Source organism: Molothrus ater, chromosome 2 (assembly GCF_012460135.2).
Source record: "Molothrus ater isolate BHLD 08-10-18 breed brown headed cowbird chromosome 2, BPBGC_Mater_1.1, whole genome shotgun sequence".
NCBI classification, from domain to species: Eukaryota; Metazoa; Chordata; class Aves; order Passeriformes; family Icteridae; genus Molothrus; species Molothrus ater.
The window spans coordinates 58,211,295-58,283,383 of NC_050479.2; the positions used below are offsets into that span (position 1 = coordinate 58,211,295).

Sequence of the window (72,089 nt, forward strand, 5' to 3'; positions counted from 1 at the left end):
TAAATATAAATATGTAGAGTTTATTTTAGAAGAGTTTGTTTGGAATGGAAAGAAGAGGTTGGTTTGACATGGCCATCCTCTAGTGCTCACACCATCTGCAACTGGGATATTACCTTTTCCATTACCAGCAAAGCACCCTCTGCTTTGCAAAGGGCCAATTGAGTCATTAATCATGAACATTTCAGTCTCTCACACAGTCTATTTATTCACCTCCTGCTTTTCTAAGAGTGTGTACATACGAACAAACAAAAAGATTCTGAATCTCACCATGTTCCTTAGTTCACAGTATCAGACTTGGACTTCCGTAAAATGCTGATGTGTATGAATAGGATTCCCTTTTTCATAAATAGATAAGGATGCCCTGCCCAGGAACATCTTAGTCCATGGTAGAAAATCCATCTCTTCAGTATGGTAAAACAAGGCATTGAATATTTTTAGTCACCTGGACAAGTGATCTACTACATTCTTAATCTATTCTGGCAGACTACAAACAGCAACTAAATCACACTGTTATTATCGAACTATGATTATGCTCCCTTGAGTGTGATATATGCAAGGGTTTGTTGGTGGCTATTTGAATATAACCTTTGTTGGTATATTTTTAGTTTATTAGGAATTTTAAGATTACAGACTCACAGAGTGGGTCAGATTGGAAGGGACCAAAGGGGGCCATTTGGTCCAGCCTACCTGCTCGAACAGGGTCATCCCAGAGCACACGGCACAGGATTGTGTCCAAACCATTCTTGAGTCTCTCTGGTGAAGCAGATTCCACAATTTCTCTGGGCAACCTGTTTCAGTCAACAGTCAACCACTATAAACAAGTTCTTCCTCATGTTTATGTGGACCTTCCTTTGTATCATTTTCTGCCCATTGTTAAAAACATATAATTTACTAGAAAAACATTAATACACATATATATTATGTCAATGAATTATAAAAATATACATTATTTATGGGGGATTTATAGATTGTAAAATACTTCCTTGCATTTAAGAGATGTCTGAAATGTTTGACATTAACATGAAAGTATTTTCCCCGTCTTCTATTTTGGTTTTTATTTTGTTTCAAATCAATGTAATTCAGAAGTGTTAAATTAGATGGATAATACATACCTGATCTATTCTGACAAGTGCAAAAGCACTTAAAGAACATCAGCAAAGTTTTCTTCTTATTATTAAAACCATATTTTCAGATAGCAATTGATCCACTTATGCACCAGTTCAAAGCAATGGATACTTGTTCCTATCTCCCAAACAGAGATTTGTAAACCAGTCTTACTGTAGAAAACTTCAAATTAATTCAAAACACAGACTTTTAAATGGATTAATTAACCTCTCCACCCCATGCTTTACAGGCACAACTGTGAATAACAGTAAAGCATCTATTGATTTTAAGATTTTTGCTTTGTGTTAGAAAATCCCTTCACTGACATTTTCCACAGTATCTGGGAGAATAAGGAACACCATGTTTCCCTCCCCTCTGTTTGAATGCTGGCCCAGTAATGGCTCCTTTGATCTTTCTAAACCTACTTTGAGCTCTATATTATTCCCTCTCACTGAAGACTTGATTTTAAGGCTAGCAAGAGCATAGTGGGGAATAAAGTCTAAAACATGATAGACTGCTGGCATTATTCAGCTGTGTTAGCCAATGACTGCCACAGTATGATAATAACAGAAACTTCTCTTTTTTTTGATGTGCTGCCAGAGCCTTGACATATTTATTATTTCTTTTGCATGATTTTTTTTCTGGTTTTATGTATGTATGTATGTATTTATTTATTTTGCAGGATTTTAAGGCACTAGGCAAAAACATTTTATGAAAGGTTTACCAGTTCTCAGACACAATGACATGACAGACAGGGAAAAAAAATTGTGAAGCAAGACCAAAATTTTAGACTCTTCCTTGACAAGGACATGTAATTAAAGAAGACATGTGCCGCAAAAAAGGAGGAAAGGACAAGGAGTCATAAAGTTTAATTTTTTTTCACTATTTATTTGGGTTTTGTAGGGAAAGAACTGGAGAAAACAAACAAACCCCAAAATAACTGGTTTTCCTAATCTATCAGTAATTACATAAAACTTAGCTCAAAATAGACTAGTTTTTATTTTAAAATAGAAATTAAAATATCATATAAATACTGTTTTACAAAGGAAAGTGTCACAGTTTATATCAGAAGATCAAAAGGACTATTCCAGGTGGCCTCAAAAAAACAGCTTTCTTTATATTCAAATAATATCTTCTACAATTTTTAACTGCAGAAACAGATAGAAGTTACCTTTAGCCATTGTTAAAAAAAAATTCATTTTGCTTTCCTCTTTTCCCAAGATTTCCCAGTTCAACTTCTGGTTTTTTGTTTTTTCTAGATTCAATTTATAGTCTGATACAGGCACACCAAAGCAAGGGAAAAGATTGGGGAAGGGTCTTATTACTTTCCAGGCTAGTAATGTATAAAGATTTCCTGATCCACTATTTTAAAACTACCACATCACATTTTCCTAGAAAAGAGTAGTGGTTTGTGGTTTGTTTGTTGATTTTACCAGCTTGGTTGATTGTCTTTTGTTTGTCTTGGCTCTCCATTGGTTTTGTTTAGTTTTGGGTTTTGTTGGCTTTTTTTTTTTTGGTTGGCTTGGTTTTAATTAATTTCCAACTCTGAATTTCAAATTAAGGATTTGAAGAAGGTTTAGCAATTCTTTGTGGCTGGACAATGGATCTTATTCCAATTAAAGTCTTTTCATGTAATACAGATTGAAGGTACACCCCCTTCATAGGACTAGATATGGAAATCTGATTGCAGATGCATAATGTCTTGTTGCCATTCCTATTAATCTGCTTGAAGTATGATTATAGCAAAATCAGTTTTGATAAAATATAGATAGAAAAACAATTAAATGAAAATGAAGAGCAGGATATTTCCTGCTATGGTTGTAATATCATATAATAATAATGATTATCTGGAGATAAAGGAGTTCATGTATTCATGCAAATAAATTAAGTAGGATGATGCTTTCCTTTGCTAATTAAAATCACACCTAATTTGAAAATATAAAGCAGTCACAAAAACAATTTCTGAATTACAACAGTAAAGCCATGCTATGTGACTTCTACATCTTATCTGCAAGCAAAATTTTAAAAATATCAAAATGAATAAGTCCTAGGAAAATGTGAAAAGTGAATAGTGGTATTTTTTTTTCCTCCGTGACACAGAAACGAAATGGGCAAAGATGTATGTATAAAAAAGGACTAATATCACAGTTAAGTCACAGCAATATACACCCAGGAAATGTCTTTAGTAATTTTTACTATGCATAGTCAAGAGGGGCAAAATGATTTTCAAAGCAACAATAACAAAATAATTCTAAGAAAATCATGCCACTATTTTATTATATAGGAAAAATAAAACATGAAGAAATCTCTCCACACACGAAAATACAATCAAGATTCCTCGTGTCCATCTAGATACAATGTATCTTTAGATTTAAGTGACAGAACCAGAATTTAGAGCTATCAGAATAGAGTACATGACTTTACTTCCCAAACTGTAATGAATCAAGAATAAATGCATTTGTACAAAGAACCAGAAACTTGTCATGAGAACTTTACAGGAAAATGATCTCAGTAAATTAAAGAAATTATTTTTTTTCCTGAGAGACAGAGCAGTAGGCAGTAATATGTTCCATTGCTCTTTGGAAGATCCTTTCAAAGAGGATGAAGAATCTAAAGGTCATGTCATTGAAATAATGCAATCCAGGGTAACTAGTGTCATCTGTATAATACAGTAATCTCCCTCTGAAATTGGGTAAGGAGGGTTTTTTTCACTTTTTGAAGATGAACTGCACATTAAAATGAATCAACCATCCACCTATCTTTTTTTTTTTAATGTCAATTATAATGGATGAAATGTAAAAAAACTTGTATTGGACTTATCATGCCACCTTCTAAAGAATGCACATATATACTGTCTAACAATAGAAAAATTATATCTGTTTTAAGGGGTTACATGATCTTACATTTGCAATAAAGAAAATGGAAAGACTTACCTCTGTGGGCAGAAAACCATCAATAGCAATATTCATCTCTTTTTGATGCCTGTAGAGAAAAATGCTATCACTCAAAACCAGTTTTCTCCTATTTTTTTTTTTCCTTAGGACTGAAACATACTGAAGCAGAAGAGGACATCCGGTAGAGTGCTTGTGTGATTTAAACCGTTTCTCCATTCAGTAATTTAATTCCTGGTCTCTCCAATTCTAAGGTGACAAACTGTGTCCATTAGGGTGTCTCCAAAGCTGGGCACTGTTGTAAAAATAGGAATGCAAGAGGAGGTGGAAAAGGTAAGAAGAAGGAGGAAAGTTAAGCTCCTCCCCACATAAAGGAGTTCTTTGTCTAAGATATGTGCATGTATGTGTATGGATTACTGAAGTTACCTGGAAGACTGTGTCAGATCATCTCAAAAAACCTTCATGACTTCATCTGGGTTCCTATATTGTGGCATATCATGTACTTGGAAGCAGCCCAGGCCCTCAGGTCATCTGTACGGGGCAGGAAGACATAACAGGGGACTCATGAAGATCCTATAAACTCCTGGAACAACTGATCTTGGAATTTGAGTTTTACAATTACTATAATAGATTTTTAGACACCGCTTTTACATGAAGAGTGACATGAAGTAAACACACAAAATAGACCTCTACATTTAGACACCCAATCATATATATTGGCATTAGGGATATTTTAAATGTCTAAAATGTCCAAGAAGAACCTGAAGATCATTCCTGAAAGACACAGATGGTCTATACATTTATTTGCCATATGTGTCAGACCAACAGAAATACTTAGGATATTCAAGAGTTTCTGAAAAGGCACAGTGGGCAGATGAATGTAATTTCTTAATGTCAAGCTGAATATTCTCAGCAAGTTCAATTACTCTGAGGATGAAACAGTTCTAGAAAGCAAGCAGCTTGAGTTGCTGGGAAACTCAGGAGGAGCTTTAGGCTCCTAAGGCACTACTCCTTGTATTCCTCTAAAAAATATGGAACAAGAGGATCAGTGCTGATAGCCGCTGCCTTGTCACTAGCCAGTCTCACTCAGAATGCAGTAAGTTATTTGGGTCAGTCTTCAGTAGTGAATTTCACAAGTTAGCTATATTTTGCTCAAAATACTGTTTTATTTTCTGCGCAGGTAAAAAAAGTGTTGTAGGCTGGAACAAAAGACTTAACTGGAAAGTGTTTGGTGTTTCAGGAATGTCCTCATACATTCCTGCATTTTCTGTATATTCATATTCAATTTCTGTATGAGTCTTTCAAGCAACAAACAGTCATATAAATGTTTAGTTATTTTACAGTGACTTAATATTCTTTCGGTTAAAAGACCTATACACTGGCATAAGTCACAACTTGGAAATTCATGTCCCTAAAGTTTAAAAAATTAATCAATACAGAAAGACCCTCAGTTTAATTTTTTAAAAATTTTATTTTAGATATTTAAAGGATTTCAGGAAGAGATTTCACACTGCATATCATTACTATGCTATAAATTCAAACAGCATTTAAGAGAAAAATAATATTGTATAATTTATAATTTTATTTTGAAAATTGCAGTACAATGCTTATTCAAAAGAAACACTACTATCCTCCTACTGATGAGCAGAATGTAGATCGATATCCCCTGCTTTGAAGTCCATAAGGTTTGCAAATTCCCCAGCATTTGTTAAGTTAGCCTAAGACATGCTTCGGGTAAGAAGGAAAAACCTAAGTCATAAAGTGGAACGAAATGAGATAAACAAAAAAAGAGGTGGGCATATTTTAAAAATATTTCGAATCTATTTCTTGATCTTTTCTAGAGTAGAAAAAGCCTATTGAAATAATAGACCATTAAGTCTTCAAAAATATTCTGTTTACATTTTCCTTAGACTTTATGTGGTCAAGTCACTTGAAAATCTCTCCAGTGCCAAATAACACTGTGTGTATGTAACAGTTTCTGAATAGCAACAAAACTTTTATTAGACAATAGCAAATTTATATTTTTGGTCAGATAGAAAAACAATAGTAAAGTGTAGAAATTTGTGCAGATGCAGAGAGAAAAGCACAGCCACAAAAACAGAGAGATAAGACAAAAAAACTTACTAGAAATTTAAATTTACTTGATAAGTAGCTTAAATAATGAAGCCCAGATTTTATTTATAATAAAGATAATTCAGACCTATCATTTTATAAATTTAATCTGTATTTTGGATTTCATCAACAGTGTTTTTAGAACCTATTAATAGATATATTAAATAATCTAATACAGCACAATCATCCTATAGAGGCTGAGATTCTTTTCTGGTTATTTCTCATGTATCTATAAGGTTCTGAAAAGGTCTGACAAATTTACAAGGCAGGTTTGTCCTTTTTAATGTGCTGGATAGAATTACCACACACAGAGAGGTTATATGCTCTGATACCTTCATACCAGACAAAGAAGATGTATGTCCTTTTTCTATGTCACTAAATATTTTAGTATTGATACTTCTATTAGTAAAATAAAGGAACAGGTTAGAAATTAGAAAATGGCAAGCAGTAAGAGAGATGAGAAATTATGCACACTAAAGTTACTATTAGTGACTATTACATAATAGTATTAATGACAGTTCAACCCCCACTATTAAGAAATATGGATATTTGGTACTTTTTAGTGTTCTTAAAGAATGCAAAGCAAACTGTGTAAAAATTAGAGGACATAAAATAAGAAATGTTATCCAAAAGAAATACATTCTGTCTCTAACCAGACTTTCAATGGAAAATGTGTGGTAACTTGTCTAATGATTTTGGAAAAAAGGTGTAGAGAAGCTGGCTAGTACTACTATTTCAGTTATTTGTGATATTAAAGAGATGACCCTAGAATTTCATGAGTGTCAAGTAAATGGTAAAAAGATACCAGCAGCTGAATAGTACAGAGATTTTTTTTTGTTTTTGTAAAAACAAAGAAGGAACAGAAGGACAAGCAAAACAGAATCACAGATCTGTTAGGTTCAGCATCAATCATTTCCAAACCTTATCCATAACAAATATGCTCCTCAATAGTGGTTTTAAACAAGATTAAAAATTCCCCCAAAACATGAGTCCTGTGCTGCTGTAAGTAGGGCTTGATAAAGAAACAAGTTATTACTTGATTACATTGATTTGTAGAATATATTTAACATTCTATTTCCAAAAGCTGTAAGAAAAGCAAACAAAGAAAAAAAAGGAGTGAGTTTCCAACTACATCATTACATATTGTTGTGTTGGGAGGAAAAAGTTGTTTGTGTTATTTAGCCAACTGTCAGTGCTATATTGCTATCATTTAAAAGCAACAAATGCTGTATAATGTAAACCGGACACAATGTTCTCATCAGCCCACAAGCCAGCTGCATTTTCTATCCTTAGGTTTTTTGTGTCTGCAAAACACTGAAAAACTGCAACAATATTTATTTCTCCTTTCTGTTAACAGCCTCTATCAATTTCCAGTACCAAACCTAAGCTTAAACTTTTTTCACAATATTTTGTTTCCAGTATTGAATTATACAAATATATATTTGCACATACATTTTAAGTACTGTAAACCCCGATCAAGGTAAGAAGCCATTCCAATCATATTAAGAGCTCTGTCTGCAGCAGTAGAATGGATATAAAATTCCTGCTGAAGTGTTTTGTACATCACCTCAGCATGAGTAACTGGACAGCATAAATGCAAGTGTAAGCAGCTCAAAGATTATTTGTGTGTTGCTTACCCACAAAAGGGAACACCCTTGGTGATTTACAACAGAAAAATTATCAGCTTGTCTTGAAGTCTTTGGATAGTTTGGTAAAGCTCATGTCCATCATAATGCATGAAGTGATCCCATTACTTACCATACGCAAAAAAATTAACCCAAAAACAAACTATAAAAATTAATGTGTTAATCTATCTTTTTTTTCTTTACTTGGGATACAGGTAGAATAGTGTTTTTTAGAATAGCATTTTTAGCTTTATCTTGACAGACTTAAGAACCCAATGTACAAAAGGGACACTTTGAAATCGGAGTTAGTACATGCAGATGTGTACTTGGTGGTATCTTACTCCTATAAATTATACAATAATTTTAGAGAATGAAATATTCATTTATGGTGATGATGAAATACATTACCACAGCCAAATAGACTGCCCCTCAAGATATAAATTATGAACTTCTATAGAACTCTGATGCTGGTATTTTAAAGAACTGATACTTGTCAGAATTTTACTACAACGCAGCTAGCAAATAATCTTCCAGAGCCCTAAGGATGTATATGAGCATCTTCATTTAACCACCCTAAACCCTGATGGCTGTTCTAGGATTCAAAATAGGTAGTACACATTGTGAAACTATAATATTTTGAGTTATTTCTCTAAATAAAATTATCAGGTTTATATTGCAGATACATATTTTGTTATAAAAATCATAAATCAATATTTACATTTAAATATTAAATAAGAAATGGGAGAAAGTTAAGGCTTCATGAGTGGAACATGATGCATGTCCACTTGGGACCTTCTTGAAATCATTAGAGGAATTTGGTGGTAATGCATTTGAGTGATATTAAGATGAAAATAATGCTTACATTTTTTAAAGCATTTTTAGATGCACTTAAAATTTTTAATATTTATTTGCCAGAGACTACACTGAATTTTTCTTATTCTGCTAAAATATCCAATTATGGAAAGAAAGGAACACCTGGCAGGATGTATATTAACAATTTATACTAAACTTGAATGAAAGCTGGGACTGAGAATGGGGAAGCAAACAATTGAAAAAGCAATCAATTTGTCTTACTTCTTACTAAGCAAACAGAAAAATTCTTATTGCTGCAGTAACCATATTCAACAGCTAGTACTAAGACCAAGTTAGCATTGTGATTTCATATTATTAGTTAAAATAGATGAGGGTTAGTAGAGAAATCCTTGTATTTTCACATTCTAGGGCATAAATGCTACTTTTACACATTAAAACTAGGAAGAAGCTAAGTAAATAGTTCAGGGTAATCTGTAATTAATAGAAAGTCATTAAGAAATATCTGCATTTAGAAACTGGAATCTTAAAAATATTGAATTAAGCTTTTATGTACATTGGTTCTAGTTTTCTATAAGTATGTCATTAGTGGTGTAATACCACATATAAAATTCACAGAGTATTTTATTTTCTATGGCCTGTTAAATAAAGTGCTGCAAACCTTATTTAAAAACATGTTCACATGATAGACTGCTGTAATGATCCATGGCAACATATATGCATCCCACACAGTGATCCTTTCAAGAACTCCAATTTTTTACAGGAAACAGAATGTGCAACTTTCTACTTCAGAAAATATAAACCATTAATATTGGAGTTAAAAGAAAGCACCCTCAGTTTCTAGTGTCCACTGTCTTAGAAGTCTGTACTTAAACACACCATCAAAGCTTTTTCTGTTGATAGCACATTAAAACCACCAAAATAAAATCTTTTGAATTGTTATTATTTATTTGCTATGAAAACTGTACTAACAAATGTGTATTCTATGTAATGGATGGGAAGAATGAAAATTGAACTATTAAAACATGTCTAGATGCACATTCTAACATCCTTTATCTTGATGTTGATAAGACCTGAGATGTCCATTAAGACATGAAGCTCTTCTGGAAGCTCCATATTATTATTGATGGTTTAAGTAACTTTAGCCAGTAAAGTAACTTAACTCCTCTCAGGTAGTTGTAGAGAGCGACAACTGAGCCTCCTTTTCTCTGGGCTAAACAACTCCTTCTCCCTCAGGTGCACCTCATAAGGCTTGTGCTCCATACCCTTCACCCACTTCACTGCCCTTCTCTGGACTCACTCCAGCCCCTCAATGTCCTTCCTGAACTGAACTGGACACCAGACTCAAGGGGCGGCCTCACCTGTGCCGAATACAGGAGAACAATCACTTCCCTGCTCCTGCTGACCACTCTACTGCTCATACAGGCCAGGATGCCATCAGCCCTCTTGGCCACCTGGGCACACACTGGCTCATGTTCAGCCACTGTTAACCAGCACCCCCTTGTTGTTTCCCACTTCACCACTTTCCAGCCACTCTTCCTCATCCTGCAGTACTGCATATGGGGTGGTTGTGGCCAAAATATAGGACCTGACTCTTGGTCTGGTTAAACCTTATACCACTCGTCTCAGCCCATGGGTCTAGCCTGTCCAGATCCCTTTGCAGAGCCTTCCTACACTCCAGCAGATTGACACTCCTATGCAACTTGGTGAATCCATGAATTTGCTGAGGGTAGACTCCCTCATCCAGACCATCAATAACAATATTAAAGCCTCACTTACTTTAGAGCATTAAAATAAAATGCCATCCTAAAAGTGGTTTAAAATTATTATTATTCAGACAGAGCACCTCCTAGATGGCAGCATCAGAAAAAAATTTCATTACCTTGAATAAATAAATTTGTCTTTGAAAATCTCTGGAAGCACCTTTTTCCTTACTTTTTCTTTTCTTTCCTTTTTTTTTTTTGTCAACTGCATCCTAAACAACAGTGTTTCTGTGTGTTAATAGAAAAAGAAGCAGTTATAGTAAGTGAAGAACACTGATTCCCATCATCACTCTCATTTCCATGTTCACGGCTATCTTATCTCTCCATATATAATTTCCCCACTTTCTAATGGAGGTCTCAATAGTTCCATGACACCATTGTTATTCATGTTCTAGACTGTCAGTGCCAGGAATCTGTGTGTGTGTATACATCTATGCATTTTCCCCTGACTTGAGAATACTAAATTTATGAAGGGATATGTTTGGATGAGATTGAATTGGAAGACTCTTGATCAATACCCATCTGCCCAGTCTGTTTTAATCTCAAATATGGAAATGCGAGGCAATAAATCAAGTTTATCTGCAGTATATTTCTTCCAAATGATGCTTGTGAAATCAAAAATTAAAGATGCTGGAGCAACATCTTTCTTCTCGGGAGGTAGAAGGCCTTTCTGTATACAAGCCTACTACTCAGTATGAATTCTCTGGTAAAATTCAAGATAATTTTACTGCTTCCTTATCAAGTTCTGCTTCCCCATCTTGCCTCCTAGCACCAGTCACTTCTTTCTGATGCAACTCCAATGATGATATTTTATCTATGGGACAATGTGGAAGGAATGTGAAGTGGAATTCAGTCAGAGATTATGAGCAGCATGAATACAAAGGAAATGTTCCTTTGGTTTGATTTTTAAATCCTTCAGACTAAAGGAACAGTTTGCAAAATTCATTTATTCTCCTATTTCTATCTTTTGCTCAACAGTTTACCGTACATTCTTCAGTACCCCGCTATTTCTACTCCTACTGTTCATTTAAATGTTAAAAAGATTCATCTCAACTGCAGAAGCTGTTCAAATACCACAAATTACCTGACTTATTGCAAAGAAATTCAGAGCTTAGAATGAAACTCGTCATGCTATGCATGCATGACCCCACTTCAAGTATTAAACTGGTCTCAAAACAATGACCATTCTTTGTTGCAATATTGAGGCTTAACTAGATGAGTTGTGGGGCCCAATTCTGATCCCATTAAAATCAGTGGGATTTCATTCTTAGCAGGATTTGATTATAATTATAAATGCTTTCATTTTTCATAAAACTTACCTATTTTTATTCAGTCTGTTCCCACAGTCATATCTATTTCAAAGGTTATGTCAGAGCAACGAATTTAAAAGAATCAAAGGAAAAAAAAAGAAAAAAACTCTGTTCTTGCTCATTTCAGTATTCTTCAAAGTGACATGGCTAAATATCTCAGGAGGGATTTCTGGGATATGCTTGGACATGATTTAGCATCGTACATTGCTAATAGAACTTGAAATAAAGAAGACTCTTGAGAACCAGGGAACTTAGACCTAGACCTGCCAAAATTAGGTTTCCCATTTAAAAATTCTGCTTGTGTGCGCGGCAGTCACAGAAAAGACTTCATTATGTAGCAGAAAATGAGACAAGTACCAAGTTGACAAGTTTATTAAAATTCTTAAATATCTTTTTAAAAATAATCATTCATTGAAGAAAACTATCACCTTATACAATTAATTTCTTGAAAATGAAAATATAAATATTGTGAGAGAACTACAACTGGGGGCTGAGCCTATAGGATAGTTAGTGGTCTTTGTCTGTGCTCAAGATTTATCTCTTTTTGCTAATTCTTCTTTCCTTTTTGATTTCAAGTGTATATTCATATCCTTAAAAAATGCGACCAAGGGTATCTCTCAGTGTCTTTAGTGAGGTCCTGACCTTGTAAACAATTTACTGTAAGTGGGATGCTGAATGCACTAGCAGTTACAGTGAAATCATTCTTCTGCATGAATTCAGATTGGGGTCAGTTGAAAGACTGGGACACAAGAAAATGCCATGTTGGTAAAAGTAACCGTGCCAATCCTTGCAAATCTTTTGTGCAGTGGCAAAAGGTCATGCTGCTTCTGATGTTCATCTGATGCTGCATGTGATGTCTGTTAGAAACTGATGATGTTAATATTATGAAGTAATATTATGTATAATCACATTGTAAGCATAGTAATATTTTCATCTCTAATTACTTAGTCATATAATTCATTGTCCATCCTTCATACTTGATGTTGACCGCTAGTCTTAAAAAAGTCTTTATTCTTTACATTATTGAATATTCTTTAGATAACTGAATATTTTTTATAGGAAAACTAACTCCTGTATTTCTATCTAAAACCACAATTAAGTCTTATTAATTCCCTTTCCCAAGTGAAACTAAAGTCAGTATGTTGGGAAAAAGCTTTTATTTACAGTACTAAAAGCTATTTTGGGGATATGGAAACAACCAGCCAGACTTAAAACCTTAAATTTTCACAATTTTTAACTGAGAGGAAGATCACCTCTCGTGAACCTTTAGCAAGTGACAATCTGCTCCTTAGACAGTACTATATAAATGTATCTATTCGTGATTCAGAAGTTTTAAGGCATGAAAAATTTATCACATCTTCTTGAGAGATGAGCCTGTGCTTAACTGCCTTTAAAATTAAAAATATTTAATTGTGCTGATGAATTGACTGTAGGCAGTACCTCACATAGCTACCCCACTTAAGGATGCAAGAATGATTTTGCTTCCATACTAATTCTTTACCTTTTTGTCTAGGAGTGGTCACAAAAAGCTGGCCTTTGGCTTTATTACCCATGCTTTAGAAGACAGTAGTTTGTGCATAAGATTTCTTTGTTTATCAAAATGAATGACAAATGTTTCCAATAATCTATTATTCATGAATTTCAATATGTAGTGTTAATCATATTGTACTTATTAACTTAACCTTGTTTTAAAAATTAGAGGCACAGGGAGGAAGGCTGAACATAAGAGGCTGTCAATGATTTCTCCATTTTTTTTGTAGTCATTCCCATAACTCTGATCTATTTTCAGTAGACCAAAACCTGAATGGAAAACATTTAACAAACTGGGGTTGTGCAACAATAATCAATATATAAATATTTTTCTTCAAATGGAATTTTACTGATTTGAAAAAAGAATTGCAAAAAGATAAAAAGGAGCTTGAAGACTAATAAACTACAGAATTCTGAGCAGTTGTATTATATTCCAAAAAAACTTCTCAAATTATTCTGACTCAGAATTAGTCATGTTTTTTAAAAATTTAACAGGACAGTATAGAAAATGCAGTCAAATTCTTTACAGAGATTAAAACTCATAGGTCAGGAGGCAGCAGGCACAAGATTCAACAAGGTTAATTTTGATTATTTATTAAAGATGGTTTTTTTTCCAGCAGAACAAGGGTAGTCCCGCAGTAGAACAGATGGGAACCTCCATCTTTAGAGATATTTGCACAGCAAGACACTGAGCAACCTGATCTCAGTTGTTCCTGCTTTGAGCAGGTTTATGGACCAGACATCACCTCCAATCTCTATCATATTATCATGCTAGTCAGGTCTGAGGGACTGAATGACCATTTCTAACCACAATTAGGTGTACATGTGGTATATATTTTCATGTTTAGTTTTGTCTGAAAGAAATCCTGTTCACACCTGTTTGATTGCTTCACTGTACAAACCAAATCAGAAGAAAATCCAGAAATAATTAAAATACTCATTTCGGTGGCATACACTTGATGTAGATTAAAGCATTGATATTGTTACACCCCTGCTGCAACTTGAGAGGGAAGCTGGACAGATTAAAAAATATTGTGTTACCTGACCAAATACTATGGCACTTACATGTTTGAAATGTGTTAATTTGGGTAAAAGTAATTTATCTTGGACCAATGTATGGGTACTAGAGGAGTATAACTAACAACAAGAATACATATTTTGTAATATCTGTGATGGCAAAATCAGATATAAAATATAAGCATTCTGCAGAAGCATGAGAGCAATTTGACTGCTAAAGTGGCAAAGAAGGATGTATGGGGACAAATCAAAGGGGCTAAGAAGTTAAAATGTTCTTTTACAAGTGTTAAAGAATCCCCAAAAGTCAAGATGAGAACTATGGGATGAGAATGGGCAGAACATCTTCCAAATACATTAGGATATTGACTGACAAAACCACAGAGTGAGCTGCATCAGGAGCAGGTGTGCCCTCTGGGTTTTTTTCGAGAGGGAGGGGATTTGTGGGTTTTTTGGGTTTTTTTTTTTTTGTTTCTTTGTTTTCAGCATGGGGAGGGGGAATAGCAAAAAAACAACAGACATGAGGAAGAAAAATCAGAAAAGAAAGAAGACAAGACTACTTGAGTTCTGGCTTCTCTCATCAATGAGTTCTCAAATTTGACCAACCTGATATTGATGAACCAGGACCACCCAGGACCATCAGTAGCAACTATGCAGCATTTTGTACTCATAGGTAATTTGGGATATTAAAGACTAATAATCTCATCTTCATTTAATAGTTATTAATGACATATAAGAATTAATTGTTGGCATGAAGGGTTCTGTGAATGAATGAATTTTGTAAAGTTCTTGAAAGATTAAAACAGCTGGCCTGTCAGTCTCATGAAAAGTTTTTCACAGTGATCCCTAGTACCTTAATTGCATTACACATGGACACATATTCTGTTACTACAATCAGTACAATAGAAGGGTAATTTATAATTAGTTTTCCTAGAGGGTTGCATTTTTCAGTAAAGATACAATCATATTGAGCTACAGCAGCAATCTCTACTACCTGGACTTTGAAATAAGTCAGCAAAAAGATTTATGATCTTCAGTCTCCCAATCTAATTAGTATCACTTGGGACCAAGCCCATAATATGCCCCTAGCTTGTATATGTGTGCCATTGAATACTTAAATAACATTTCAGTTAATATAAAATAATTTCTTACTGGAATTTTATCCCAGTGTGAACATTTGGTAAATCTCAGAAATTCCTAATGTTTCATAGAAAGCCATTAGATTTTTATTAAATACCACTGATTTTATTCTAATAAACTGCATAGACTGGTGCCTACTAAGATTTTGTCCCAATTAAGAAAGATTTTAGACCTTTTTATTCTAGTCCACACATCAGAAGAGAAAGTCTTTCAGAAGCTACCTATAAAACATGGTCATGTTTTGCAATCTTTACGTGACTGTAGAGTTCGGTTCAAACAAAAGGAAAAAAATAGTCACATCACTTGCAGACAGCTAAATAACATAAAAATTCATCTAATTGATTCAGATTTTCAGATGTAAAATTAGGCATTCCCCTCAGTGAAATTAAGGAAGCTTGATCTTTAAACCAGTGTTAGCAGTGTGCCCACTCTGATTTAACTATTATCTGGTTTTCTATGGAGACAAGTATATTTAAGGAAAAAAAAAAAAAAGCCAGAGAAAAAAGACACAACTAAGCAATAAAAATTACCTAAAAATAAATATCTTTAGTGCTCCTGGATCATACAAGATGACCTTCAAAACCTGCAAGATGATTTATGCCTTCAGATATTTTCAGTAATGCTTTGGGCATGTTCTGTACCTTTAGATATAATCACAGTAAGTCATTGAACATGCTCTAATAAACTTCTGCAACTAAACATGTTTTGTTGTGCCACAGCATCATATGTAATCAGAGCTTCCATAAATTTAAGAGAGGGAAGTCACCACTTGCAGGAAAAAAGCAAGATGACAGCTGGAGACAAATAGTACCATTTATTTCACAGTTTACTATAACATCATGTTTGATTTTTGTTCTAGCTGCTCTAGTTTTGGTTTTTTTCCTTGAACTTCCTTGAAGCTGGGTGTATTTCTATCTTACAGATTTTGTGCAAAAACTGCACAAATATCATTGTACATTTTCTTGTGAGAGAAATGGAAAGATGGAAAAAATGGAAAACCTACTGTAACAGAAACATTGTATTTCACCACCAACTCATTCTTTAATTTGTTGGTAAATTACACCAGAACAATCACCTTTCAATTGATTGTTAAGAAAGATTTTCTGGATTTATTTGTATAAAATAATGCTAAATATTAAAATAATTAAACAAATGTATTGTAATACATCTTGATAAGTTATTCTAGAAATCTTGTTTATGGTAATCTTGCTGTGCCACATAATGTAGGTTAAGTTGAAAAGAACCAAATAGAAGAATTTGGTTGCATATTTATTCCTTCTGCAGGTCATTATTGTTTACCTTCTTATGCTTCTGATGAATCCTTTCAGAGGTGAAAGATCAGACCTGAATACATGTGTGTACATGGTTATCTGACTAAAAGGTAATCAAATTAACAAGAAACACATTGCACATTGTGAGAATCAACGATTGCCAGAGGAATGAAGAAGCCTAATCTGTGAAGGACAGAGTGATTCTTGATTCTTTGACTGAAGAATGTTCAGGCCATTGTGTCAGATTTAAAGTCACCAAAAAGTCACAGGAGTGTGCTTAGCCTCTCTACTGATTGTGTCTGGGCACATGCAGCCAGAGCTACCTTCTGTCTACTGGGCTGTGACAGGAGGACTCCCCACTGTGGGACTGGACGCTGGTCAAATGTGGCTGCTCCAACATTGTACGTATGTTTTCAAGTAGGCTGATATCCACATGCACTCGTCTCGAGTTCTTAATACATGCGGCTTTTTATGTGTAGGAATCTGTGTGTTTGTTCACACATGCGATACTGTCATTGAAAACGAATAATAGCCAAAACTTTTAAAGGCTTTAGAGCACAGAAAGTCTGCAAATAAATAAATGAGAGAGAAATAATATTAAATAATGTAACAGTATGTGTCACGAAAGCAGCTAAAAGACATAAAAAAGAACAAGTTGAATTTTTGGCTCATAAAACAAGCACTTATACGAGTTGGATGGTTCCTGCTACTCTTCAAATCTGCAGGATACTTTTTCCACCAAACAACATATCACATAGCCCACAATGGGCCTGCACTGCTTAGGAATCAGTAAGATTCTAGAAGAGGAATCAGAACAGAAGAACGTTATTTTCTCATTAGTCTCATAGCCCTAACCTGGTACCTTTTCTCTTCTGGCTTTGTGGATAGTGGATTCCTGTCAGAAAAAAAGACATATCTTCAGCAGGAAAATATTTTATTCTATGTCCTGAGACACAGTGGATATCGTGTTCTACAGGCTTGCACTTTTCACACTGAGAGACTGAGAGACGAATGCTTTAATCATGAACTTATCATGCAAATAAAAAAAAAAAGGTGGCCATTTTTACATCTCTACTTTTAATGAGTTTCAGTGCAATCATATTTGCGTTCATCATGCCTAGAGTAGGAGTAGTGATTTAGGCTATACTAGAGATGTAATCAATGTCTAAGAAACTCTCTAACTAAATATAGATTGCAATTGAGTGTGAGAGTGAAATAGGCTCCTCAGGTGGAGGAAAATGCAATAATACTCATCGTTGGGGTCTTGAAGAACCTTTACACTTACCAAAGGAAGGCCTCAGAGTTTTTTAATGCCTTCATCTGACAGGAAGACTAAACTTCAATCTGAGGTCCTGGGATCTCAGTTCTGCCTATATTCCAACCTGAGAGAAATACAGGACATTTCAATTTTTCCATCTTATTTAAGTGTAAATGCTCATACTAAAATGTGGTATTTGTAATACCCCTTTGATACACAAATTTTACGCTTTTATGCTAATTAGATTAACCTTTGTCATCTTAATTAAAATATTAGAGATTTTTTTAATAGCTGTTAACCTCAATAGAAAGAAGTAAAATGACAATATGCGATAGAAAATAATCCATGAATTTTCTGAATGTCACAAAGATAAGAAAGGAGTTCAAAGCAGAAAGACACGATGATGAAATGGTAAAATTTCCAGTGGTTTGAAAAATTTCTTTTGGGATTATCTAAGAGCTGATGTTTTCTTTACATCTATGAAGTATTCATTCTGAAAGTAAAGTCAGGAAATAGTTTGTAGAAATATTTCAACAAAGAATAAAATAAATCACACACAAAAAGCTTTGCTTTTATGACAGTTATTCACTTGTTTTTGTTTGTTTGGTCGATTGATTGGTTGGTTTGTTTTTCTTTGTTTTGTTTTCTTTTCTTTTGCTTTGTAGGCAAGTCTGTTGTGACTGCAGACTTTCTATGAGAGTGATTACTCCTATACATTCCTGTAATATCTAGAAAGGCAAAAAAGAAATTCTGTACTTGGTAGGAAATTCTAAGGGATTTTTTAACAAAAAAAGCACATACAACAAAAAAACTTTTATATAATACTTCAACTCTTACAGATCATAAAGATTGCACTCCTCATACCATTCTTGCTATAAACAGTTACTTCAGCAGCAGCTTGCAAAAAGAATTCTCACATAATGGATTGGAACTTTCCTTGAAGAATTACAGGACTTTCTCCATTAAGCCAGAATCATATCTGATTTGCAATCTGCATATCTCATTGAAGATGGCAAGATTATTAGAGTTTTACCTGAAGAGTAGATGAGTGTTAAATTTTTCCTACTGTTTAATATTCAGTTTGAAAAAGGTTAGAAGTTTGAATTTTTAGATAAATTGGTTTCAGTTCACCTTTGCACAGAATGAATGACCATAATGAAGATACCAGTGATATTTTTTGACCAGCCTGCCTTGCTAAGATAATGAAAAGTGTTGATATAACCAGGCTTTCTCACAAAGAAGCAAATCCAGAATGTTACAGTTATTTTGGCCTTTTAGAAAAGGCACATCAAATCAAATCAAAGATCTAGTTTTGATCTTGGACAACAACTTTCCAAATTCCATCAGTTGCCCTCACAGGGAGCAAAGGTCTTTGAAGTTCCCTTTTCCATCTTCTCTTGGGATCAGAAACTAACCATCATATACCTATTTATCTCTCTTTCTGATAATATGTCATCTCTTTCCATAACTCTGTTTCTTCTCACCTATTTCATCCCCTTTTTCAAACATACTTTTCTGTAAATGCAGCCAAATTATGTAGCTTTCTTGGGGTAAATAATTTGCAGTGTTTCCTCCCCCTTTAAATTATTTTTAGATAGGTCTAACTTCCCATTATTTCTTTCTTCTGACTGTCATCTGTTCTTCCCAGCTCATCATTTCCCATCATAATGATAAACACCCTAAAATACAGCAAAAATGCATCTTAAATCATCAGATCTTTTTTTTTTCTTTTTTACAGATGTTTTCAATGATCTCTAGGCATATGCAGAAATAAGTTGAGTTATGAGGAAAATTGCTTTGGGGAGGCAGGTTATCCACTATCCTGAAGTTGAATATGAATTTGTAATGAATACATCATGTCATCATGGAACCCCATTAATAACTTCACTCTGATTTCAACGCTGCAAGAACAATAGGGTGCTTTTCTTTTCACATGATAGTGAGCTTGTAAAATTGTGAAATAAATAAACAAAACTCTCCCTGACTTCAATTTCTTTTTTTTTCTTCTTATTTTTTTAACATCATTTGTACATCTTAACCCATATATCTAAAAGAAATTATTTTTCAGGAAATAAAAAAAATAAGCATAAAAAAACTTTGTTCAACTGTTTAAAAAATTTTATGAAACACATTGTCCCAAGATCTGGATGAAGGTGTAAGTTGTACCCTCCAGCAGGTTTGCTGATGACACAGTGGGAGTGAAGGGCAGCTGATACACCATAGAGTCATGCTGCCATCCTGAGGGACCACAACAGCCTGGAGAAATGGGCTGACAGGAAGAAGAACTAAGTCCTGCACACTTATTATCTCTGTTTTAAGTCCTGTCTCAGTTCAGGGTAGAAGAAGGAGGAAAAAAGAAGGAATGAAACATTAGATTGTACATTATACCAAAGGACATGACATATGATTCAATACTAATATTATTGAAATGTACATCGAAACATACTTTGCACTTAGTGAAAAATCTGCCTGTTCCTCCATACAGAAAGGCAGGAAGAAATGTGTAGGTACATGCCTATCTGTACATAGTGACATTTAAATTCTCCATGGAGACTAAGTTTTCTTTGGAGACCCTCATCCCTAGGGGATGAGTTCCCATGCTCACTAACCATCTGGGCTGCAAATTTAATCAGACTACAAATCTTGTAAATCAATGAGTCTAGGCCTTTAGTTCAAGCAAGAGGACCTCATCATCCTAATTTTGTGATTTTTAGGCATATTAATTACTATCTTGCTTCTAGAGTACACAAAACACTGCCAATTATTTACCCCAAGAAAGCTACATAATTTGGCTGCCTCTGTTCATGAAAGGTTTCTAAATAGACAGGAAAAAATTTCAACTACTACTAGTTTTGTGGGTCTTTTACAAATTATTTTAATATTTAAAATAGCAAAATACATTTATTGCTGAAATTTTTTTGTAATTACTATAGATTTTTTTATGCATACACATACATTTTCACATAATGAGTCATATAATTTTATTTATTACCACCAAAATTCATTTTGATTAAAGGCCTAGTGAACTCTTCATTAAGAAAACATGGGTTTTTTGTTTAAAATAAAAGACTAACATAAATTCCTATTACAAATCTAGTAATTTTATTCCTTATCTTCTTTTTCAAGGATTAAAACAAAAAAATAAATGACAAGAATTGTTACAATAGTTCTATTCTGTCCACTCCTCCTTCAGGATGTCCATTATCAATGCCAGATCAAGTTAGACACAGTCTTGTATCTTAGAGATTTATTTTTCTGCTTCAGACTGCTTTGATCAGGGCAGACTGGTGGGATGATTCCTGAACAGCTCTAATCATGTGGTTTGCTTTACCTTTTCCTCACTTCTCTCCTTTCTGCAGCAAAAATATATCTGAATTTTAATCTCGCTATAGCCCCCAAGTTTGTTGGTATTATGTCCTACTAGGGACCTTTGTGATCTAGGATCATTTCACATTATCCTTTTAAATTATTTGCTCAAAATTACTTCCTGATCCTTCTCTTATATCTTTTTTATAATTATATCTTTTATGATATAATTTGATGCAATTCTTACATAATTTTACTTTTAGTGTAATCTCTGTTTCAGTTATATCAGTAGAAAAATCTGAGTTGATGAATATTTTCTAAAGTAACAGAGTTCTTGATAATTCTCTAAGTGCTAGCACATTTCTTAGAGTTTATCTTCAGTAATCTACTAATAGCAGTAATAAACAGGAAGAGCAGGAGGGATGAAGTACTTTTCCAGGTTGTAGCCAGTTGTAGATTTATTCTTGCATAGGCTTGGCTCAGCTGCCTAAGTCTGTGGCACCCCATCTGGATTTTGACTATCACTCCTCAAGTATGTCTCCTAGAGCTGCCAGCAACATAGATAAGACTTAGGTATTGTAGGGACCACAGATTATCTAATTTTAACTAGTAAATTAAGCCCAGCATACTAGGTAAGAGGGTAAAATGTGCATTTCCTAACAATTCCTTTTGATGTGTGCCTGGGCATTTCTTTAACGCTGCCTTTTCTGTGTCAAGTCTTGTCCAATAATTCTTCAAACTTTTGTTTAAGCATAAACATGAGAAAGGTTAGAACAACAGATCCCATATAAGCTCAGTTATATTAAATGCTGATTCTCTGTCCCGGGGGCTGGTGTCAACAGCACTTGCTATTCCTAATGACTAGTCACACTTCTGAGAGATCTGAGGACTGATAGCTTATTAATGTATGCAATTTGGTTTCTTTATATTAATTTTGAATATATCCAATGAGAAAAAAAAATCCCAACTCTATAAACTGCTGAGGTTATGTTGCCCTCATCAAATGAGAGTTAAATCGCTACAAATCTAAAACTTGAATGTCAAGCTGTGTAGTTATTCACAGGGTTAGTGACAATGAAGTGTTTGTACTTTTTCAGCTGAAAGATGCACTGTTTGATTTCTAACAGGGACAACTCTAATCAAAGTAATATCTAGCTTGCTATCCCTATATACAAACACAATTTATAACATTCTATATATTACATGTCAAATATTTCCTTGTCAGAGATCATCCTTTGACCGCACTTGTTTTGCAGGATTCAGTGTCTCAGTTATGCACAGCTCTCAAATTCATCTTTATTTTTATTCATTTTACCTTAAATTTCCCTTTTCCTTTCTCTTCTGTATTTCTTTTTTGCCCAGTATGTGTGGCTTCCTTCAGTTATTTAATATTATCCTGGCATGGCAAAGTGTTGGTAAGAGGACATTTCAAAAAGTATAAGAAAAAGATCTAACTGAGGAATCAGATAAAATCCTCAGTTTTGCATTCCAGGCATCCATAAAATAATTCTTCTAGCATAAAAGCAAATCCAAGGTTTGAGACAGTGAAAACACTCTTCTGTTCCCCTTTAAAAGAAACAAGGAAAATTAGGATAATTTTTTTGCTGTTATACATATTGGAACATTTCTGTTGTACTTTTTCCAGCTGTCAAAAATTTCTTCATACAGTTTTGGCCTTCAAGAAATTCCCAAAGCTAGTCATTTGCCCAGCTGTACATTACCATTACTATGTGCTTTCTTGATGGAGATTACCCATGCACTGATGGAACATAATGTTCTATAACATGACATAAAGCAATAATAGCATGCAATATAATCCTTGTTATATCTTTAATAATGAGATAAAACTAAATTACAGCATTTGATTTTGCTGACCTAATTTCAGATGCTCATCTTTTACAGAAAACCTAATCTATGACAGAAGTGGCCATTGAGGTTCATCAGCAGTGCAACTAAAATATAGAAAATAGAGTTCAATTACATCCAACCGTTAAAACCGAATTTAAGGACTGCAGGCTCATTTGCACAGAATACTATCATTTTTCACCTTGCAAGTTTAAATATGCTTGCATAGTCTTTGATAGATTCTCCCAGAGCAAATAGAATATTTGCATACAATTCACTCTGAGAATCCCATCAGCTTTTAAGTGATTTTTGCACATTTCCTGGATATTATGGCATTGTTTAAAAAGCAATTTTAGATTATCACAAGATTAAAAAATAACTTCACAAGATTTTATATTTGTTTTGCTCTCTGCACATTCCTCATTTGTTATTATTTGTTTGTTTATTGTATTACAAAAGTTTATTTAAACACCAATAATGAAAAGGATCTATTGTGCAAACATTGTACAAATACCTACTTAGGAAGAGCCAATGCTTAAAAGATTTTGCTATGGTAAAGAGCAAACAACTCTGCCAGCATTTATTAACATTTCTTGATATTTCCTCATAAAACTGTGGAACTTGTGGGGTTTGAGTTCCTTACTGTTTCACTGGCCTGAAGTCTTGCTAGTTGAACTTTATGTTCAAAATTTATCTTTTCTAGAAAATGTCCTTACAGTTAGATATGGATTTAACTTGGAATAGGAAAAGGAGAATTAGATATTCTGGCATTTCATAAAAGAAAAAATTAAACACAAATACTGAAATCTTTACACTTTGGTGTGAAAACTCAAATTTTTTTTGCAAAATCTTTCTTTGATCAGTACTGCTCAACTTCTAATAATTTCTTATCATACAAAGATTATTAGCTCCATAAAAGCTTTTAAAATAGCAGAAAGAAGTTCTAAAATTACAGTGAGCATTTACGTCCTTGACATCAGAGACTAGGACCAAATCTTAGGGGTTTTCTCTCTGCTGAATGGTAATCTTAGTATTATTTAAAAATCTATAGAAAAATCTTGGACCTGAAAAACTTTCTGTGTAATTTAACATATCAATCTATTTTGCATACATGCAACATTAATTTATGTCCATTTCTGCAAAATTATTATTTGCTGAAAAAAGTTTTCTGTATTCTGCTGATGCGACTTTGAGCTGTGACAGAATATGTTTAGTGGTGGTGGTATTGGTTGGGCTTGATGATCTTGGACATCTTTCCCAACACAACTGATTCTATAAATTTATGATTCTATGTCTTCAGCCCTTTAATTGTGTTCATTCTTTTGTTGCAAGACTTTTAGTTCTGTTTAAGGTTTTAGCTGAAAAGTAGAGAAGATTGATCCATGTTATAATTTTTAGAGGAGGAAGACACACCACCACTATATTTAAAATACTGTCACAGTTTTTAACACGTTATGACAGATCCCAAAAGTACAAAAAGTAGGGTTTTTATATATGTGAGTTTTAGATGCTCTTTTATTCTGATCATCAATTCTATTAAAGAAACTGTGTACAACATAATCAGAATAAACAACTTCCTGTACCACTTTAATGTCTCACAGACTTCTGACAACCCATTTGAATAACCATTTGCAATGTTGATAAAAATATTTTTTACAAATACACTGATATCTTCTTTCTGTTTGTGGAAACTGAATGGTTTCAGTGGATTCTGCTTTTCTAGTAATTAAACCTGACTTCTTATACTGAGCTTTTCCCTTCTACTGTTTACTCTTGATGAGATATTTCAGGAAACCAATAGGATTCTGTTCTAAAAATACAGCTGATTACAGCAGGACCTGGTTTGGAATATGAGTTCTTCCTCATTTCACTTTTCTTACTTTCTTTCTTATTTCCTTTCTGTGTTTTTTTTAATCCCTTTACATATCTTTCCTGTTATAATTTAGCTTAGGTACTAAATGAGTAAAAGACTAAGAAACAAACCATATAATTTAAATACAAATTTTTAATTTCCCTATAACTATGTTCTCTCAATTCAAAAACATCTCATACAAGCAGCATCAGGTCTAACAGGTTTATTTGCACTCCTCCAGGTCCTGGAGCCACAAGACTGGGCTCCAGGACCTGGACAGGAGGGTCCTGGGTAGAATTGGTTTGAGGCAGCAGTAGCCCTGAGGAAGGAAGTGGCGGAAGTGGTGGGAAGGAAGGAAGGAAGGAAATTTCTGTTATTCAGAATCCTGTTCATTTCTAAAAGCAATTTCATTGACTGGCCTTCTGTTGCACTAAAGAGCTACCTACTTGACTAGTTTTTTGAGTACTCAGTGGAGAAGAAATGTGATGCTAAGGGCCTTCTAAGTCAGTAATGTGCTCTGAGCTGTCCTCTGGCATAGAAGTAACTGAGATGATAAATATTTTTCTTTCCTAGATATTTCATCTGAGGCATGAGACTGCTTTGAATAATTAGTGTGTCCATTGGGTGACAAATACAATTCTGAAGATCATCCAGAAGTGAGGTAACACCAATTTTTACTCTTCTAACTGGAGCTAACTTCATATAAGTCTCCATAACACACTTTTGAATTACTGCATTTTCAGAAATATCCAAGAGGATTCAGAGATACTGCTGATTGCCTCAGGCACTATGTGATTTGCCTTCAGCTGCCCCCCACACACATCAAGCTTTTCTGCTTAAAGCTTCTGGGTTGCACAAGAAGGCTTATGTTCAGACCTACTGTGACATGGAAAGCTACATCAAATTACTTCTTTCTAAAATGTTCTTTTTCATTTTATGTTACATTTTATACCTATTTTTTAAGTTCTGACTATGTGAGATTTGTGGTATATAAAAGAATTTAACACAGCATCTTATTATCCAAATCTATCATATTGTGTGCCACAGGCTATCCTTCAAAAACACTTTAGGGTTTAACAATTACATTAGAAATTTATAATTTACCAAAAAAAAAACAGTAGCCAGAAAATTCATTTTCTGTTCCTACAATTGCTTATTTTCTCTGTTTTAAGACAAAACCAAGGAAGAAGATAAAGCCTGTAACCCTAATAAAAAATTCTGTCTTTAGCAGTGTGAAAAAACAGAAGTGTTCTACCAACAGGATAGATCTGTGCTTTTCAACTTGAACCACTTCAGCTTTCATGTCCATTAACTCTCTAGCTGTCCTGCTGAGGCAGTCATCAAGATTGCCAATTGTGATGGTGTTTATGCTGAGAGTGTTTGTCCACAAGCAAACTGAAAACATTAACTAAGATAAAGGCCAGCAATTTTGAAACTGCAGCCCTCCAACTTGTGAAAAATATGTTCTGGAACAATTTCTGTGCTTTGTTATGGAATCCAATGAAAGGTTAAAAAGACATCCTTAACTTTTAATCTGATTAAATGCACAATATTTTGTAAGCACTTTTAATTCATTTTGAGTAGCATTCAGAAAGGTTTTCAAAATTTGGAACATTTTGATTGAAGATTAGGAAAATTTACTGACAGGATGGGAAAGAGATTGTAGAGACTTTGGGTGTTCTTTGGACCCTGACACTATGATTACAATTTTATTAATCATACATATTTATTTACAGCTTCACATACATTGCATGAAAACTCTGCTGACAAAATCTAGTTTGCTGATTGTCACATGAATAGGGGAGATCCTCAGCCCTTACTGTGGGGAGATTTCCTTGATCCTTACTATTTGCTTTGTCTGGCAGTGCCCCAGGAAAGTCAAGACCCTTGTGCCCAACCAGTCTGTCAGCATCCTGTTATGGGGACCCTTCACTAAGAAATTCTGCTGGATCAGAGGGTGGTTTGACTGACTTATTTAGGGACAGACATCAAAAGGAGATCCCTCAGCTGGTCTTCCCACTTTATTTGTGTCCCCCACTGCCAGCAATTGCCACAGGCCATGAAGGACTAATACCAACAGTTTAGAGAACAACACACTTCGTTAATACAAAACAGCCAGGTGACAGGTTATGGTTCAAGGACTGTTTGTGATGGTATCTGACTGCAGAAACATATTCAAAGCAACACACAGACAAACTCTAATCCCCAATAAAAGTGTTCAGTACACACAGAATGTGGTTCTTGCCCATTCCTATGATTGAGAGGACAGGTGTACCTCATTGACTGATCCCAGCAGTTATGGTGGAGTCTTCCCTAATTTTCCCCATTTTCAATGTACTTTTATAGTATTTCTTTATGTTTAGATGGAGGTTTAATGACTCTGATCATACATACCTTTGTTATTGATGCAAATTTTTCTTACTTTGATCTTAAAATTATAGTCATTAAAATATAGACACTTCCTCAGGGAGGGGTGGTCATACCTTGGGGGTGGGTAACTTGGGGATGGAGCTGCGTGTTAGTATTACAATTAGGTTAAAATAAACCAAGTTCATCCAAAGAGAGCAATTTTGCCACAGTTCCTGCCTTGAGAACAAGACATCTTCTCTCTCCCCTGACTGACGGCTGATATGGGGTTCATCAGCTGTAAAGGAAGACCAAGGTCCCTTCCCTGCAAGGGTTTCAACAGAGCCTTGGCCACAGGGTTTCCACTCTGCTGCATCCTCCATTCCATCCCCCCTCAGCAGGCGCTTATGGTTGCAGATTATGTGTATGGGGAATCATCACAGACCACATTCCATCCGGGAAAGAGAAGCTGCATTACTCCTCCCTGGTGAGCCTGCCTCTGGAGCACATCCAGTTCTGGGCTCTTTAATACATGGAGCTCCTGGAGGACTGCAAAGATGATAGCTGATGGGAACAACTCTCTCATGAGGACAGGCTGACCTAGTTGGGCCTAGTTGGGTTTAGCATCAAGAAAGGAAGACTGAGAGGAGATCATATCAATTTCTTTGAATATCTGAAGGGAAGATTTCAAGGGGATGGAGCCCAGCTTTTCTCAGTGGTGCCAAGCAATAGGACAAGAGACAACAGACAGACTTATGCCCAAAAAGTTCCATGCAATGGAGCAGGTTACCCAGAGGGGTTGAGGAGTGTCTTTCCCTGGAGATATCAAGAATTATTGGATGCAATTCTGTGCCATGTGCTTAAGATGGCCCTGCTTGAGCAGGGAGGTTCGACCACATCCAATCCACAGGCCTACTGTAGTCCCTTCCAGCATTTCCCATTCTGTGATTCTGTGAGTTACACCCATACTTTAAAAAGTCAGACTGAGAAAACAAATTAAAGACATCAATAAAATTAAGTCACTACCAGAGCCCAATTTACGCAGAAATGTGAGTCATGAGACATCCTGACTCCAAGACTTCTTCATCAGAGATACCTGGTTCTCATTACAGCCCTTCAATTAAATTGTCTTTGCAGCATTGCCTGTGGTATGTGATATATGGCATGGAAATGCTAAGCAGATGGAGTTTTGTGGGAAAAGCATACCATAAACATCAAGACCTTTTCTGGCAATTTTCAACCGCTGTCTAACCAATGATACCTTATCAACCTATACCCACTGATCACACCAGTACTGATGTAATGCAACAGGGGAAAAGATAACTGGGAAGTGCTGGTCCTGTGTAGAATTGGGTAGTACAGATTACTGTAGTCCTGATGTAGACACAAATTCTAGATGTGCATTTATATTATATGTCAATACTCCCAATGTATTGGGAGTATTGTATTTATATTTTTTACATAAATATAAAAATGATATAAATTGGAACATATTATTTTTCGCATGTAAATTTCAAGACAAGAAGACGTGGAATATCAGCCTAAGAAAAAGAAAATCAATCTTCAGTTTTTAGAAGATTTATTGACTGTGCTGTACACTCTGGTTTATGTGTTGTTTGTGACTACTATGTTCATCCCTAGAAGAAAGAGAATTAGGAAATTATACAGTACAATGTAGGCCACAAAATTTGTATTCCAAAGCAATGCAATTTAGATGAATTAGTAAATATATATTCAGACAAGTGAGGAGGAAAGAAAGGCTCCTAAATTAAATGGGGACATGAGTTTTCCATCTTTTTCCAACTTTTTTCTTTTTTGAAAATTTTTGATTTGAGAAAATCCTGATAAAGGAAATATTTACATAAAAGTATTTTTCAATCAATCAATCAATCAATCAATCTTTTCGTTCAATGTTAATAATATTGCAAATAAGTACATAGAATAAAATCTATCAGCTAAGGTCCAAGGGAGTTAGAATTTGAAAAATAGAAAACTACTTTACTAGATGCACGTATGGTACTTTTTAGGCTGGGTTTTTTTATAAGGCTGAGTTGCACTTTACCTGTAACTAAGAATGGATGAAAAATAATGTTTTTTGTGGAAAAGACAGAAAAAAAATTGCTATACTAGGCCAGAAAATACCCCCAACAAGCTACATATAATTCTGTACGAAGATGAAGAACACTAAAAATTACAAAAGTATTTATTACTATGGATTGGGAAAAAAATAGTTCCATTTGCTATATATTTACTAAGGGTTTTCACTTATTTACTAGCATTGGGTGAATCTGCAAATATTGGTCATAAAAGCCATGCCTAGAAACCTTTTGTTTATATTGGTTTTTAGGTAATAATTACTCCAAACAAAGTCAGAAGCTTGTTCTACTAAAAAGGCAAAAGAAAGGACAGTATCCTGCTGCAGAAAACTTTGTTCTGGGATATACACATATATTTTCATACATACATATATATGCACAATGCTGGTATTTCAGAACATCCCACTTGGAGATGAAATTCATATAACACAAATGCAAATTGCCTGCATGTCATATGTTGAGAGATATTTACATTTTTCTGCAAGATGCTGATTCTACATTTCTCAGTGAATACTGAATATCTACACCTTGATCATAGCTCATGGCTTTACTGTTTTGTAAATTGACAAATTACACATATTCAGTGGTCCCTGCTGGGACCACTGAATATGTGTAATTAACCCCTGCTTGTACCTTTCTTCCTGATTTCAGAGAGTTGTAATTGCAAGAAACAGAAGGACTTGAATTTACTGTGCATACCTAGAAAAATAAAATAGTATGTTCTAAATAAATATTATGTATTATAATATTTTCTTCAGCAATTTTTAATATAATTATACAAACCTACATATAAAATGCACATTTTAATTTCATTGCTGGTTTTAGTTGACAAATTAAGTAAAGATCCACAGTTTAAGTTTAAAATAATAAAATAAAACATCAGTCACACCCTTAGCATTAATAGCAAGAAGTGCTTACTCTCATTGAGCTCAGATGTTAGATTTGCCCAGAAAAAAATAGCCAGCACATAGCTGGTTCTCTAGTCTTGTTTTTGATTATCATAAATACCATAAACAAGCTGATAAAATTACCCATCACTTATTTAACTGGCCAAGCACACTAATTAGATTCTGCCAAAGGACAACCGTTCAGAGGAGTAGATTAATTCATTTTTTACTCATCAGTCTTGCAAACAGATAGGACCTACTAATTCTTATCCACACACTGGCTGATCTGTTAAATGCCTCTGTAGTTTTACAGCAATGGCTGACATCCATCTCGCTTCAGGAAATGCTGGTTCAAGTCCCTTGATAATTTGAAAGTTTACAAACATAAGAACAAGTTTGCAGGAAACTTGCATGATGAAACAAAAATAATTAGGTCACCAAAATGCATAGTATTAGTCTTAGTCTATTCAATAATATTTTTTTCACATTTCATTTAAAAAGGAAGGGATAATCTGTTTAAAATCAAACGCGTTCTTCTTAAATGACAGTTTTATAATGTAGAACAATACAAGAAGATTTTTAGACAAGCAGTCATGTAATATGTTAAAGTTCTACATCCGATATTAAAACCTTAAGAAAACCAGGGGAATTAATTTATTCATCTTTGAGAGTTGATTTGTCATAATACAGCTATTTTGCAAATGTAGTGCATTTAAACCTGCAGACTGTGAGATACACATCACTCCCAATTCAAGTCATGGAAGGGAGCATAAATCGAGAAATTGGGATCAGAGGAGTCTATTAAAACAACAGTGCCTTCCAAGCAGTATCTAATAAGAAACAAACTTCTTTCTTATCACACCTCCATGAACTTTTTAATGGAGAAAAGGTTCTTTTCACACCACATACCTTTTAATGGAGAAATTTTCACAGTGAGTTTTATGTAGAGCACTAATATTTAGCTTTAGTAAAAAAATTGTATTTTTTGCAAATTATAGTATGTTAATACTTTAGATTTTCCAAATTACACAGTGGTACAAGTCAGTCATTCTAGTTGTTTAACTAACAAAAATGCTGTCTGAAGATCATCAAGTTGCCATCTTTCAAGTTTTATAAAGCTAACAGCCAAATCTAGTTTTATTTTCTTTACTATTGCATATGTCAGCAAGATTAAATGAGTCTATTATAATGTATATCCCTGGAAAAAAACAATAAAATAAGAAAAAAAACCACAACCTGCCAACAGACTGTGCAAGTAGTTTTTTTTCTTGTTGAACTCCAATTCCATGAGTTGATAAGGCTTTAGAAGCGCTACTAAACAAGTCTTATGCTTCATTAATATTTAAAAAATATTTTCAATAAATAATAGAAAATTTTCAATAAATAATAAACAAAGTGTTTTAAGTTGTTATTACTTTTACATTAACTTCTGCCATTGCTTGTTTTGTTTTGTTTTAATAAGAAATAGGAAGATATTATTAGAAATATGCAACTACTTCAAAGATTAGATTGGCTTTTCCCAGTTTTGGAAGATCCACTATCAAACCGAGTATTCCACTTTCATCAGTGTCTTCTTTCACTCTCCAAAGTGATAGGATATCTACAGAAACTATTCCAGGCAAGAAGAAGAAGAAGAGAAATAAAAAACTTGGCAATACAAAATTTTGGGGCTATGTTTTCTTATTCTAGGCCTCAGTCAGATCAAATTTAGTAGAACCTTTTGATTTCTTCAATATTATTTCCATGGATCCTGTTATTAAGGGACATCTAGAATACATTTTTCTGTGATGCACACAGACTGTGGCAAAGCATCAGAAGAGGAACTTATTGGAAGCCTATGAAAAAAGTAGCAAACCTATTACTCCTTGAGAATACTACAACTGGGACCAAGAACTGAATCTTGTGTGCCTCTGTGGCATGTATGTGACATTTAATTTTGATGAAAGCCAGAAGCTTCTTTTAGCCATGAGCTGAAATGATGAGCTTCTGGAAGATCTACTTCTCTCACTTTAACATTCAGTAATCTTAAAACCAGATTTTGAATTTCTGAATTATCCAAGTACAAAAGGTCTGTTGCTGTAGCTACTGTCTTGTTGACTTCTTCTTACAGATGCATATTTGGTACAAGGTCTGTCAGTCTTCTGTGAGTTGCTAATCCATGATGATAAATGGGTTTTAGATTTCTGTGGAGCACACCAGCATTTTAAGACATTGTACATTACAAGAAACTGAAGAAAAAGGTCATTATTAGTGATCTAGTTAGTGAGCTTTGAGCTTAGACTGCAGAAATATGAACTGTGAAGTGCTTTTCCATTTTTTGTAGAGTAAGAAATTCATTAATTGAGAAAAAAAAAGTAAAAATTGTTTCATTGTCCTTCCTTAACTACTTTGTTTTAAAAAGTAAAACTGCAGTAGGATAAAGTAAAGGCTAACTTCATAAGTTAAAGGAGAGGAAGTATCTTGGATTTTCTTCCAAAAGGTCCCGGGAGAATTGTGTCAACTAATGTTCAGCACTTGCTCTGAAATGAAGATTAATGGTTAGGTGAGATGTCTGAGTTGCATAATCTTTTATCAACCATCTGTTTAAACATGAAAATAAACTATCAAAGTTTAGAAGTGGTTTTGTTTCAGCAGAAAAGCAAAAGGCAGGGAATGATTAAAATTGAACAAAGCAAGAACAAAAATTTCATTTTTATTTAACTGTTTTTATTTAACTGTTTTAAGTCATTATTATCATATGTTTATTCTGAGAGTTGGTTAAATTACCACCATTCTGCTAGCATTCAATTTTCTTACAGAGCAGTACACATGAGACTGCATCTGATCTGGGATTATAATGTACTTTTTTCCAAAACTTGGCATGACATTTCAGAAATTGTAGAGACCCAAGATAACAACTTTGAAGTTGGATGAACCATAATCCTTGAATAAAATCAGCATAAGGCCCAAGGTTTTCTTACAAATCATACACAATAGATATACAAGGAATGAAAGAATACACAACTAACCCAAAATCTTAAGGGCTCTGAGAAAAAAAAAATATTCTTTGGGTAAACATAAAACCTGGCATTAACCTATATAACTCTTACACATAAAATGCATATAAAGGTCTACTAGATGAGATACCATTGAATCATGACAATTAAATACCCTGTGCTATGCTATGCCCATACCTGTCAAACAAATGTTATTGAAAAAATTTGGTTACTCTGGGTGAATGAAATAGGTGATGTCCGGATTACATAACTCAAAGATATATCATGTTATCTTCTATGTGAGCATAGGAATTGTATTTTGCATCCATTTTTGTGCATTGCAACTACATTCAGGTTGCAAACCCATTTCTAGTTAAGGGAAAAGATGTGCTCTGAGGAAAAAAAAAAATTAATATTTTCAGGTATTTTTATCGGTGATGATTTTGATTTTTTGTGTGTAGGTTTTTTGGTGGTCTTCTTTATTTGTTTGTTTTTGTTTCTTGGCTTTTTTGGAGAGTTTTTTTTCCCTTTTCCCTTTGGTACTTTTTCTACCTTTACCATTTTGTTTTATGTATGAACAGCTGCAATCTGAATTCTGATTAATTCCTCACATTCAGGTACAATGTAGCAAATTCTACTAACAGAGTCTTAGGGTGGTAAAGACATAACTTAAAGTCACTAGAAACCAAATTGAAAAGAAATTTGAGTTTGTTATTAAGATGAGGGTAACATTGGATAAATCCACAAACATAACAACCTTACTGAAGTTTAGAGACAAGTAAAAATTATGTTTCTAAACCATTTTGATGAGCATGGTCTATACAGTCTTACTGGAAGCTGAAATCAATCTTTCTCTCAAACCATTAATATTTCAGAACCAGTCTTGTTGGCCTTATTTCGACGCCATTCAAGGCCTCAATGTCTTCCTTGTAATGAGGTGCCCCAAACCTAATGCAGGATTTGAGGTATGGCCTCATCAGTACAGGATGATGATCACTGTCCTAGTCCTGCAGGCCAAAGTATTTCTCATATAAGCTAGGATGCCACTAGCCTTGGTGGCATCTGGGCATATGAGATTCATTTGTCTGTCTACCAAAGCCTCAGATCTCTCTACATATGGAGAGCGAAGTCCTTTTCTGCCAGGTATCTTGCCAACCACTCTGCTTCCAGCTTGAAGCTTCTCATGGAGTTGTGACACAAATGACAACTAGGAACATGACCTTTTTTCAACCTCATACCATTACCTCACCCCATTAACACAGTCCAGGTCCCTCTGACCTTCCCACTCACAAGCAAATCAACACTTCTGTCCAACTTGGTATCCTCTGTAAATTAACTGAAATAATGTTCAATCTCCTCCTCCAGATTGTTGATGCAGATATTGAACAGGACTGGCACCAATTCTGAGTCCTGGAGACTGGTTGTCAGCTGGATTTAACTCTATTTACCACCACCCCCTGGACCTGGACACCTATCCAGTTCTGTACCTAGTGAAGAGTGCACCTGCCCAAGCCATAAAGCAGTCATTTTCTCCAGGAGAATGCTGTGGGAAATTATATCAAAGATTTCTTGAAGTCCAAAAAGACAGCCTTTCTCTCACCCATAAAGCAGCACATGCTGTCAGAGAAGATCAGTTCAGTCAAGCAGGACCTGTCTTTCCTAAACCTATGTTGGTTGGGCCTGATCCCCTGGTTGTCCTGCACATGTTCTGGCACTCAAGGCTTCCACAGCACTGGAAGTGCTGGATCCCTTCCAGCCCCTCTAGTAAGTGGGCATCACAAGAACTTTCAGTCATCTGGGTCCTGCCTTGTTAGCCAGAACTGTTGGTAAATGATTGAAAGGGGCCTGGTGAGAACTTCCACCATGTCTCTGAGTCCCCATGGGTGGATCCCATCCAGTCTCACAGACTTGTGTCTAAGTGTTGTAGCAGGTTGTTGACCATTTTCCCTTGAATTATGGGGGTTTCATTCTGCTCTCTGTCCCTGTCTTCCAGCTCAGGGTTCTGGGCACCTGGGGAACAACTGGTCTTACTAATAAAGACTGAGGTAAAGAGGGTATTGAGTATTTCTACCTTTTCCTCATTCTTTGTCACTATTGTTTCCCTCTGCATCCAATAAAGGATGGAAAGATGGAGGTCCTCCTTAGCCCTTCTTATGTTGCTGATGTATTTATCAAAACAATTTTGTTGTCATTTATGGCAGTAGACAGTTTAAGTTCTATTTGGGCTCAGGCCCTTCTCATTTTCTCCTTGCATAAGTTCACAATGCATTTGTTGCCTTGCCTTTCTTCCAAGGACAATAAAATCTTTTTTTTTTTTTTTTTTGGTGGCGGGGGCTGTTGGGGGGGGTGTAAATTGATGAGACTGTAGATTTAGCAAGATTTCTTTATGGACATTTGAGTAAATTTAAGGCACATGATGTTATTAACTCTGACCCTGTCACAGAGAGTAATCTTTAACCCATGTGGCACACTCTCAATCTTCCATGCATAAGCCAGAAAATCTAAAGTTTCTAAAGCTATTCTTAAGCAGTAGGAATACATTGTCAAAACTCACTAATATTTTAACACCTGTATATTTCCAGTCATAATAAAAGTCCTATAAATGTTTATAAAGACTTTTATTGCTTTTTTTTTATATCTGCATTTTTGACGATTTTACTATATTGCTGATAGTCAGGTCATTGTTCTCACATGTTGATAACTGCGATGAAATACTTTTGTTCTCTAATTCATACAGTTTTGGTGACCCTGGATCTCATTTATTTCAGTCATGGCCTACCCCCCAAGAAATTAGCAAGTTTTGTGTTCCAAAGTTTCAGGTAATCGTATTCCATTAACAAAATAATAATGGTTGTTCACAAAATATTATTCTCACTAACACTGAATTATACCCTAAGTATTGTGAATAATGTACTTGGATTATCCAGTGTCATCTCACTGTATGAACTTGCTCATTATAAATATTTCTAGTATTATCTGGGTTTATGTATGTAGTGTAGGTGCTCATAGTGTGTTTGTGCACTGCTTAATTGGATGATCCAAAGGGGGAGAGAAAGGGATTTCATTAGAACTCATTTGTTAATATTTTAGAGCTGCAGGCTTGTCAGCCTCTTTGCTGACAGTGAAATTCAGACAAATTTCTAGAAGTAACAGAGCCCATACAGATGCAGAAGCCTGAAGGACTTATCAATCCCACTGCATGGAAACTGGTTTTGATGGCTTCGCAGTTTGTACTCTTACCTTGCTCCACAGCTTTGTATCTAGAATGTAGATGCAAATCAAATCTGCAAAAAGAACCTCCTGTGCCTTAAATTACTAGTAGACTTAGATTGCCTCATTCCATCAACACCAGTCTCCCGGGTGCACTGGCAATGTGCTGCCTATCTTCAGCCTATTCCAGATCAAATTCTGCTTCCTAGGAAGACTGTTCTTCATTCAGTCCACTTCTTCCAGAAATTTCTTTTGAAACTTCCAAATAATTTGCTGTTGAAGGAGTAGTATCAGCATGTTGCAAGCTTTCGATGATGCTCAAGTTATGACTGAAGTGGAAGTCTACTAAATATTACTTGAGCATGTGGACATGATAGAAGAAAATAAAATATGTCTTTCCAATTTAATTTGCACATTAAAATATTATTACTCTTTTTATTATTCATGATTCATGATTATTATTATTATTTATCATCATCAACATCATCATCATCATCACCACCACCACAAGTTTTTAATTTTTTCATTGAGTTTTCCACAATAAAATTCCAACCTATTATTATCTTTACCCTCTGGTCCACACTCTTATCTACAACACACTTTGATTCACAATTATCAACAATTTATTCCCCTCCCCTCCCTATTACTCAGAGTACTCAAGTCTTGATTAAAATGAAGCACTATGTCTCATCATCAAATGTGTAATACTGTTTTTGAATATTGAATACTACCATTTAAACATTTCATATACACCATTAAGAGATTATTGAAACATACCATTATGAGACTATTAGCAAAGACAAAATGAACAAAAGGTTTCTGTTAGATAATTCCTGGTCAATGGAAGCCTCTTGACACATTTAACTTATTCAGCAGCCATTTTAAGAAGCTTGTTTTCAAGACTGCATGAAAACCAGGGTACTCTGCATTACTTCTTTCTCTTTTTTTTTTTTTCCCTGACAATTATGTCTGGTTTCAATGATAAAGTTTTATAAATATTATGGAGGCCTATAAATTGGAGAATTCTCACTCCCTTTTTCACAAACTTCATGCTGGCTCGTATTTTCTTATTATTTTCTTTTAGGCATTACATCTTTCCCTTTCCCTCCTCTTGCGTCATACAGTTCAGACTTAATAATTGAAAGTCATAATCCATCAACATTTGCTTTCCTAAAGCATTAGTAATTTTGTACTAATTCACGCTACATTGTCAGCTGACTGTATTTGCTGATTTATTCTAATGTTTGTATCTTATGCTTTTTAGCAATTACTTTTTCTCCATGGTCATTACTCTATTCATGTACCTCATCGAGGAAGACAGAGTCAGAATCTTTTCAGAAATGTATAAAGACAGGAGAAATAGAATGAACTAAGCTGAACCAAGAGAAATATTAATTAAATATTGGTGGGGGGGGCGGAGGAGGGGGGAAATCACAATAAATGAAATAGAAAAAAATAAAGCATGAACATAAGTTCTTTCTTCCATTGCCTTTTGGAATACCAAAGCTGGGTAACCAAATTTTGAGATAAGGGAGATTACAGTTTGAAGTCAGACAATTCAAAATAATACAATTTAGAGACAGAAAGAAGCTCCAATAAGCTTCAATTATAGTGTTCTTTCCTCATATACTAGATCATTAAGGCAACCATGAGTAAAAGGAACAGCAGTTTTCTCCAAACCCTTTACCTTTTTTCCCCTTACTTATCCTGGAAATGAAATGCAAGTGTTCAGTGTTTTCTGTGGGCTTGCATTTTTAACATCTTATTTGCTCAATTCTATCTGATCTTCCCCAAAAAATTCAAGTGTGTGCATGAAAGGTACTAGAAGTGTTCTTACATTTTGCTCAGCAATCCTATTAGATGGATTCTTTACTCCTATTGGCATGTTTAAGAAGGAAAAAATTGAGAACTAACAATGCTGAGATTTTTTTTTTTATCCAGTTACTTCACTGGACATATTTTTCTTGGGTTTTTTGCTCCTTTCTCTTTTTTTTGGCAATTAGTTTTTGGAATGAACTCATTACATTATCTCTTGAGAAATTATTCTAAAAATAATTTCTGTCTTTGTGAGGATCTGTGAGTCTTGCTAAAATAAGTGCAAGATATCTGAACATTAGTGTGAAAGCTGCATTTTTTATTCTTTTTCCTTCCACCTCCACCCTTTTCTGCTGTGATTTAATTAAGTTTTCTTAAAACTTGACAATATTCCTCTCAACTATTCTTCTTAAACTATGAATTGAATTTTAAATTATATGTTATGATTATGACAATTTTTCTCATTGAAAATTACTCCTGAAGTGTTTGTAAGATTTTTAGGGAATGGTTAAGATTGCCTGAGGGAGCAATTAATGACCATTCCTACCTTAACTTATTAAAAGAGTTACCATGTATTCTTTTGGTATTGATTTAAACCCAGAACATTTCCATCAATGTCATAATTTTCACTTGGTGAGAAAAATGCCTGCTTCCACACCTCTACCATAGGGATTGAATCTGTCTGCTTTGTAAGCCTGTAGACATACTTGTGCTTTCTTTTTTACAATACTCATTGCATTGTAAAAAAGGGAGGAAACAAAGAAAAAAAGTAAGTATACCTTAAACCCCAGATTTTCAACATATGATATATACACTCATGTTGATGAAGCAGTGAAAGAAAACTACTTCAAAACCCTGATTTTATATAAAAATAAAATTAACTCTTTTGACAATGTTTTGTGTGTTTGAAAACACTGAGTTCCTTTATTTTATAAGTAATGTAAATCGTTTTTAGTGGGCTCCTTTCTTGCAAAAAATTAGGATTTTTTCACAGGCAAGTAGATACTTACTTACTAAAGAAACATGTCTGCCTTTGTCAAATGTCAAAATGAGCTCTTCTAAGATGCAGATGGCACAGTATGTTGTATATCTTCTTTCCTAGACAGGGACATAAAATCTGGTATCATGCAGTGGATGTGAATTTAGCACACAATATTCTAGATAAAAAGCATAATACTATCTTCATCATTAACCCTAGTATTTGACAATAATTTGTACTACATGGTTCATAAAATTAAATACAAAATAAGTAATCTAATGTAAAATATTGGGGTTTTTAACCCATTCACATGGCAGTGTAATCAATACTATTACATGTCAAATTGTACTAACTGAAGCCATTATTTAGATGTTAAGTAAGATAAAAAAATAATTCCTAAACTAAATGGTAGATTTTCTTATCTGAATATTGCAAATCAGATTTTTTCAATGTTTTTCCCCCTCTGCCTTTCACTGTTTGTGGGATTAAACTGAGAGTGCTCTTTCTAAAGTTTCTAAGGAAATGGAAGCTATAGCTCAAATTTGTTTTCTTTGAATGTAAACTATTATCTAATTTATCTCTGTGTGCTTAATGAACAAAGAGCAACTTTCTAATCAATTTATTATTTTCTATAACTTCTATGTCACTACATTATATTTTAATATTCATAATAACTGCTACAGAGATGCATTTTGGGAGCATACAAGAGATTTTACAGAGCAGAACTGAGATGGTTCAGTTAAATAAGGAAATCATACAGACCACAGGAAGACATTTGCTGAAAATCTGTGACTTGTGGAGCTTTGAATTAAGTCCTTCTTAGAATATGACGAGATGGCAAGTGTATAGTCTACATCCCTAAAACTTAATGAAAGTTAATAATGCTGCTGTAAGAGTCTTCTGAAATTCAAAATATTGTTTTTATTTTAAATTATTTGTACTTGATTGAAAAGCAACTAGATCTGGGTGAAGAAGAGCTGAGAGAAATATTCATTGTTTCCTGTTTTTGACTTGGCAGTTGGAGTGGAACATTAAAAAATATTGAAAATGAAATGTCTTCTTGACATTTTAACGTAAATGTTTATGGCGGTGTAGCTGCTTGAGAAAAACACGTCTGTCCCACTGTCACTGTCACATGCTGTTGAAGAAATAACTGCAGGATAAAGCTGTAGCTGTTCATTACATTAAAAGATGAGTTTACTCAAGGACTAAAGCGATGAATGCCTTTTACTTAATGAAATGGCTAATACATGTGCATCTTTTCTCTCCAGAGCCTGGCTAAAGAGAGGAGAATGAGTTCAAAAGAGGCAAAAAGGTTTATCAGAGACTGGCAAAAAACTGTCTCATTTCTAAAACTTTAAAACTCTAAGAGTCTTTTTTAGTTCAGGCAAGGGTTATACTTCTCTGTCTTCTTTCAGTGCCATGTTATGTCTGGGACTGGAAAAAGAGGTGCCAAAATATTGTGAAAAGCTGTTCTCATGGCATTTTCTTCTAAGACTGAGATTGCTAAAAAAATCTGACAAGAAATCCTCTTTCCAGATTTCTGCCCCAATTTTTCAGACTCGAGGGGCTTGTGTAGTCCTAATAAGCTTCAGCTAAGCCAGTGAACATTTAGATGCTCATCTCAATCAAACCGAAATTCCAAACCTTCTGAGTCTCACCCATCACCAATCTCACCCATCACATGAAAGCTGCAATTCTGTTTCCATCAATACATTTCAAATGAACATCCATGTTCTTGAAGGAAATGTCGCAGTACACCAGGTATAACAGACTAGGGAAGGACATTTCATTGATGCATTGTATATGGCACATCAATCAAGAGTTGAAAGATTAATCATCTAATCTAAATTCACTTTCCAAAGTTTACTAGCTCTTCTGGCATGCAGAGTTATGCACTATGCAAGAGATGCTTGCTTCCCTGTGAACCTAGTGACTATCTAATTTTTGACATTTTTTAGAAAGGAAAAATGCAATGAAAATTTTTCTTAATAAGCTAGAGAAATACTTACAGCCTCTTGAGGTCATGTATCACTTTAAGGTATTCAAAAACCACAGAGAGTAAGGGATTAGCAAGTATAAATAAAGACATCCAATCTGTTTACATAGCATAGGTGTAATGAGGAAAGGGTTGAAGAGGTGGAGCAGGAAGTGTCAGAAAACATATTTAACTTTCCTCTTACATATTCACAAAGCCAGGAGAAATAGAAGCATGGCAGAAAAATAGAGAAAGTAGAACAAAATAAACAAAACTATTCTCTATAAGCAGTGAAATATTAGTTGCAGTGTCAGAGATTACTTTGATATCTTAATAGATTTTTTTCCCAAAGAGAGAATAAAGTCACCCTGTCATGGGTGAAATTTTACCCTAATACTCATCTCACTCCCAAGACTTCATTTTTTCCTTTGAAACAATAACACTTACATATTTTATTTATTTCTCTAGGTTTCAACAAATTTCTAGAAATGTTACTATCAGTCTGGATCCAAAAATAGAAGAGAGCATGGAAAGTAATTAAATACTTAATACATTAAAACTTGGAGCTTTACTAATTTTTCACAATCTTTATCAAGCCAAACAAATGTGGAACTGGTTTGCTGCAATGACATCCTAACACTACTTACGTACTGAGGCTCTGTTGTTCACTGCATAATGATCTGCCTTGTAGCATGGATTTAATCATAAAATGTTTATGGTGTAAAGATATCCAAGGTTAAACTTTTTTGGTTCTATGGCTGATGACATAAAATACTGAAGAAAATTGCTGGTTTCCAATTGAATGTTCATTTTACTTATCTTTCCTAATTTCAATTATTTGTCACAGATATATTTTAGGTAGTTAGATATATTTTAGGTAGTTTAGTTGCAGGCCCTAAATTTCCAGATCATCCTAATGTACTATTATGATGTTAACAAAATTGACCAGACAAAATAAAAATATGGTGCAGAAAGAGGTAAAAAATGCACTCATGGATTATTTCTCTGTTGCCCAGGCAGTTCTACTGCTGTCTTACATCAGTTTCAGGTGGTGCCAAATCAACCACGGTTCAATTTGATTTATAATGTGCTTCTCCATCTGAGGGATATGAACTGTTTTTACTTCTTTAATGAGAGTGAATGTTTATGCTGTCATGATTTCTGTTGTCTATGGAGAATTTTAGCAACATCTTTTGTTTGCAAGGAGCAAATAAAAGCAGTGCATCAAAACAAGTTTTGTATTTTCCACGTCTGCTTAGGGAAACGACAGGTTCTACCCCCTAGAAAGCAGCATTCTGATAGTTGCTGTAAGTGACTTGCAGTAACACTAGACCAGATTGTCTTTCTTCCTCATCTATTTCAACTCTCCTATTTTATTTATACCTAATTTATTACACACTGATTACAACTTCAGTGAAATAAGACATGAAAGAAGACAGTATTTTTTATGAACCACAAAAGAGCAACATATCAAGGAATGCTTAATGATGAAACAATAGTAATATAGCTGTACAGAATTAAGTATTTATGCAGCTGAAATATATGCTTGTAACACATTAATCGAATGCGTGGCCTGTCCTGGCTTAGGGCAAATTTGGAGGAGAATTTCCAAAGGGGGGCCCCTCCCGTAAGCAAACCCACATGGCCCCTCCTCCCAACCGGATCGGGAAGGATTCCTCGGAGAGGAGTGGAAAGAACCTGTTTATTTAATAGGCACAGCACCCCCCAGCACACAAAATGAACAATACCGGATGACACCGCTCTGAAAAGAGATGACAAATTCAGAAAGTCTCTCTTGGGGGGTGGTCGCTCTGTTCTCAGTCCCTCTGGCGCTGGGGCAGCTGCTGCAGGCCGCAAGGTGCAGACTCTCGGTGTTCCCAGGCCGCAGTCCGGAGCAGGTTTGAAATGGTCAGAAAAAGGAAAGGAGAAACAGTCCAGGAAGAAATTGGACAGTTTAGCTGAACTAGCTAAAGAGCAAAAGCAAGCAGAAGTGAAGCAAGCAAGACCGAGAGAGAGCAAAGCGAAAGCAAAAGCAGAAAAAGCAAAAGCTGCAGTCTCTGTGTCCCGCCCGGCTGATAAGGAAACCAAAACAAAACTTTCCCTCTCAGAGCCGGTCTTAAAGGTACAGAACATAATATCCAACATTAACAGAACACATGAATGGGGATACAAGCATCATAACGTCACCCCAGGACATTGCCATTTATGAACCAATAAATCCCAAGTTTCAACTTATAGAACACATCCTATTTCTGCAAGGCTACCAAACCACACCAGTGTTATATAGGTGTTACACTGCTAGTAACTTTTGATTTAGAATTTAGAATAGAAATCAACTTAAATTTGATTTTTTTTTTCTCATACACAGAAGCGTAGTAAAACCTGTGCACACAAACCCCTAATATTAAAAAGAAAAAAAAAAAGGAAAAGAAAAAAGTTGCATTTCCTCTGTAAACTGAGTAGGGTTACAGCCACATTCCATCCCAGTACCGAGAGAATTCTTGTTAAAGATTATGAATTGTAATACATAAATCAAGAAACATTTTAAAATATGAGAAAATATCTATAGCCTTATTGGCCACCATAAGTCACCATTAAGGCTCACACTAACAAAAGCCTGGGGGTTTATCTTTCTGTCACCTTCTCTTCCTCTGTCACATCCTTTCAATCAACTTTACCCACACAGATGCCAGAATGAGTATATTTACCTGGTAAGAGTATAAAGCCCTTATTTGCTAACTGATACACAGGTGTGACAGGCAGGAAAAACAAGCTATTAGGCTAAATGTTGATGCCATCCCCTATTCCTCTGACGAGACACTGCAGTCCTTTTTGGTGAGGAAGCCAATGGTTCAAACAGGTTGATCCATTTTGTGGGTGAGATGCCCTTCTTCTGCTTCCCATAGGATTTTAACAGTTTCCTGTCCAGAGTTTTTTTATTTTGAATCTTAGAGCTACTATTATTATAATTTAAATATTTGCTGTTACTATCTAAACTCTCTCATCTTTATCTGTGATTTTTGCTTCTGTTATTTTGCACTGCCCTAGCTTGAATGTTTCCTTTCTGCTTTTTCCTCATCTCTGTCTTATCAGAAGTCTAAGCTGGAGTTAGACAGCTGTACTGTGTCCAAACCAGAATTTGGATCACAGACAGCTGAAAACCTGGAAGGAGGATTAGAGGATAAGCATACTTGCTTCAGATGGTGAAGATGAGTTGCCAACAAACAGAACTCAACTTGTGGTAGTTCCAGTTGTCTGATAACAACAACTCTGTTGGAAAAGAAATTGTTTTACTTCCTCCAGTATTTATTATTTTTTTAGAAATACTACTCACTGGCTAAGCCCATTACTTGTGCCATTTCTTTCGTGTTGTGAAGTAAGAAAATAATGATGCAAAAGGCCAGCTTGTGTTACAGCAGCTCCACAGAACAAAGAATACAGGACATTTGGTGCCAGTCTTGCCATGACTCATCACAAAGGAAGGCATATGAACAGATCTATTACAAATAGATATGATTAAGCAGGGCAGGAACAAATGTGAGAAATAATGAGGCAAATTATGTTAAAATTATACATCCCAATATTTTGCAGTAGCTTAAGGAAGAAAATTTCTTATTTTCTTCATAGCTCATGAAGAAAATTATTTATTTTAAATTCCTATTTTTATTTTTTTATATTCCCATTAGTTCTTTAGTATATAAATCTTATCAATTTAAAACAGTATTATGCCCTAATAAAAATATGGAGCTAAATTTGTTCTAAGTCTTACCATCCACAGGTAATCTTTGAATAACTCATTTCATTTGTTCTCTTTGTAGAATGTGATAAAGTTTATACTTCATAAAAAAATATTTTCCTTTGGTACAACTTGTTCTTTTACAATTAAATTCTCTTTTCTGTTACTTCTCTATCCTTTTAGGGCCTCTCCTTCTCATAAAATACTTCATAAACCAGGCTGTAAAGAGCCTCTTGTAGTCAGTAGGGTTGCCCTGAAAGGTTGTGGAGTCTCCTTCACTGGAGATACTCAAAGCCCCTCTGGACAAAATCCTGAGTAACACTCCCAGGGATGCTGCCTGAACAGGGGAGGTTGGACTAAATGACCTCCAGTGGTACCTTCCAACCTTACTCATTTTGTGATTCTGCAAAAAGACTGGGAAGGGGGCATCCTGTGCTTGTAGCTGTCACAGGTCCTGTGATGATACATGCATACCTCATTTCTTTCTCTGGCTGTGCATTTTTTCCCCTCTCCTTGGTTTAGACATGAGATTCCTCATAATGGAGACCAATTATTATTACGTAGCTGAGTTCCCATTGCACTCAGAAATAAACAAATACCTTTTTGCTTTTCAAGAACCCGAGTGTCCAGGTAGACTAAGGCATTAAAAGGACCAAGTAGTCATCTACTATTCAGTTATTCCAAACCTAGGCCCTACCAGACACAGTATTATTTTGACACATGTTGATAATAATTAAGGATACTCCTTCAGCTGCATAAACATCTTTATCTGTGTGATAAGACATAGTGAGATATATATACATAGATGAAGTGCTCAAATCCAGAAAGCACAAACAAGGAGTATGAGCTGATATTCAGCTCAGATCACACTTACTAAGAGCATTTGGCATCATGTTAGGAAATTGAAACAAAAATAATTTTCTAATATTCTATGATGCCCATTAGTTAAAAAACTGTAAGAATTGTGCAAATGTGATTCATTACTCTTAGTTGTGTGACTATGGCTTTTTTTTCATGCTTTCAAGCTTCAAATAGATAAAGCAGGAAAGTACAACCACAGTGTCATAAAGGAACCTTTGCTATTCATCCATAAAATCAGAGCTAAAATATTTTTAATTTAAAAGTAAAATTGCTCCATGTTTCCTTAAAAATAAATAAATTCCTGGAATTGTTCCAAATTGTGTTTAAATAACATAAAATTCAGTTAAGTGAAAGCAGGATTAATTTGTACTTATTTTTTTTAATTTTTTACCTATTATTTCCATATGATTTATTTTTCAAAATAAAATGCCTTGCTGTGATGCTGTCTCCTAGTCTAATGATAAGTAGTGTGTTATATATTTCAATGAAAATCACCGATTTCAATATCCCTCATTCAAAAGCTAATAAGTGGAAGACTATTTGAGGCTTCATGATTAGAAAAATGTTTTCCAAAACAGCAGTTAGAACGCTGTCAAAAAGCTCTTCCACAAAACACATTACAGAAAATCTCTGTTTCATCATTTTTGACAAATTCAGCCATACTAATGTAAACATCTCAATCCAATTGAGTAAACTGGTGGGACTGTAGATGACAACACTGAAATAATAGGAAGTATACAAAAGGAAGACTAAGACAAGTGGGTAAGAATTTACAATGGAAAGCTTGTCTCTTCCATTTTCTCTCTGTGCTTACTCGTCTCTCTCAAAGGGAGAGTAGGAGTTTGTGCAAAAAAATTAGTAAACAGCTAAAAGAAATACACTTGCAAAATATTTTAGTCAGCTTACATGCTATGAAAAAAACCACAATTTAAATACAAACTTTGCATCAGTCAGGATACTGCTATTTTTTTTTGTACAATATTCTAAATATTCTTCTAAAGCAGTTACATATTAAAAAAACCGAAACAACCTCATAAAATTAAGTTACAGGAGTTTGCGCTGCCCCCTAAATCTGCATTTTCTCTCTTCTCTTTGGGTACTGTAGAGTGGTCTGTTGAACCACTAGATAGCTGAAAGACTAAATCTCATGCATGCCTGAGTGAGAAACTTTGCACCAGCCTTAGAGTTTCTGCATTTTTCTAGGTAAGATAGAGTTGCTCCAGTTGGGAAAGGTTCATATGTGAAAAGTGAATGAAGCCAAACTGCACATTTCTTACAGGAACCTGACTAATGTTGAATAGCTTTTGGGAAAATGCTTGGTTTTATATTCCCAATTGTTGGAGGTCAAAATTTAAAAAGTGAAGTAAACTGAAGAAATATATGTTAATTAAGGCTGGTAAACACAGCATTTCTAAACATTTCAAGAAATCCCTTGATATTGCATTTAACAGCTACTTGGGGGAGTATTATTTAGATTTTCATTTTAAATTCTAGCAAAGAAGTGAAAAATGTAATACTTTAAAAATGAAAAATTATTAAAATAAAACAGACTCCCCCCACACTCTATAATGTATCATGCAAAGAAAGTTAAAATGGGGTTTATGCTCAGCCTTAAAGCCAGCATGAGCCAAGCCTTCTTCACGTGCTCCTCTGCAGTAACCTCAAGTAGCAACAAAGTGATATATTTATCAGTCAAATGTGACATTAAGCAGATTTTTCCTTTTATTTTATTTTTATTTTGTGTTTATTTTTAAAGTGATCAGTGATAAAAATGTTATTTTTCTTTAAAACTCTGTACTGAAAATATTCTTATGATAAGGGAAAAAGGAATTTGGGGATGGACTACATGGAGGAAACATGTATTTCTTCAGAACTGGATTATATTTCTTTTATTTGCATGAAGAAAGATGCACTATCACCTGAAAAAGCTTTTTAAAGTCAGACTGGGATTTCTCTGGGTCTATGAACACTATAGAAAAGATGATGACTACCTCTTCCTGAGGCTAATAAATTATTTTTAATAGTACGGACTAGAATGTAACCCTTCTTTGGAATGTAGATTCCAGGATGGCCATATTTTGGGACTCTTACTAGGAGAAATAGCAGCAAAGTACATTAGAAACAGGTTTTGCTAAGGAGAATTGCTAAGAGAAAAGTCACTCCAGATTGTTAAGGCCTTCAGTATCCAGTGAAAGAGAAATTGCTTTAAATTCACTGCTAATAAAAAATTCTGTCCTAATAAAAATGAGGAAATTGCATTCTTAGAAGTTTTAAAAAAGCACTTTTATAATCATGAAAGCACTTTTATAATCATTGTTTATTTGTTTATTTTAATGATATTTTATATTCCCTGTGCTACTTGGGCGTATCCAATTAGTGTTAAAATGAAAAGGTGTTTAGTTCAGATTTCTTCAGTATTCTAGCATATATTTAACTCAGAAACTGGAGAAGTAATTTGAAATAACGTTCATTTTCTCTGCTTTGAAATGTACAGTCACGTCCTCAGGAGTCTTGCTGCAGACTTGTAATCAGAAGAGGCATTCTAACCTGAATGCCAGAGGTGAAAACTCACAAATTCTGCAGAAGAATATGAATAGTATCTTTCCCCCTCCCCCTAGATTTCTCCCTGGACATAGAGCCACAGCTCCATCAGTGACCAGGAAATTAAGCAAAGGTTCAATCATGGACCTAAGGAGCAGGTAGTTCAGATTGTATTTGTAGTTACTGTCATTTTAAAGGAATATTGCAAATTCATGCTGAAGAAATAAAAACACAAAAGAGAATCAAGTGCAAGGGAAGAGGAAAGTAACTCAACATGCTTGATTCAAAGATATTTGGATATTATTATTATTATTATTATTATTATTATTATTATTATTATTATTATTATTATTATTATTATTATTATTATTATTATTATTGTTAATAACCATCATCACCATTATCATCAACATGGAAAACACATAGTAATATTTTTCCTGTGTTCTTATATACACATCTGTGTGAGGGCATGCACATCACATTTGCCCTTTCCTCTACAAAGGATACTGCTAGAATAATATAGAAAATTGAGCTAAGCATTATTTTTATTCTTTTTATTTTATTATCAAGTTTGTTGACAGATTGTAACTGTGGATATAAAACAATTATTTTGGGGGAGAAAAAGCTCTAGCTGAGAATGAAAAATAATTGGCATTATATATCTACAGAAAGTAATAGAGGTACTAGAAATGTAGAGCTGGGTGTGGATTTTTTTCAAAATGCATCTTTTGTCAGAAAATTCCAAATCTTCAGAAGACATTTTCCAAGTAAATGTAAGAGAGTTAAATTGATACTAAAATGAGTAGTTTTGATATGCTTTTCTGGGTGAGAAAAGGCTCCCATCGTAACAAAGTTATGAGGCATTGAAATACAGCCTATGAAAATGTGGTTCATGTTCTTTGCTGTTTGATTGGAAAAGTCTTGCACCTTTTCCTTTGCAGTGCATAAACTTATTTTAGCCATGACCATACTGGCCATGTCAAATTTTCCTGCTTGTTTTCACTTTGGCTCCAAAAACTTTAATTTCTCTAGCTGAGAAAGCCATCCCAGCAGGCTTCATTGAAAGCAGTGCACTTCCTGATTCCAAGAAGGTGTATAAAACTTTATCCCTCCTGTCACAGTTACCTTCCTTGCATGCATGTTGTAGTTCTTGTTTTCCACTTGTCACTATTGATACAACACACAGAGTCTTATATTTTGGCACCTTGGATTTTTGTAATCTGTCTTCCTTGCAACTGTTTCTGTTTCTTTAGTAGCTGACTTCATGACTTCATTGGGATTTTCCCCATATCTTCCCTGATGTGACACATTCACAGTATTTTGGGAAATTTGGGCAAGTTTCTGTTCCTTATTCTTGCCACAAAAAATTTAGGCCAGAAAACAAGCAAAAAAGCAAAAGAAAACCACTTAAAAACAAACCAAACAAACAAAAACAACAACAGAAAATCAAACTAAAACAAAAATCCCACAAACAAGCAAATAAACTTTTTCTATGCAAAACTCTGATATTATTAATGTAGGAATAGAATTTTTTTCACAATTAGCTTGGTAGTTATCTGTTACTTTGTTTTTCCAACTGTTCTATACTTAACAACTCTAATTTATTGAACTTATCTTTGAAATTGGGAAAAGGCCCAATTTCATTGGGAAAATTGGGAATTTTCCACTCCTAGCGTATTGCTGATTTCTACTAAAAATTGCTAAATGTGCTGATAATATGCATCCATAATGCAAGCTTGCTGTTTACTTGGGATGAAGGAATTTATTTTGATTAGATTTCAGGTGAAACTCAGTCATGACCCTAATGAACAAGTTCATATTTCAGAGTTGAAACCTGATCAGGTGGTAATTCAAAGCTTCTGGGTTGCCTTTTTTTTTTTTTTTTTCCTGCTGTACATGCATTGCATACACATATGTGCATTCTTCCTCATTTCCCACCATCTGTCCCTCTTACAACATGTCTTAATTTTTGAGCAGACAAGGTGTGGCACGTGAATGTTTTAGGCTTTATAGCTTGAAGATATAAATTCATCCTTTAATTAGTTTCAGGAAATCTACTAGGGAAAATCACAGAATATTGAATATTCTAGTGTACCTGTCCTTCTCACTAAGTGTAATGAAAGGCTGATTTACGACTAGTAAAAAGCCCTATGTAATAGAAGAAGATCAACTCAATATGCATATTTAGTGGAAGAGGATAAATATTGCTTGGCTATTCAACAAAATTTCTACCTCTTACACTACTAAGGTTTGATTTCATCATTCATAGATCACATGGGAAAATGATTTGTGAATTCACCCTGACCAGTGGAAGACTCACACGTATTTCTCTTAAGCACTGTCATTCTCTAGTCATTTATTTCCTGCTCAACAGGAGGTTCAGAGGCGTTGCCAGCTTGCCAGCTTGATGGTCATCTCTGCAGTTCAAGGTAAATATAGAAGTGTCTGCCATTCATACCAGGAGAACAAGGTTGGCACAGTTGCTTTGCTCATCCTTCAGTTAAATTCTACTGGTAATCTCAATACAAGTGTCTACTTGTAGTCTTAGTACTATTGAATCATATTTCTAATTCAACGGTGTTACAGTAGCAAGTATATCCTATGCACAAAGCTATGCTGAAAAAATAGTCATGAGATTTTATGACATATAACTGGGATAATTTTATATTTGCAAAGATATAATTTTGAGTTTGAAAACTAAACTACCACTTTTGCTACTTCAGCTGCAGGTAGAGTTGCAAACAAAGGTGTAAAACATGATGATAAAGAGTCCATACCATGACGACTTGCTGGAGATAAAGTTCAAAGTACTTGCCACAGCATGGAAAGTAGGAGACATATGAGTAAATAGATCATCTAGAATTTGTGCAATATGACTGAGAATAACTGGATTGTTTGGGTTACTTAATGTCTTGTATGATAATGAACTTATGTTTACAAGTGGGTAATAGCTCAAAAGAAAGTAATGGAACAAGCTGATGGTATGCTAACATTTTTCCCATATTGTGAAGTGACTGACATTATTGATTGGTTCCTCTCATATTATAGCTAGATACTGTTTTAATATCTTAAATAACATTCTTACTATCTTCCTGCTGCTGCTTTCTGAAAGAGCACCAGCTGAATCAAAAGAACTGGTCTGCTTGCTCGTGTTCAGAAATAAAAGCATATAATCAAAGGTGGTCGTCTTTAGAATAATGGGAATGATAAGAAAACTATTTTCTGCTCTTAAGAAATATTAGAGAAAAGTAAACCCACAGTTTTGTGCAATGATCCTGCTATGATAATAGGAGTGTTCCTTCACTGGAGATCAGGAGTGACTGCAACTGTTTGAGTCAGTATTTATGACTTTTTACAGGTTGCTCCTTTCAGTACTTCAGTGAGAACGAAACTCTTTGCCTTTGTAGGCTAACATTATCTTGTTTCGGTACATTTCCTTTTTTCCTTAACTTTAAGCCACTGACACAGCAGGCAATTGAGCAAACTGAAAGAGAGCTGTGTGTGTTCTCTCATGTGCTTAGACAGATATTTAGTCCTTAGATCTCACAGCTGAACTATGAGACTCATTTTTTCCTCTTCTAAGAAAAACCCTTTTAGCCTAGGTAAAAGCAAAAAAAAAGAACAAAGAAAAAGAAAAAAGGAAAACAAAAAGGAAACAAAGAAAAAGGGAAACAAAGAAAAAGGAAAAAGATGAAAAGAAGAAGAAAAAGAAAAGAAAGAAAAAGAAAAGAAAGAAAAAGAAAAAGAAAAGAAAAAGAAAAAGAAAAAGAAAAAGAAAAAGAAAAAGAAAAAGAAAAAGAAAAAGAAAAAGATGGCAGCCAGTATTACTCTAGTTGACTCTATAGGTAGCTGCAATGAACAGCTACCAGTTTTTTGTTATTGGCTATGACTGAGCATTTCTTTGTGATGTGTAGTCCTGAGAAGGCCACATATAAAAAGGGAGTTTATCTCATATATTGCTGCTAGTAAAGTTTGAAAACAAGCTTCAAAAATTATTATGAATTATATATTAAAATTTTTAAGTTTAAACATAGAAGAGATGAAAGTGATAATTTTCATAAAACAATTTAATAAAAATATTTTTCACAGCACATTGTAAGACATTTATCTATTTTCTTTTCATCTTTATCATGCCAGCGATAAACAAGGCTTTCTACAAGTCTAAAGTGAGCAGTTTTGCACACCAGCAGCTGTAACAATATTCTTCATGGTGATTATCATATTTGTCCAAGTAAGAATAAATTAAAGTTATTATTCAAGGACAAATGCAAATGCAGCCAATTGAATGATTTAGGAAGTCATGAACTTCTTTCTATGTAGTGTCAAAAATCCCTGGAAATGACAATAAAAAAATATAAAAATATAAAAAAAATCCTTGCATTCTAAATTTGGAAAACCCCTTTTGGGTTTTTTTCAGAGATGTTTACACAAGTTAAAACAGAATCAGTACTGATATCATTGTTGAAATAACCAATAACACAACAGTATCTTCCTGGTTGTTCTGCATGGTTCTATTTGTCTTCTAGCCTGGCTTGTCTTCAAATAAAAATAGGTACAAGTAAATTAATAAAGACTATTCTCAAGAACCAGAAATTGGAACATATGTGGTAGAAATTCCAGAAGGAGAGTGAATGATGGCACATTTATTGCACAGTAAGAAAAGCAGGGAAGTCTTCTCCCTGCCTTCATCCTCTGTGTGTATATTGTTTTGAACATTGGTTTTGGTCAGTTTTTTTTTCTCTTGAACTAAGCATGACTAATAATCTTAGAAACTATTTTAGGCCTAACCCATATAGAATATAAGTTTTAATGAGTTGAGTAATACATCACACCTATAAAATGTGAATGAATCAGACACTTTTTTTTTTTTGCCTCTATATGTAGAAATTAAACACTTACTCTCAACAAAGATTTTGTGGAAGCTGAAATCTACTCCCTTCAAACTCTTCTGGAAGGATTTTGCTTTCCCTTTTGCCAGGCACTGAAGAGAGGCATGAACAGAAGAGAGACATTGGCTTCCTGTTCCAGCCACTTGTCCTCAGCAGTCCAAAATCAGCATGAAGAACCTTTCAGCTGTTGCTGCAATATGCTACAGAAGGTGGGATATTTCCAATATCCTTGTTTATTTCAGAGCACCATCCTGGCATGAACTTTACCAGCTACAGTATGTGTCTATGTTTCAACTTAAGCCTCCTGCTGAAATATCAAATTAACCTTAAAAAAATACCATCTTGTTAACACAGCTAAACAATGCTGATTTGTTTCCTTTGTTTGCTTCCAAATGCTTTTATATTTGCATTTATTTATTCTGTTTGTTCATTTTAAATGCTCAGTAATATAGTGGTACACAAATTGTCCAAGGTCATGGTCTGGACAGGGGAAAGACAGGCTCATCACTGGCCCCAAAAAACCTCTGTTATTCATTATATTCTGGGAAGGACACAAGGCCTATTTCCTATATTAATTAATTGCTAAACAAAAATCAGAATTCTGGATAGAGGTTCACAATGTAATGACAGCTGATCAACTAGGGTGTATCATTTGTTCTCCACAATACTTTGCTTTTTCAATACTAATGACAAAAAAAAGTCAGAAAGTCTTCATCAGCTGTTCCTTTCACAACATAAATAAAAAGGAAAGCAGAAATACATGATGAGTTTAAATTAATCTCAGTTTGCAGAGGGTATGTTTCATGATAGGTAAAACTTCATCACTTTAATCCATCTCAGAAATGATAAAATTTGAAATTATGTGTTTCTGTGGTACGTTGAACACCTCTATCCCTTTATTTAATTCAGGAGGAAAGCACAGCTCTAAGAAAATTTTTACTATGCATAAAGGAACGGATGAGGAGACTTGTTCTGGAGAGACTGATCCAAAGATTTGAAAAGCTTTGAACCTTGAAGAGCATGATATTCCTCTTGGAGAACCAAGGGCCAAGTTGATTATTTTATGGTTGGCAGACTGAAGTGGGTGAATGCAAACATACAGAAACGTGTGCATGCAGATATATGTGTATCTTCCCATAAACTTGATATGGGGGATTTGAAACGCTAGAGGGTCATGCAGACTTGTAAGAAAAGTTCTTATAAGGAAATGTATGCAATATAAAGTAACAAAATATAGTAGAGGGTTTTTGAAAAGTCTAGTGAATCTAAGGTTTATTGTCATGGCTCTTTTTAAATGCAATGAAACCAAGGCCAAACTGAACTATTATATGACAGGGCCATTTATAAATATGATTAAGTAACTCACTTGAAGTTTTTCCCTCGTAATTTCTGTGGTAACCTGTCTTAACTGATATTTTATGAAATTAATGGAAAATTAGGTTGCACAGTCAGTTCTAGAGGACCCATCCAATATATTTGACATTGCTTACCTTGTGAAAGTGAATTTAAATCTACAGGAAGGAAGCTTGTTATTGGATATATCTATTTTCTGAGTACCTTGGTTCCTGTTGTGGCTCAATTTTTATTATTTCTTTTATATATACTAAACAAATCTTCGGCAAATCAGCTGATTCAATTGAATTCTTTGGTCTTCTTCATATTTCAAAATGATGGACCCTGTCTAGAATTTTCTACTAATGTCAAAAAGAAAGCAACAAAATAATTTCAGGCACAAAGTTCTTCATTTTAGTTTTGCTCAGTCAGATCTTTTAGCATCTTAACAGTTGAAAATTATTTTAAACATGCACACAGAAATTCAAAGATTAAAACAACAGACAGAAGGGATTTTTCCCACTGCAAGCTACCACTATATGAAGTTTTATTGTTATTGCTGATAAGAGTAACAGAAGATTCTTGCAAAAATAGTCTTAATTTTAGCTTGAGATATGATAAACATATGTTTTTTCTTTGTTCCTTGTTCTATGCAGCTAACAAGTAACTGTACAAAACTGAATTTTGTAGACTGTATAGGCTACAAAGAGAGTAGTTTCCTTCTGCCCAAGTTTATAGGTGATGTTTTACACAGACAGCTAGTCAGCTAGCTTGCACACAGATGTCTACACTGTGGGTATCTATGAATCACTAATGAGTCCAACCTAAAATGGACATCTTGGATAGGATTCAACTCATTTAACTCTAAACTTCAGAAACTAAGACATCTGTGACTATCGTCATTACCTTTCTTCTCTTTTTAGTTAATGGAGATAAAAATGAAACATCTAGAGCTAGAATACTTTTATCATAAGATAAATATTTAACAAAAATCAAACTAATCACTCTCCAGAGGCCTGTAGTGAAGACAGCTTTGTTTCTGTTTTAAACATGGTGGTATTTCCATTCCAACCAGAAAGGATATTACTTAGTTCTGTACAGTTTAGCAATACTCTTGTAAAAATCCTAATGGAACCTATTGCTTTGACTTTGGTCAAAACTAAATTGTGTTGCTCTCGAAACAATATAGAAATCAGACTTTGGCTTTAAACCAGCTCTCAATTGATTTGGAATTCAAAAATTTCAATTAGAATTTTATTTAATTGATCTTTCAAAATTTTTCTTTCTGTAATTAAATCTGGGGTTTTTTTTTCTTGTTTTTACCTAGAGCTGGTAAAGCCATCACAGGACAAAGTTATGGTGATGGGCTAGTGACTTGGAACAGAAGGTCTTCTTTTTCTTAGATGATGGAATTGTCTCTGTGTTGGGGTCTCTTCATATTCAGTTACAAATTAACTGTTCCATCTCCTTCTGCCTCTTTTACTTCAGTCTGAGGAATGCAGGAATTAATCTTAATGCTTAACCTACAGAACTTGTGTTGGTAGACTTAGGATTTAGTGTTTAGTCTAAAGTGTAATTTCAGAGGGGTTATTTGTTCAGTTCCATCAACTGGGTGGGTAGAATTCAAGCCTTTACAACTCTGACAGGGCTTTGCCATTTAAAAGTTCCAGTCATATTTTCAGGTCTTATTAAAGCAGAAAAAGGAACAGTTATTGGTTCTATATGTGAGCTTTAAGGAATGTATGAGCTGCTACATAAAATGACATCTGAAACCTATCTGCTTCAATATTTTATCACTGATACTGACCTGTCCTCACTGTTTCAAAAGAAATGCAAATTCCCCTACTGTACAGTGTCTAACCCTGTGCTTTAACACTTAATAATTAGAAGCTGATAGTCTGAATTTTACGGTTCCACACACCATCCAAATTATACATCCTTTAAAAAATAAATCAACCGTATATGAAACTTTTTATATCAGTCACAGTTTTATTCAATAACTATTTATAAACTACAGAAAAGCTTGTCTTTGCCTCAGTTTTGGTCCAGTAATCCCTCAGCTTCTCTGTTTTCTGAGAATTTTATTTACTCATTTATTTTTTTTTAACCACTGGAAGGTACATTTTGTCACAAAGACCATAATTCTGGAAATCAGAACTATAGAATTTGGTTTTGCAGGCTGTTTTTCAAGACATAATGATATACATTTCCAGAGAGGAATACAAAGTATGCAATTATTTCTTTTATTTCAAAGGTTAATGATTCATCATTTCCTGGAACTCTACCTTGTTTTCCAGTCTCTGCAGTTAACCAGACTACAGCTCCACAAAAGGAGTTGATAGCTCTCTCTATGAAGGAAAAAGTGTTAGTGAAACTCAGCTTCTCACTTAGAAGCTAAAAAATTCCTCTCCTCATCATATTCTGATTAATTAAAATTCTGTTACAGAAGACATCATTACTTTGCCAATGCTAGTCTCGTGACAGTTTCATCTCAAGTTCAGTCTGAAAACATTTGAAGTAGTTGTCAAACACATTTCTGCTTTTAGATGAGTATTTCTTAATTCTTTATTTAGTGAATAAAACTTTTTACAGGTTTAGATAGGCAGTTTGTTTAATAGCTTTCTAAGGTAGATTATCTGTACCATGGTTCTCATAAGTTGATACTGGGGAAAAAACCCAATGACTGACTGGTTTCTCATTATTTTAAAATACCATATCACAACCTCGGTCATTAAATCTGCTTTACTCTAAGTCATGGCACTTTTATTCATTAGTAGCTAATTTAGAAAATATCAAAATATGGAATTGTGATTACTATTACCCTTACTGCGTACTTGACCTTTCTTTTTTAGTGAGGGTCTTCTGTCAACTTTAAGCAGAGTTATTGAAGATCAGAAAGACTACATTAATTTATCTATCTCCTGTATAGAAGATGAATCCAAAAATATTAAAACAGTTCATTAAAATATAGTGTCAAAATAGCTGTTTTAGATGTGACATTACCTTTTTTCAACTAGCAACTGTTCCTCTCTCTTTGCAGCGGAGTTAATTTTGCTTTTATTATGGCCATGGGTGCATGACTGGTTCAAAATATTGGGAAAGGGCAATGAGCCAAAATCATTATCTTCACTTGAAGTGTTTAATACCAAATGTAAATATTGGAGGGGCTTGAGTGCCCAAGCCATCCCTCAAGGCTTTATGCATCTGATTATAAATGTCCCTGCTGCACTGTCAGCTAGTCACCATCACGACTTCAGTCCAGTGTTGTCAAAGAAATAACAATCTACAGTCTTCCATTGCTTATCAGTAAAAGGACAGGGCTTAAATAACACATGGGTTGACTTCCCCTCAAATACTCCTGTATAATTGAAATTGTTATAAGGCAATTAGAAAAATCAGAAATAAAAAATAGACTTCAGGCTCTTTTAGATGCTAATTCTTCCTGTATATTTCATGCAGCATTAAAACCTTTAGTATCCACTGAGATACTGTTCATAAAATGAAAAAGTAAGCTGGTGGCTACCTTCTAAATACACTTCCAGTGGTCAGTTTTATTCTCTTGTCTGAAGAATGAAAGAAGCTAATGTCTTTTTTCCCTTCTTTACGGAACAGCAGCACCTGAGGGAGGCAGAATTTATTGCAACAATCCACTGCCAGGAATACATTAAGCACAGAGGAACAAAGGATGTATGAGTATGTTCTACATTCAGAGAGAAATGTGGAATACAAAAAAAATACAGCATTTTTCCAAAATACTATTCATTTAGATTTACATTCTTTTTCATATTAAAGTCTTGGTGGTTATTACAGGTCCCTGCTTTTCTAAACAGAGAAATTTATTTCTTGAATTATTTCCAAAGTTCTGTGAAGCAGATAATAAACTTTAAAAGAGCTACGGTGTTTGTTTCATACAAACCTAACTTATTACTGTGTGCTATTTTCAGTCTAGAATCTTGCACAGATTGTAAAGAAGTATGTAGTCTTCAGTGTAGGACAAACATTTATAATTGAGCTTTTAATCTTCAGGGACTAGGAATTTATCATTTTCAGAAATGAAGCAAAAAGACAAAGATATGTTAGACTAGTGTTTGCACTGCATAGCACATATCAGAATGCAGCTTCTTATCAATAAATCTCATGAAAAATCATATTTAACCTAAAACTGGACTACTTCAGTATTAAAATTTTATTTCAGAATTTTTTTAGGCATTTGAGTGACTTCTGAACTTAACTTGACTTTGGTTTTTATACCACTTTAAGATGTATATATATTTCGATAAAATATGATATGTCTTTTCAAATCATCAACTTCAACTTTGAGCATAATGCCTGCAAGAGAATTAATCAGACCAAGCCAAAAAATAGGTGTCATACTGCTATCTTCTCTTAGCTTTTGCAGACAAGGTATGTAACCTATAAACACCTGTTTTTTTCTAGACTAGCAACTGGAGCACAGGATGCTCAATGTGCAAATGGGATTAAACAGGCATGTTTATATATGTTGCAGATTCAATTAGTCAGTGAAGAGGAATTCTAGAGGGCAGTTCATCTGAGATGATCAATCTTATGTGGACAGGCTGAGAGCACTGGGTTTGCTCAGCCTGGAGAAAAGAATGCTCAGGGGAAACCTTATCACTCTCTACAACTGCTTGAAAGGAGATGGTAGTGAGGTGGCAGTCAGTCTCTCCTCCCAGATAATAAGCAGTAGGACAAGAGGAAATTGCCTCAAGTTGCACCAGGAGAGGTTCAGGTTTCATCATCAAAAGAATTGTCAAGCAGTGAAACAGGCTGACCAGAAAAGTGGTTGAGTTGCTGTCATTGGAGGTATTTAAAAGACATGGAGATTTGGCACTTAGGGATATATTTTAGTGGTGGATTTGGCAGTGCTGGGTTAGTAGTTGTGCTAGATGATCTTAAAAGTCTTTTCAACCAAAAGGATTCTACGACCTTAAGACTGCAGACCTTAAGGCATGTCAGAAGAGTTGCCTGTTAATGTTGCTATTTCTCTTCACCGTGTAAACAAGATGACAAAAATGTCTAGCATGACTTAGGGCAATTTCCAAATATTTAAGGTAAGCAGATGAGCTTGATAGCCAATAATACCTCTGTCTAGTTAATTTATCAATGCATAAGCACACTTTAATATTTTTATTTTCCTAATGTTTCATTTAACCAGTCAAGTAATAGAAACAATATCATGAAAGAGTAATGAGCTCAAAAAAAAAAAAGACTCAGTATCATCATCATACTTGATGATACAAGAAATGAAGTCATCATACTAAACCAAGAGAACAAGAATTATTATAGAATAATTCAAGACAATCAATTCCAAGGAATCCTGATTTATTTTTGTAAGCAATTTAGAAACTGGGAAAATAATGACAGCAAGGTTTTTCAAAGTAAAAATTTTGATTTCTTTGATCTGTATCTTGTATATTCATTGCAAGTAGAGTCAGTGTTTTAGATGGCATTTGTCTGAATGTATCAGAGGGATAAACTAATGAAACTTAACACTTATTTATTTACTTATCTGAGGAACTTGTCCGTACAATGTTAAATTCATTGCTGTGGTAAGCAAGTGCTGTTATTGTCACATTAGTGGAATTTTTCTTGCTTAGACCTACAATTATTTTGTCCCATAAAATAAGTGATCTGTGTAACAGCATTTTCAGCTAGATATTCTTTTCATATTGCTCTGAAGGAAATGCTGCAGAGGATTAAGGATTCTTTCTACCACAAAGGGTATCTGGGCTGAAAGTTTGTGTTAAAATACTGTTTCTTTGCTCACAGGCTTGAACTCAAATCACACCTCTGTCTAAAGGGAAAGGTTCCACATTGCCTTGCAAACTTCTCTTTTTATGACATTTTGGGATGGCTGACAGGAAGTTTTCAGGTTATGCTTGACATTTTGATAAGTAAAATCACATGAGTAATCTTACCTTTGCCTAACTCTTGCTGTGTTGCTTTTCTTTGCTTTTGAACTGCTCTGGAAAGGAGACAATACTCACGATATCTTTTTCATACCATGTGAAATAACACACAAGAAATTTACATTTGCTGTTCGTAAAACTGATGAATTACTATCATGACTATTTTCTTTATCTAGACTAATTTAATTACATTTCTAGATTTTACTTTCAAACCTAGAATGAAAAGAAATAAAATGGATAGCTTGAACATAGACTGATTATCTCTTCACTAATTTAAAAGTGAAGGTGAAATGGATTTATGTTCATCACACCTAAAAAAATCTAAAAAGTCATTAAAAATTCCCTTTTCCTAGACAATAAAAGGGAAGGCAGGTGGGTATTATAGTGATTTTCAGCAGCATAAAACCCTTAAGAGGATTTTAGTGGGTTTCAGGGAAGAGAGCAGCTGAATCAATGGTTTGCTACAGTTTTACTGGTTTTTATAGTACTGCAAAGACCGTGTCTCAGAAAAGACTGTCTCTGACACAGAGAGAGGTAATAGCTAAATTTGTAAGAAAAATAGCTGGAATGATGGCATGAAATTCATAAATTTTGAAATAGAGGCCTGTGACTTTGACTTTTAATTACAAGGAAACAAAGACAATTCACATACCTATAATCATCAGAATAGCTGTGAAGTCATCGTCTTTTCTCTACCAGAAACAAATTTAAAGAATCTTAATAAATATTTTAATAAATATTAATAAATTTAATATTTTAATAAATATTAATAAATATTTTCAGTGCTTTTAATAGATAAGTATTGGTGTTGAAGTGCATAGTGTGAATTGAATTAGAATATATTGTCAAAAATAGGCAAGAATTGGAAGAATAAAACTGGATGAGAATATGTGTTCTTTATTGTTGAGGTGGTACACTGAACAGAATAAAAAAATATGCTCAAGTTCCTGGAAATTAGGTGCAAGACAAGTAAGGAGGCTGTGATAGTCACTGTGACCGTTCAAGTGGCTCGGTTTTAGTGCATAATTTATGGGTGCAATTGAGCATATGAGCAGACTGAACCTTCTGTCATTAGATCAAATATGGGCTTCTCATTTCAGTCAATCAAGTTACTTCTTTATTATTTGCCTGTGATAAAAGTTTTGGTAGTGTCAGGGAAAATCCTTTAATATATTAGTAAGAAAAGAGTACACTGTGACTGGCACTGAGGGAAAAACAACCAAAAAACCACAAACAACCCTGCTCTAAATTTGAGTCACTTACCAGCTATTGTATTCAGAGAGGAGGTTCAATGCTGTAATCTTTGTGAACCTCATGAAGTTCAACAAGGCCAAGTGCAAGGTCCTGCACATGAGTCAAGGCAATCCCAAGCATAAGTACAGGCTAGCCATAGAATGGATTGACAGCAGCCCAGAAGAGGACAACTTGTTGTCCTTGACAAGAAACTCAACCTTACACGACAATGTGAACTCACAGCCCAGAAAGCCAGCATAAGAAGGATTGGATCTCTTGAAATGTGTTCAAAGGAGGCCAAAAAGATGATCAGATGACTGAAGCACCAGTCTGTGAAGACAAGCTGAGAGAGTTTGTGTTTTTCAACCTGGAGAAGAGAAGGCTCTGGGAAGACCATCAGGTACCTGAAGAGAGCTGGAGAGGGACTATTCACAAGGGCACATAGTGACAGGACAAGGAGGAATGGCTTCAAACTGAAAGAGGGTAGATTTAGATCAGATGTCAGGAAAATAATTTTACTCTTAGAGTGGTGAGACACTGGTATAGGTTGCCCAGAGAAGCTGTGGATTCTCCATCCCTGGAAATGTTCAAGGCCAGGTTAAATGGGGCTTTCAACAACCTGTTCTAGTGGAAGACACATGGCAGGGGGGTTGAAACTGGATGGTTTTTAAGGTCTCTTCCAAACCAAAGTGTTCTATGGTGATTTTGTGTGCTATTTTAGTGGCATTTGCTCTGTGTATAATGTGCATTTATTCATTTGAGTTAATAAAGGGATGTATGAAAAGAAAGAATAGCCCTTATCCCGTGCACAATAGGTTGTTTAGCATATGTTGGTCATAGAGAGATTCACTTTCTCATAAATGAATCTGGAATACTTCCCAGAATTGAATTTCCTCTCAAACATGTAACTTTGGCTGACAGTGCTGAACTCCAGGAAGAGAGTGGGATACTGCTTTTCTGTGCAATGCACATTTGGGATTCTTCATCCTCCCAAGAGATTTTTTGATTGCTGTTTGCTGTTCACTTCTGTGGAAGTAAAAAAAAAAAAAGAAAAAAGAAAGAAAAAGAAAAGTATTTTGTTCTGGAGTTTTATGACTGCAGCAGATACTGTGTCAACTTTATGTCTACATGTGTAATTCTGATATTTTTCTTGTGATGAGACATATTTGGTCAACTGTTCAAGTAGTACATGCCTAATATATTTACATAATAATTCCTAAATTAATTAAGATTGGAGAAATTAGTTAGATAGAGAGAAAATGAATAGTTTTGTGTTTGCTTGCATCTTCCATCTGTACTCTCTTCTTCTATCCTTGCGCTTTTAGTAAATGAAAACACCACAATAAATATATTAGATTTTCACTCTTCAGATTAATAAATAAAGACCACTGTTGTTAGACCTATTTCATCCCTGAGTAGACATTTCAATTTTTTTCAGGATTTTGCATTTTTGCTATACTTCATAGCATGAAAAAAAATAAAACATGAGAAGTCCTTGAAATTTCTTCTACAGACATTACTATTTTCTTTTTTAAATATTAGGGAGCAATGGATTTTCAGAGAGGGAGCAAAAATTCTGAATAGTTTAGTATTTAACATTTAATTTCTTAAATTTCATGCTAGTTGGTGTCCTCATCAGGCTCACATAACAGAGAATTTCAGAAATTAAATCTTTCCCTGGAGGAACTTCTAATATTTTCTCCTAAGATCTTTCCTGTTGAGACAGGAAGGTTGGCATTTAACTCAAGATTACTGATATCTAAATGAAGTTTTAAAAGTGCAAATGCCTATTTTACTTACAGATTCTGTTCAGGCATCTTATGTTTCTGATGAAGTTGAGTCAACACAGATTACGTAGCCTAAGAGAGCTACTCACCTGTCCCTGGCATAAGACACCTGTGTTTTGTGCTGTACAGTTTCCTAGAATCCATTTACCTTATCAAGTTCTATTTAGTCCCTTTTATGTAACATGCTAATCTTAGATGCTTTAAGGTATTCTATTTGGCTGTCAGCTGGTGCTCTAAATAATTTGACTGTGGTGTATATTCACTGAGGTATTCTCAAAGACATGCAGATATCCCAACTAACTAGCCTTTGATGAAAGGTAATGTGAAAATGGACAGGTACTAGTTGATTTATCAGACTTGAAAAAAATCCCTAAACCTTTAGGTAGTGGTTGATAGTTAGTTCCAATTTTCCCCCTTTAGATATAGAAGAAAAATGCTCCAGAATATCTTGTGACACTGGAAGTTCTTCTGAAGAAACCAATGACACAGCAGCAAAATTGCATTTCTCAGTATTCTATTTTGACGTATATGTGTAAATGTAAATAATTGCTAATAGTTTATTGTTAAAACATAAAAGGTAATATTGTCAATGTTTGTTGATATCAACTAATTATGTTAGCTTCAAGCCAAAATCATTCTGGTCACACAGCGACATATACAGACTCGTGTATATTAGCCAAAGTTTTAAGCCCTAAGTTCGGGGAAGTGTCTTTGCCTAGATGCCATTTAGATACATGAGGATGGAAATCGGGTTAGTTTGCACCACTAAGTAAAACAGGAGAACTGTGTTGGCTTCAGGCAAGTGCTGAAAACAGGAGGTTTGCCCTGAGGATATGCACTAATTTAAGCTTGCCTTCTCTGGTCAGTGGTTCACTCCCTTTCAAAAGAGTACACCCCAGAGTACAAAAAGCTACTCAAGAAATAAACTTTTTCAGATTAAGGTCATCCTTCACTCCAGGAGTTGTGAAACTCAAAACACTATTAAGGTAAGAGGGAATGAATAGTTATCAAACTGATAGATTACAAACCAGAGATTTTCTATGCAAAAAAATATCCAGGACAAATTATATCTTAAAAGTTAGACTCCGCAGTGAAACATTTGGTAGTCTTAGAATCACATTTATATGGAGAAGAGGTGAAGGTGAGAAGTACCTAAAACTGCTGTTTTGAGCATTTATAGCACAAGTTGTAAGGACATTTAAGAATACAAATATATACAAATTCCCACTTACAGACTAGGTCATGGTTATGCACAACAGATTTCATGCACCTGTATATGATGGATGGCAAGTTCAGGTCCTGAATTTCTGAGGACTGATAAAATAGCAGATCATTGTGAAAACAAATATGACAACTGACTGTTAAAATTCAGATTAACTTAGTTTACGGTCTACATTTTCTTTAAAGTATGTAGGTTATATAGTTTATATAGTATATAAACAAATAGGTTTATTTGTTTTCTTCTTTGGTGGACTTCATTGCATGAAATTTAAGCCATCCAAGCATTAGACATCCCATCTGAATTAATAATCAGGAATACTACTTAACTGCTTTCACACAGGGGCCTGCTGTCATTCATGATATCCTTGGAGGTTTTGGTATCTTACAGAAGGTATATTGTCTCAGCTCCCTGATGGTGTACTGAATATCATGTAGTATCTTGAACGATCTTAGGTAACTGTGAACAAACAGCTAATTCTGGGTCTGAATTTCTTACACACTACTAAACATAAAGTTAATAGATCAAAAGAGAGAGCCACATGCAGGAGCCCTGTCTCCTATCACAGTAAAGGATGAATTATCTTCAGAAGGTACATGTTTTTTCCCCTCTATTAATGTTAAAAGCATCTAGACTGACAATTTAGGCTAGATGAGAAACTTTTAGGAAAACAAAATTAGGCAAGAGGATGACCACAATAATTGAGAAATATTGCAAACTGTATGCAGAAGATCTACATTTCTGAAATCAAACTCATGAAAATTTGAAGTTCAGGCTTTACTCTTGTTGGCCAATAATAACAGTTCTCCACTGGAATGTTATGGTGCTCTGTTCACACTCTCTTCTGTTCACACTGTTCTCAGTGTATTTGCTCACACTGTATTTTGCCACACCTCAGGGATGCACTGTTATAAACTGGCTTGTGAAAAAAAAAAATCAGAGAGATTTTTCTTCACTGAAGTGATGAAAAAATTACATGAAGCCTCAAGGTATTTAAAAAGATAGCATATGCTTAAATACAAACTACATTTGAAAAAAAACACAACATATGAAATGAATATTCAGTAGTTTATAAAGACATTTGTATTTATTATTATTGATGTTAAAAGTGTATTTCTCTAATTATCCTTGTTCTGAAGTAGCATTCTAATTATTCTTTTAAAACTATAGGATTTACATGCTAAAAATAATTTTGGAAGTAAAAATGCATTTCTTGCAATTATTTTCCACCTTTTAGTATCTCTCCTCTGTTTAACATTAGTCTCATAACACTTCGAAAATATCTTAACTTCACTTTGTCTTTCTATGTTTTATTTATTTATAATTTTTGTAATAGACATCATGAGGTGATCTAGCATGGTTTTTTTAAGTTTGCACTTTGAACCTGTATTAAGATCGCATAGTATGCTACTGTGGAGAAATTGTAAATTAAGAATAAAACATACAGTGCATAGTAAAACAAGTTCAACAGAAAAACTGTCTCAGATTTTTGATGAAAAAGTTTACCTATGCAGTCATTGCCCTTATGTTTGATTGTCACCTTATTTTCATCAAATCAGCCACAATAAAACAGGTCCATTGCTTTTAACACCATTTATGATTTAAACAATCATATTGGAGAAAAGAATCTGTTTTTTTCTTTTGCTCAAAGAGCTCATTAATAAAAAAAGGTATATTGCAAAGGATTATCACAGCCCTGTTACACTTGGATCTGTAGCCCTGTTTTATTCGCAAATCTGTTTGTTGCCAATAGCTGGAATTTCAGTTTATTTCTTGACCTTTTCTTACCTAATGACAGAAGTTTCCAGGGGCTGTAATGGATGAAGATTTTAATTATTCTTTATTTTGACAAAGGGATGTGAGATTTGACCTTTGTTAGTAAAGTAACAATTTAAAAGTGAACAAAGGATACCGCAGAGGTTTTGTCCTCATGCCAACAGCAGCACTGAAGCAGGCCATCAGCTACATTTTATACCTTACTACAACTACATTTAAACTGGGATTCTTCTTATTTATTTATGAGGATACATTGTAATGTGTAACCATCTGGTATTTCAAATCCAGCTTTGCCTGATAATTTTCTGGTGTCTATGTCTCTGGATGGTATACTGAATTATAGGAGATCTGAAGTATGGAGATTTAACAACTCTCTAATTAAAGCTGCAGCATTTGTGCAACAGATGAAGACTATTTCAGAATAAATTAATATCAATAAAAACCAAGAAACTAGCCTGGGTGTTTTGTGGGAAGCTGCCAAAGCAGTCATGAGGGGTAGAATAATTTGCTTAGCTGCAGTGGCAATACAAAAAGTATATCTTGAGTACCAGTGTAAATTAGAAAAGGAAGTTAATGAGATGAAAAAAGCAACATAAATAGCAGGTACCTTAGGACCCTCCAACTTTTGATTAAACAGAGGCAAAGTAAATGCTTTGTGGTGAAGAACACAGACAATGTGTTAAACCTTAATGAACAAATGTACTCAGAAGAAGGGAATAAATCCAACAAATTATTTACATATGATTGGAATGAAAAAGTGAAAACTTTTTTTTTTAGTTTGAGAATGAAAAGGCACTGCAACAGATCATGATCCAAGAACTGTAGTAAGATTTCTTGCATGTTCCTTATAAAATAGATTTATCCTAGCTAAATATGGGTCATGAGGAGATAGTCTCCTTATCCAAAATTCAGTTGCCATGAATTAAGGAAAGAAGTAAGATGAAGTTTTTTCTTCTGGAATCAGAAGTTGAAAACAAGTCATTGAAGATTCTTCTCTCAAGAAAACCTCAAGAGACCAGATGGAATCAGCAAAAAAAACTTTTATTTATTTTACTTTCTTCTCTCCTACAGAAATGGAAGCATTATAATCTGCGATGGAAAAAAAGTCTGTAGATCATATATTGTTTAACATCAGCCTTCGTACAAGAAAATATTCACTTATTGAGGTAATAGCCATTTTGCTCCTTATGTAGTCTTTCATTCAATAGAAGATAAGTAACATACTCAACATAGATATTGGAGCTTCTTGCTGTTAAATTTGATGTTACAGTAACATAATTAAAGAGGGATGTGAACATTAGTACACTGTAATGTAGCGGTTTCTAGCATCCTTTACTCAATTCCATAATTGAACTATGTTTTAGTTGGTGACAGAATGAGGATTCACAGAAAAGGAGTATGAAGGAAAACAAAGGAAAAAAGACAAGAAAATGGTATACATCATGCATGAAGGTATTATAACTACAAGGAAGACCAAATTAAAAGGTTAGATCAAAGAACATTTTAAGGAAGGAAGATCTATGATTTTCATAGATTAAAGTTTTTCACAGAAGTCAAAGGCTTTGAGGCACTTCCAGAATTTTAAGATCTACTGTTCCTAAGGGACTGGCAAATTGAGTATAAAGTTACACTTTCAGAACTTGTCACTGTAGATTTAAATTGTTTCCTTTTCAATTGTTTGAAAACCTACACTTGGTTTATGATTCTTGTAGACAATATTTTCTCGAGCACAAAGCCTCACTGAAACAATTTCTTTCACTTTCCTGAGTCCATCAGAGAGTATGGCAGAGAATCTAGACTTTAGGCAAAGCAGATGTAAGGCTGCACAAGGGTTACCTGACTCCACAGATAATGTGTCTTATCCAGATGATGTGTAGGAGCTGCACACATGAAATGAGTGGTTCATAAGAGACTGCTGAATTAAACCTGGCAGCTGGCTTCACCTTAGTGATCAGTAATCCAGGTCTTGCAGATATAATTAGAGGTTTTGGTCCAATTAACCAGAACCTTCATGTGAATCTCCCATGTTCTCTGAGCAGAACCTTATTGCCTTCCCAAGCAGTTCTTCACAAGCATGGAAAAGTCATGTCTGGAAGCAAAACTAAATGATTTGACAGGCCAAACAGGACTTCAATTATTCCATAGGGGAAATCAGAAGTCTAGTTGAGAGAGTTCAGGGTCCATGCACAATGTGTATAGGCTTATCTGAGCTCAGTGTAGGCAAACAGAATATCTGACATCTAAGGTCAGATGTAAACAGCAGAGCAATATCACTTACCTAATTGTCTTTGGGTCATACTGAGCTAAGTTCCCATCTGGAGAGAGGGAAGCAAACAAAGGGCTTGTTTAATCATGCAGCTAAATGTTACTTACACAGGCAAACCCAGTACTGAAATTCCGATAGCAATAACCTTATTAGCCACTGAAATGGCTGTGAATAGAATAAATCATATTGATTATTAACCCTCACAACAGCCAGTGCCCTTTGTTCCATAGAAGACACCTTTGGGAAAGGAGTATTAAATGGTAATTATTGGTCTGACACATCCAGAAAATAGTATCTTGTCTTCCCCAGCTGAAACACTTCATAGCAACAGTGACTGAAACATAAATCATTAGGACCAGTTCTTACCCTCACTTCCCTCCTGACCGATTTCCTTTAGAAACTGCACCACTGAGAGACCTTAGGTGGATGTATGACTCAGACTACATCATACTTGCTACAAGGGGGATATTGTTTTGGGCATCTAACCTCAAACAGAATGTAAGAAAAAATACAGATCTTCAGGCTATTCCAGCCTTCAGATACAGTCAGGATTCATGTCCCCCAAAGGATAGGAACATAATAAAATTTGTTCTCTTTTAAAAATTTAATACAAACATTTTAGAAGTTATTGCATTCTGTTGTTCAGCCTGAGCTAATTTTTCTTCTTAAAGAAGGGACTCAGAATTTCCTGTGTATGAAAATGGCACTGTATTTGTTCCATTTGTCAGCTGTATATCAAAATGTTACTTCTGACTTTTTATTTAACTGGACCACAATTTCTGAAAAATGTTGGGCAAAAACTGAAGATTATGGGAATTTTAAAGAAAAACTTTGTCCTGTCAACATGCTACAATTGGATTTGAAAAAAGAGGGAAAACAGATATTAACTGCATAAATGCAAGTCAAAGCACATAACCACAAAACTTGCTGCTAGAGATTGTCATATACATTTTAGTCCATGAAACACTTGAATTTCCTATGTCATATACATTTTTGTGCATGGTGTATTTAAGCTTCCCAGTGCCTGTATTCATTAGATCTGATTAATATTATAAGATCTCTGTGCTGGAAATTTAGAGAACAGTGGATGATCATTACAGGAGTAAAAGCATTATGAAAACCTCACCTGCTATAAAGCTGGGAGATGCCAGAAATGTTCAGGTGGCATTCATACGTTCAAATTATTTCATGTTACCATGCTTTCATAGAGGCATTTTCCTAAAGACCAGGCACTTAAACTCTCAAGATCTGTTGACAGTCATAACTTAAATTGTAGGTAGCTCTGTGAACACTACTGAAATAAATTATTGAATTCCATGAACTCTGGCTTATTTGAATTTTTCATTTCCACTGGTCTCAAAGAGACCTAGACAAAACTTTTAAAACTTGCCATGCTTAATAGTTTTTCTGCTGATCAGAGACACATGCTTGGCCATTTGTGTAAAACTCACGTGCTAAGTCTGATTGAAGCCATGTCATTTACTTGCCTTTCTCAGTTCCTCATTTCAGTATACTTCAGTAGCAGCATTTACTTTAGCTTTAAAAAAAAAATTCTGAAGAAATTAATCTTCCCCATGTTTATAGATTGTCTTTTGCATTAATGCATAAGTCTGTTCCTTCTTATATTCTTCTGGTTATTTTTGAGAACTGTATGCTTACAGTTGTTCTTAAGTCACGGGTGTACTGTTGCATGTTCAGTATGGTGTAACTGTCAGGTTCAGTGTATATAGCTGTTCATAAATTTAGAAGTCACTGGCCTCCGCACTTGTTTTATTTCTAGCATTGAAAGGTCTGATTCATCACTCTATTATTCAAACTTTAAGTGTAGTGCACTTTCACTGGAGGAAAACTGCAACAGTGTGGTTTAAATCAGGTTCCGTTCTATTTTCAATATGATGAAAATGGTAAAAAATAGTAGGTTGTGTCCAGTTCAACTCTAATGCACTCCCTGCCTCTGTGCAGACCAGTACACTCAATTTCTGTCAGTTATAGCTTGCTCTTGTCTTTTCAGAATCAAATTCCATGTCAACAAAGAGTTAAACCCCAGTTCCAATTAATAACTAAAAAGTAAAAAAAAAACCAAAGTGAAAAAGAAAGAAAAATGTATCTACAGCAAGAGTGATATGCCATGGAAATCATTCTGCTCCTAAGGAGATAATTTGAATGTTCTAGGCAGCTGTGATTCTTTCTGCCTACCATAACTCTTTTTTCTTGACAGTCCATGCTTGTACAGTAGAAAGTTCTTTCCACGACCAATGCACCATGACACATTTTCCTTGATGTTTGAAGGAACTTTTAATCTATACTGTAAGATATGTGTGGTGCAATGAAAAATCACGTACTTTTACACTGAAATTCCCTCTACTTTAGAGATTAAGTTGACATTACGATACAACATTTAAAAATGTAATTAGGGGGTAAAAATTATAAACATGCATAGTTTTATCATCTATTTCCTCTAAGATATCAATTTAAACCACTTTAATTCTTCCCTTAATATGTTAAAGATGCAAATAATATTCTTACCGTCACATTGGCATATGTTGCTCCCATAAGAAATCTAACCAGGAAAAAATAAGGTTGAACATCTTGTCTGAAAAAAAAGAAAAAAATATTGTTCTTTTATACATCTGATATTGCTGTAATATAAAACTTGTGGTATTTGTAGAAAATAATTATTTCTGAAGGCATAAAAGTAAAAAAAAAAAAAGAAGCAGCACTGATCATAAATCTTATGTTTTATGAAAAACATAATTATACAATAGAACTACTGTAGATTTACATCACCATGACTGTGGTTAAAATTTATGCTTATTTCATAGCTAGTTTACCTAACTGTACTCTACTACACTTTCATGTACCCTTTTCTTAAAAATCTGTAATATCAGAATCTTAGCTCTTGTTTAAGAGAAACTGAGATCATAAGTTATATTTTAAAGTGGAGGTAAATGCCTAAAATATTAGGGAGTACCCAACAGTATTTTCAAAAGCTCTTAATCTCTTAATTAGCATTGAAAATTAATCTGGACACAGGACTATAGTCGTGTGCCATGAGATTATAGAGTGACATTTATTTTCCCTCTCTCTAAACCTGGGATCTTTTAATTACTCTGTGAAAAGCAGAAGAGCTGAAAAAGGAAACATTTTAAAATATCTGCACCCTGGTTTATTTCTTTGCTCCCTACAATATAAGGTAAAATAATCAAATTTGAAAACCTTGTAGAAGAAAGCAATAAAATCAAAGAGTAGGAAGGACAGCTGATTAGAAGGAACCCAACAGCTGAAACTGGAAAACAGTGCTGTCTTTTTGGTGAGGGAAAAAATCAGTACTCCCATTCCTGAGCTGTTTATGAATTTTGTCCTAAACAGTAATTGGCTAAAACAGGGAGCTACTGTGGAGGA

The 72,089-nt window shown here is 34.5% G+C and overlaps 1 long non-coding RNA gene across 2 annotated transcripts; it reads right to left on the reverse strand.

Annotated features, from left to right (window-relative positions):
• Positions 1-1,966: 1,966 nt before the first annotated feature.
• LOC118684642 (uncharacterized) lies at positions 1,967-43,045 on the reverse strand. 2 transcript variants are annotated; one of them, XR_004979883.2, is made up of 4 exons: positions 42,866-43,045; positions 39,171-39,258; positions 4,422-4,526; positions 1,967-4,290 (listed from the first exon to the last, which is right to left on the reverse strand). It is a non-coding gene; the product is annotated as an uncharacterized LOC118684642 (long non-coding RNA). The 2 variants fall into 2 exon arrangements; XR_004979888.1 differs by lacking the exons at positions 39,171-39,258; positions 42,866-43,045 and adding an exon at positions 17,856-17,933.
• Positions 43,046-72,089: the final 29,044 nt, after the last annotated feature.